This window comes from Pseudopipra pipra, chromosome 2, assembly GCF_036250125.1.
Source record: "Pseudopipra pipra isolate bDixPip1 chromosome 2, bDixPip1.hap1, whole genome shotgun sequence".
Taxonomy (NCBI): Eukaryota; Metazoa; Chordata; class Aves; order Passeriformes; family Pipridae; genus Pseudopipra; species Pseudopipra pipra.
In genome coordinates, this window is record NC_087550.1 from 59,908,198 (window position 1) to 59,980,286 (window position 72,089).

Here is a 72,089-nt window from a genome sequence, read left to right on the forward strand (position 1 = left end):
AGAATATGACTCCTTAAATGGGTAAAAAAAGAGCTATGAAGCTGGTGAAGAGTCTGAAGCACAAATCTTAAGATGAATGGCTGAGGGAGCTTTAGATGTTTAGCCTGGAGAAAAGGAGGCCCTGGGTGACCTTATCACTCTCTACAACTACCCAAAAGGAGGCTGTAGAGAAGTGGGTGTTGGCCTCTTCTCTGAAGCAACTAATGATAGGACAAGAGGAGGTGGCCTCAAATTGCACCAGGAGAGGTTTAGATCAGATATTAGGAAAAATTTCTTCACCAAAAGGATTGTCAAGCGTTGGAACAGGCTGCCTGGGGAATGTTTGAGTCATCATTCCTGAAGGTATTGAAAAGACATGTTCTCATGGTGCTTAAGGACACGGCTTAGTGGAGGATTTGGCAATGACAGGTTAATGGTTGAATTTGATGATCTTAATGGTCTTTTCGAACCTGAAATACTCTATGATTCGATGAAAGCCTTCTTCTGATGTCCTGCTTAAATAATCATTGACAATTTATATTCATTTGTTTGTCTGTAGACCTCTACTTTAAATAAGATCCCTTTCCACCCTCATATTTCTAATGTATTTGTGGCTAGTAATTATGCTGCTTTAGCCTTGACTTTGAAATCTTTTCACTCCTCTGATATTCTGGTAGTATTTCTTTGTCCTGCTTCCAGTTAGAAATCTTTCTTCAATGTGGGTATGAGAATGGGACAGTTGCAAGCTCTCATTGGGACTTAAATCCCATCACCCTGTCACAATAGATCTGGAACAAGAGCACTGTATTTAGAGTCTCACCCAATTTTACCAGCTTGCTGGCAATTGCCTTTGAGAAAATTAAGAAAATGCAAACATTTCAAACTATAATTAGTAGAAAGTTCTCAACTAGGAAAGTATCATTTTCACACTTTGCCTTTACATGAGCCATCAAAGTATTTTATGATATGTAATTAGAACTGAGATCTTCAAAAGTGTGGCAGAATAAACAGCAGTGTTCCCTGTTTCAGTTTGTTCTTTCATTGTGCTTTTGTATGATGAAGCAGAATAGGGTGTAATCGTCTGCAAGTGAAGAAACTATCCTATTTCTTCAGTCTCCAAGCTAAATGATGCTGAGGGATTTGCTTTCTACTTGAATATTTCCTGAAACCCTTGCTGATTCTGTTCAGTCCTGGTGCATTGTTGAAGGAGTTATACAAATTTTAGCACAAAAGACCTATTGATAACTGATAATATATAAAAAGGTAAGAAGTACAAGTGCATTTCTTTGCTATTGACTATGCTATAGTGACTATGCTATGTTAGGAGGCCTCATACTGTAAAACCTGTCTCTGCTTTATAATGCTCCTGGGCAGCTTTTACTACAGTCTTTATTTAAACTGTTAAGTGGCACTGGCTGCAGGATCAAATGAGGTGATAAAGGAGGAAAAAATTCAGCTACTATGCAGGCTTTGATCACTTGCAGTGCATTGGGGCTGCCATGTTGAGCACTGTGACTCCAAACTTCATGCTATCCTTACCAAAGCATTGGGACACTGTCCTGAGCTGGGTCTGTAGCCTGTTCTCCATAGCAGGTACTTGGAATGAAACCCCCAAGGACTGGTGCTGAGCAGGAAACACCTCAGCCCTGCATTGCTGCTTTCAGGATATACATTCAACATCACATCATAATTGACACGAAACCTTTCTCTAATTTCTGCTGTCTCTTTTCTGCATTGAGCATCCTTTCTGCATCCTACTAAGTCAGAAAACCCCAATTTGTTTTCCTTCTAGTTATTCCGAGCAATGTGGAACAGCTCTGACAGGTGGGCTTACGCAAATGCGTTTGCTCTCACGTCAGAAGAGCAGATGATCGTACTACTTTCCAGGGACGTGGGACATGCTTCTATGTCTTCCTTCGTGGAGGCAGAATTGAATCCAGATGCTCTTGCCCCACGCTTTAACCACCAAAATATGTGGAGAAAAGAGGAAGTGAGAGATGAAGACAGATGTTCCAGATAGATAGATATTATCTCTAAGGCAGATTTTGCTTTTTATGGGAACACACCCATACACCACCCGTCTCCCTCATATTCTTCTTTTCCCCATTTCCTTCCTCTTCCAAATTCCTAAAACTTCTGTGCAAACTGGGAGAGCCCATCCTTCAGCCAGCAAACAGATATGTGGTTAGAATTTCTTCTTAGGGATCCTGGAATATTTGTGGGCTTGAAACCCACTAGCAAAAAGAGGAATGTGAAGGCAAGTCTCCCACATCCTGTGGAGTGACTGTGGGAGAGCCCAGCATCTCTTCCTCAATGGCTGTTCTGTTCCAAGCCCCATCCAGCACTCAGAGGGCACCGACATGACCAGTGCCAGAGAGATGAGTGGGAAAAAAGTAGTTTGTGAAATTTGATGGGATTTGATGAGAGCGTTGTCAAAGCTTTAATGGGAAGAGTAGAGGCATTGCCTTTTCCCTTCCAAAAGGACATCCTCTTTCCTCCTCCCGTATGGCCTGGAATTCCCTGTCCCCTTTGTACGATGAAGATTTGTCTACATCAAGTGGACAGTTAATTTATCTCAATCAACTTTCTTTCCAATATCCCTTTGTACTTAGTACTAGATGGTCTTTAAGGTTCCTTCCAACCCAAGCCTTCCTATGATTTAGGGACCTCACTTTTTAAGAAGGAGTTTCTCTACTGTGTTGACCTCCACGTGTTTCAGTCTATCTCTGTTCCCACGGGTCTTCATCAGTACTTCATGTTTCCAGGTCTTCTCTGTTTAATATCCTCTTTAAGGGATATTTGCTACATCATCTGATACTCTTTGTCCCCTGTTGTGAGCCACAAGTGCTGCTGGGCATGTCTGACAGCTTCTGACTCATATTCTTTGTTGTAATCGCTGCTGTGTTATGCCTTTTCTTTTTGTGTCACATCTTTTTGTTCCTTCCCCATTCAAGACAGCTCCCACCAAGCCTCCATCACATGTACACACAACCATCAGAATCCTCAGACAGCTTCAGGCTCAGACTTAAACACAAAAAATACCACCACAGGGCAGCTCTGAGCCACAAGCTGCTGGAGTGTACTGGGAAGTATAATTACATGCTTGCCCTTTCTTTTATTTTTTTCCCGTGCATGGACTGTTGGCCTCTCCTACTTCTGAAATCAGAACATTATTCTCTTGTCTTATCTGGGTTAACTCACTATTGATTTTGCGGCTATTGGTTTCTTGGGCAGCAAGAGAGACTGGATATTGAATGAGCATGCAATTGTTCTACTCCCTGTCACTGTGGATGGTGAACTGCAGGTTCTAGGGCATAATGCTGGGTTGGGATTTTTTTTTTTTTTTGGCCTGAACCACTTTTCCAGACAGTTCAAGGGTCTCAGACCCAGAAATTCCAGTATGGTGGCTGGAGCTCCAGACCCCACTTAATTAACAAAACTGCCCCTGTGAAGGACAGACTCCAGGCAACTGCAGTCTGGTTTCCAAACAGCAGGGCTTGGGCTAGCCACACCGCTTTCCACAGCTGGATATGGCTACTCCTATTCTGCAGCAGCTGCCACCCACACAGGCAAATGTGAGCTAGATGGATCTCCCTCTGACTCAGTATTGGTCTTATCCTCCTGTGTGAAAAAACTGTTCTGCGGCACAGACGCTATCAACAAATGGTTTGCTTTCAATTGCATATACCCTAACTAAATCTGATCAATAATAACATCAACAGGTTCCTCCTTGACATCAGAGCAATTCCACCATTTCTAGGTAGTGCTGAAAGCAGTAAATGTGTAGTAGCAGCTTGGAAGATGGCCAAAAAAAGGTAAAGTTATACAGTTCCTAGTTGTAAATTGAAATATTTAAATTTAGACAGATGGTCTTAACAAAAATTTAGGGATATTTCAACATAAAGTTATGGAGAAGGAAAGGCCACTTGGTGAAATTAGATAGAAAGTGTTCAACTAATTCTGACAATGTTATTTAATAAAAAATATTTCTGCAATACTTTAATCTGTTAATTGTACTATAAGTTGTTTTGCTCTGTTTTATTTGGAAAAATAAAATTGAAACACTTGTAATGTATAGTTTGACCAGAGTGACTTTATCCAATATCGGACCTCTACGATCAAAGTGCTTCACTGCCTGTGCTCCTGGGATGGATTATAATCACTAGGATGGACTCCCACTTGCCTTTTGACTCCATCTCAGGAGTCTCACAGCTCCATATGTCACCCATAACTTGGTCATGGAGTTTGGCTGAGGATGCTTGAAACTTAGGCGCTACAAAGAAATGTGCTATGACAGTCAAGTGATGCTAACGAAACATTTTATATTCAGAAATGTTTCAGCATATCCAGTTTTAAGAAATATGCGGAAAGTCCCTGTCCTGCAAAAGAGGCCTTGAGGTCATGTAATACTAATGTGTGAAAACTGTACAATACAGAAATAAATTGTGCAAATCCATATAAGGTAACTCCAAGCCTTTTTACAGGAGAAACCTGATCAACACATATCCTGAAAAATGTATTCACCAATTTCTTTGAGCTTTTTAAGAGGCTCTGAGGGCTTTAACTACTGACAAGAGATGTAGGGCTTTTTTTTCGGTTTTACCAAATCCAGAGAGACACAAACTGTTCTCTTACATATTGTCCAGTAATTCCCCCAACACCCTATTGCTGTCTTCAGTCTTAAAACAATGTAAGAACATCCCTACAATTTCATTTCAAGTAATTTTTTCCTGAACAGGGAAAAAAAGCTACTTCTATTACCTTAAATTAAGGGTTTATACATAAACATAAAAGACTTTCATTTACACTAATTATTTCTGTTGAGATTTCAAAGTCAGTGTCATTGTTTTGACCTTTGTCATACCCACTAGACTAGAAAGAAGCAGAATGGCAATTTGATGGAAAATTTAAATGACATTTTAATGCATATTTCCACTGTTTTAAAATACAGTAATTATTTCCTGGTACCTCAGTTGCTGTTTCCCAGCCTTTTCTAGAATAGTATTTTAAATAAAAGTCTAAATTTTCAGTGAGGCGTTCTGTGTTATTGGTCATATTTTGTCATCCTTCTCATTACACTTACATATTTACTTATAATAAACACTATATAGCATGTGGAAGTGAAAAAAAATGTTTAAGTCCAACTCATGACAATTTTGAAGATTGCAGAATTTCATTTCCTCCTAACATGCATGGAAAACACCTCTGCCTATTTTCACTGCTTGCATCAAAACATCCGTATTCACACTCAGTAGATCAGAATTTCAGTACAGGATTTTCTTTACATCCCTTAAAGAGTCTGAGCTGTTCCTTGGAAACCCTACTGTATAAAATATGCTCAAAATTAATACATAATACCTCTCAATTAAACATTTGTGTCAGGTCTAAAACAACCTTTTGTTGATGAAACAATTTTGCTGACAATATTCCAACCAATAGTAATACCAGGCAGTATTAGTTACAAATATTTGTCCACAGGAATGAAATCTTACTGGTGTAAGAATACAAACATGTTTAACTGCTTTACCAATATGGAATATTTCAGCTGCATAATCTGTCTCAAGGTAAAAAACACTGTCTTATTTGAAGTGAAGATCAGGAGAAGAACTTTTTGTGATTCTCCCTATATTGAAAGAGAAAAAACTAAAACAAACAAAAAAAAAAGGGGTTTTTTTCCCCTGACTTTTTACTTTGACCTGCAGACTTGTTGCTCTTTGACATTTTCAGATTTTTCAAGACTTTCAACATTGCAATGAGAATCAACGTTTCAATGAGAACTACTTTCAACACAGCCTTTTTATGTAAACACAGTTTCCTGTTTTGCTTCAAAGCAAAATGATGAAAAAAATCCTAGCACCTATGCACTCTTATCACAAGTAGGACATTTATGATCATCTCGTAACACAAGTATTTTGTAGACAATACCAAAGAGCTGTGTTCTGCTCAGGGGCCAAGAGTTCACATCATGCAGTAGTTACTTGCATCTACAGTGACATTATCTGCAAGCACAGAATCACAACGAGGTTCTAATGAAAGCCCATCCTTTAACATTTATAGAACCAGGACTTAGTTCATGGGAACTTTTATATATGTTATTATTCCTCACACAATCCAAAGAATGCCACTTTTTTTTAGAAGAAAATATCTTTTATTAGGTTAACATAGACAATTGTGTAAAGGAGATATTAGATAAAGCAGATTCATTTTCATGTAGATGAAGTATTCTTTGGGTCCAAAGCATACAGAATTGTATTGAATTGTAATTAATTGTTTTAATCGGTCAGACATTTGAGAGAAAAGTGTTTTCTACTTTGGAAGTAGAGGGTGATCCTGACCCTGTTAAAAGTGTAAGTGGTGTGACAGAAGCTGAATGAGAAAAGGAAACAGTAATTCCCATCAAAGATCAGCATGACTTGAGAAGTGGGGAAACTCAGAAGTCTTTCTCAATCTGATATGGAATCTCGTATCTGATAGAGTTGCACATTTTAGTTCTCTGGCCCATGTTTGGTCTTGCAGAGTCCGTACTGCAAGCTTAGAGATGGGGGAGTTGTTTTGGGAATATAATTTTCCAATGTGTAACTGGGTGTTGCTGTTCCTTCCTAATTAGGTAGCACACGGTGATTGTTCGGTTTCACCCACAGAGTTCCCTAAGAGCAGTGAATGCATTGCACGATGCCTATGACATTTCAGGATTCTTATGTGTAGGATCTGTATATTTCGGTGGTTCTGTTGTAGCAGATGTTTATCATGAGGGCCTAGCAATATTTGGATAATTTTCTTGAGCTATCTGGCTCTAGCCACTATCTACTGGTCTGCCAAAATTTGCTTTCAGTGATGGAGTTCATGATAATAAGTATGATTTGAAGGGAAGGAGGGGTGTTTCTAGGAAAAATAATTTCAAGGTATGATTTTCTTCCAATGTAAGCTACAACTTGTTAACATTTTCCAGTATACATTTCTTGCATGTTGTAGTATATGATACCCAGTAGGGGATTATCTCTCTGTATTGTAGTAAGTTTGGATAAGGTTTAGGTGGCTTCTTCAAATATGTGATCCTAGTGGAGTGTCACTCTTGGATAAGCATCATCTGTAGCTTTGTGAGGGTGTGTCATGAGTGTTTTCCTCAGAGCAAACGAGGTGATGTCTGTGGGCTATATCAGTTTTTCTAGTGTGTTTTGGATAGCTGATGGTTTGTGGAAGGAGATGTGTTGGTCTGTGGATTTTCTGCATATGGTAGTTTGACAGTTGCTATTTTTTATGTTGACCTTGGTGTCTAGAAAGTTGATGCTGATGTAAGTTTTCCAGAGAGAGTTTGCTGGACAATTCTGGTTGCTGAATTTGTGGTAGAAGTCAATAAGGGAATCAAAGTTTTCAGTGCAGATGTTATTTATGTACCTTAGTGTATCCTAGGAACCCATGTTGGTTTGGTGGGAAGATTAATCTTGTACTTGAGGTGTCTCCTGAAGAGCCTGATATCCTGGCGCTTGGATACAAGTATCTACTTGCTTCTGTAATTTTGTGAGGATGAAATTGTTGTGGATGAAGATTAAATAGGTGGGCTTGACTATTAAATTATTAAATGTCAATAGATTGGCATATATAAGACATCAGTTAGAAGGCTGATATCACTCAGGCATTGGGTCAGGCATAATGCTTCCCTGGTGTAGCATTGTAATGGTAATACTAAAGATGGTGCCAGTAAGAAGATAGTTTATGAAGCAGTGATCGTGGACGAAGCATGTTTGTCTGGAGAAAGTTGTTTTCACAAAATATCTAAAGATGGTGTCTGCAGATCCTCATAGCTCTTCAGTGAAAGTCTCCCTTGGTTTCCTTCTGCAAGAATCTAAAAGAGCACCTTAAGGTGGCAGGAGTTAACACAATTTTTTCCTTCTTCATTAGGAAGAAATATAAACTCTATGGTGAAAAGAGCAGATGTCTTTTTTGAGTTCCTTCTTATATGAAAGCATAAAAAAATCATCTGCTAGCATCACTGATATTATTCTAACTTCTCCTTTATCACTTGTTTAATAACTAATTGATGACTGGATTTTCAAAACTATGTAGACTCTTAAAAACCCCACTTGTATCTTCCAAAAAATTATTTCTGAAAGAATTGTTATTGTAGGCCAATGTAAAATTGATTTAGGAATGCCCAGCTCATTATAATGTGAGATTATTTTCATGGTTATTTTAGAGGTGATGGTGGCTATTTTACCTTCATTTTGTTTTCAGAAAAGTTGAGACACACTTACAGGAACAATTGCTCTAATTGGACTACAGACCACAATGCTCCCAATGTTTCCGAGCATAAAAGTAAGCATTGAGAAAGAAGATATATGGGGAGCTATTCAAGGTTGGGGTATTTCTCCATGACTTCCTGGTGGGTGATGCTGGTATGCAGGTGCTGTCATCATCATTTCTCAGATGTCTCATTGTCGGCGAAGGAATTGCCATTGCACTATTTGGGTCCAGTGCTAAATGATATCAGCTTGTTTTGATAGTAATTTGTTGCATGGTGGTTTGGTCAGTTTTAGTTTCCTTTAATTTGTTGGAGCACATAATTTTGTCTGGTTCAGCCAAACTCTTTGAGAGGTAAAGTTTATCATCTTCTTAGATTAGGCAGATCTAAACAGGATATTCTGTTATGTATCCAGAATAAAATTAGACCTTTTTCTACAGACAGATGACCTACAAGATAGATCTGTGTCATTCTCCCGTGTTCTTTAAAGATTTAGCCATACTTTAACTCACTTGCTTTTGTGTCTGGACCATCTCCCTACTGAATTTTACAGGGCTGCAGACCTATTACATCTGCACTGCCATTGCAATAAGCAGTTTCATAGGAATTAAGAGAATGTTTTCCACGAAGTGAACTTGTTAGGCACATAAACTCTACCTACCAAAGAGATAGTAAATCCCAAAGTGTAGATAAACTGATGAGTCAAAGTCCAGATGGAGGAAAGCCTACTTGGAGGCAGGAAGGACTAGAAATAGGCAAACTTTAAATGGGTAAGTATACGAAGGTGACACTTGGCTTAAAAGGAACCCCCAGAGGACCATAAGAAAGAAAGTGCCTACAAACTGTAGCGTGGCTTTATGAAGAAGAGGTTTTGGTATGGAACGCAAGCTGAGACATGGGAAGTGCTGTAAGATGTTCCTAACCAAGGGTTCAGAAACGCATCTGTAGCAGACTGGAGGCATGTGGGGAGATGGGGAGGCTCTGAGCTGGTTTCACCAGCAGCCACGTGCCAGCACACCTCTGCCGTTTCTTTACCCCATTCCTTTTACAAAGCTGTGAACTAGAGGTGCCTCTTTTGGACAGTGCAAGTCAACACCTTTTGCGCTCATTTTAGCCTGGCCTGAGTGAGGAGGGAGCAAGACAGGGAGGAGTTGACAGGCCCTGAGGGCAAAGGGGCCAGGAGATGACTGATGGGACCCACTCGAGGTGCATGCTGATTCCAGGTACCTGGGAATTTAGAGGAAAAAGGACCTTCCAGATGCAACTAGGGGCTCAGAGAGGCCTCAGCTGACGGCGCTGCCTGGATGCGGTGCAAACCTGAGTGGGGAAAGGGTGAGGAGGGGGCAGGAGGCGGCGGAGGCAGGTCTGCCTGCGCTGCTCATTCATGGAGGAGGGGAGGAGCAGCGCCGACCGCGACCGCCAGGCGACCTGCCCGGCGAGGGGGGCAGGGACTCCGGGGGCAGGGGCGGGACAGACCCGGCCCGACCCGGGCCGGCAGGGGCCGGTCGGTGCTCGGGGAGGGGAGGCGAGGAGGGGGCGGCGGTGATGTGTGTGGCGACGGCGGGCGGGAGCAGGAGGAGGGCGGCAGGGGCGCGCCGCCCGGGGCTGATTGGCCGCCTAGTTTATAAGAGGTGCCTGGCCGGGGTTGTGGGGTTGTTTGCCGGCCCTGGGGAGCTCCGTGAAGTCGTTTGTGGAGCCGGCGGAGCGGAGCGGAGCTGCCATGCGGCGCGCCAGCCGAGACTACACCAAGTACTTGCGCGGCTCGGAGGAGCTGGGCAGCGGCGCCGCCCACGAGAGCGCCCCGCCACCGCCGCCGCCGCCGCCGCTGCCGGCACACCCGCACCCGCCGCCCGCCTCCCGCTCGCTCCTGGCCGCCCTCGTCCTCCTGGGGCTAGGGCAGGTGGTCTGCAGCGTCGCCCTCTTCCTCTACTTCCGAGCTCAGGTAAGCGGCGCCTCCGCCGGCGCCCACGGGCGGCGGCAGGAGAAGGTGCGGGGGCCGGCGCGGGCGCTTCGCGCCGTGGGAAGTGCGACCGCCTCGCACCTTTCAGAAGAGGGGAAGGCCCTCATGTCTGTGCGATTGAGGCGATTAATTAAAAAAAAAAAAAAAAAAAACTCGGAGAACATATTTATCTGCTTCTGAAATTGGTCCAGCTTTGAGGGACGTCGGGCTGAGGGATTGTCAGTGTCCTGCCCCGCCTGTGGTGTCCCCTGGTCACTGGAGATGCTCAGCCCGAGGTGTTCTAGATGGGTTGCGGATGCATGTTGGGGTACAGGGATTCTCAGCGGATATGAGGGGTGCCCGACTCGGGAAACAGCTTAATATTGATCCTTCACTTGAAGTCTTGCAGGGCTTTGGTTTTTGATGATTCGACTTTTCCACTGGAGAGGAGTTTGACAAGGTTGAGGTCTTTGGCTGCCATGAATGTTTCATCAGCAGGAGAAGTGTCTTTAAAGAAAGAAAGGGTCACCACGCAACACCTCTTGGGATGGTTTGTCTCTCAGGCTGCAGAGGGGCACCGCGGAGGAGCGGGATCAGTGCGCTCGCGGGCATCGGCCAGAGGTGCCCGCTGCAGCTCAGGAGCTTTTTCTGGGATTCTGGGGGTTTCTGGGAATCTGGGAGAGAGCTGCCCCTCACCTGCCAGGCCGCAAGCCCGACGGGGGATGCTTCAGAAGAGGCAGCGATGCGTGCAGAAAGGAGCACGGGGAGGTCTCGCTGTGGGGGGAGATAAGGTGATGAGCGGTTAGGGTTTCGGAGAGAAGAAGAGCCTGCTTCTTGGAAATAGCTCGGCTGCCTGGATTCTCTCGCTGCTGCATCTCTTACCCGCAAGGCTGAGCCCTTTCAGAGGAAGTGGGGAGCTGCCAGCTAGTTACTTCTCCGGGCTAGGTGTTAGATTTCTGCTTGGCTTTATTGTCGGATGCTAATTAGTTCTGTTAGTGTGGGTCTTACTGCCTTCATGGAAGTGGCACTTCTGTTGCGAGTACTTTTCATTTGAAGTCAGCAGAGAGTGGAAACCTGTTTCTTTCAGTTTACTTTCTAGGTAGAGGTGCTTGATCTTGATGTAGCAGGCTGGATTTCTTAACAAAGTGCACTCTGAAAACAAATGTTGCACCACTTAAACAGATAAATGACTATCAAATATGCAGTAGCACTGCTGATCATTTATTAGGCAGACCATTTCTTATTTTCTCATCAACAATGGCTTTGTGTTTTCCATTTTTACAAAAATAAAATGGAACAGCAATACAGTACTTAGTTAATCATAACCTGTATACTTCAGAAGAGTGACATTTAATTTCTGGGACTCATTGTAAAATCTTAAGGCTGTTTGTTTGCTTCACAGTTAAATAAATAAATGCTTACTTCAACTTCTGACAGGGAGTGTTTTTCACTTCAGATGTTCATGAACTTGAAAAGACATTCTTGTCAAAACATAGTTCAGAGATGCACAGCTGTACATTGATTAGTGTCCTAGAGAGCCATTGCAATCAAAACAACTAATCAAAGTTATTAAGGCCCTTATTAAGGACTCTTTTTGATAAATGCATGCCAGTGCTTCACACGTGCCTAACAAAGGCTAAAAAGGAATATTTTTCTTCTGCTTCCTTGATTTAAAAAATTGCATCATCCAGCAATAATTCTGCATTTGGCAGCTTAATTCTCTTGCTGGTTTCTTGTTCCTGCAGATTTGGAGTAATACTGTTGAATAGAGTCCTTTGTAAACTTGAACTTCCAAAACATCTAAAAGAGGTGATCTAGCTCGATGTAGGATTGACTGAAGTTGTTGCCTGAAAACTTTGTAATGGAGAAAATAGATTAATAGGTATACCTTTGAAGTAAGTACGTAATTCACAATAATAAGATATAATAATCCATAGTTTTTCACCATTTCTAATTATGAAATGAGATAGATGAAAAAATATAGTAGGTCCCGCAAAATGTAATTCTGATTTCACACTCTTAGAGATTGTTTTATTTATACTGGACATGATTGGACCTCTTTCTTTTGGAAAGATTTCTGTCATGTTTGGTTGAATTAAGCTATCTCAATTTGGCCTTTTCAATGCAAATTTAAGCTATCTGAATTTGTGCTTTAATAAGAGAACTTAAATTTTTTGGTTTATTTTGTTAAAATGATGAGAAGTTAGTAGTAGACACTGTACATCAAAATATTTGAATAGTTTGATTGGTGAATTAGCCAAATGTGAATTAGAAAGATTTGACTGTTTAGGCTGATATTAAGAAATTATACATTTTGTGAGCTCTCTAAAACCCTACCTAAGAGTCTGAATAAACTCTGACTCAGTTTTACCATACACATTTTGTCTGTATTTGCATAAAATCATTTGGGCTGGATCATGACACAATATAAGCTGAGACAATAGTTGAGGTTTTGGTTTTTCCTTAGTTTTGTTTATTTTGTGGTTTGAGCGTTTGGAATTTCATAAGACACATAACGAAGACTGACACTAGGTTTTCACGGGTAAACACATGTTTGTGGACAAGAAATAATGCAGTGCAATGCTAGTGAGACAATGAGCTGGTATGTTGAAAAAGAAAGAAAAAAAGCAAAAAATTGAATTTTACCCATATTCTCATAATAGTGTTCTGAAATGTAAAAACAGTAGGATGTTCTGACTTTGCTTTTTGGTCCATCCTGTGCAGTGTACCGAATCCAAGAAATTAAACAATATCAGATTTTATTGGTCTGGAGCATTTATTTTGCTTATACTTTATGGGGAATATTTGCTCATTATCTATAAAAATGCCATGGAAATTTAGTTAGAATGCTATGAAAATTTAGTTAAATACTCAGAGCAGCTGGAAATCATCGCTCAATAGAGACTCATGCACAGCACAAGGTAAGAGAGCAAAGTGTTTTATTTAACTTCCGCTGGTAAATGCTGAAGTATATCTCCAAAGGATTAGCTTTTAAGCTTTTATTTCTGACCCATTTTCTTAGTGCACTTATATCATAAAAGAGTAGGAATTTCATCTAACACTGACTGAACTGGAGGGCAGTGGAACAAACTAGAAGTTCTCAAATCCAAATGTGGGGGCTGGGTGTCTAACTCCCATAGTTAAACATAGAGTATACATTTTTCACATTTAAAAAAAGGCTAGAAGTCAGATTTTTATTGTCATTTCATTCTGATTTAATTCTGTATGTTTTTAGACAATTACCTTTCAAGACTTCAAGTTCTGCGAGCATGATAGAGCAGTGGCTAACAGAAAAAACAGCTTGATTGTGATTATTAGCATTTTTTTGGAAGCCTAGAGGAACCCCCTTTCGGTGCTTAAGAAAGATCATGGAGTGCAAAGGGATATTTGATAGTCTGGAAAGTGGCTTAAGTTTTGAAAATAACTACAGGTATAAATGTTAAAGGAATAAGTGTTTAGTGTGATATTGTAATATCACATAATTGATGCAAAATTGAATAGTAAAGGTGGCTGGTATGTATTGTATCTTTTAAAGCCAGACTGAATCTTTTTACAGAAGAAAATTGGTTCTTAATTCTGTAATTTCATTTGACCTCACCCACTATGCTGGAGTTCATTTTATCTGCTCTGAATCAGGTGAAAAGAGTACAGAAATGCAACTAGAATTATGAGAGGTGATGAAAATCAAGTGACAATGAACAGTCTGGTCTGACTTCAAGGTCAGACACAATGGATAGAAAAAAATAATCTAGACACTCCTCTCTTTAAATAGTTTAATTCCTCTAGGGCATTTAGGGTACTTCACATGTTATAAAGCTTTTTCCATTATTTTTGTTTTCATCTGGATGTTTCTTCCAAGTATTAGATCTTTAGGACTTTATGCTGAAGGTCTCCGCCCTGCAAGTTAGCAAAGTGCTTCCTGTAGATCATTCTGGTATTTCATAATCATTTTCTTGTTCTTTAGAAGTTCTTCTCAAAACATGTCCTTGAAAGTTTTTCTGTGCATCACTTTGTGCCCACAATTTTGGTCTCAGTGCTTGGTAATGCTTGTTTGCTGCCATGGCCGTTCAGAACACATTCTTTGTAAAGATACAAGATGCAGAATTTCTGAGAATGCCTTTTCAGACGAGAGAGTTAATTTTTGTAGTTAAATGAGGTGAAGACTGTGTATTCTTTGAAAAAGTTAAGGGCAACAGATAGGTTAGTCCCAAGATCAGAGTTTCACCTTATCAAACAGTAAATCTCTAGAGACTTGTACTTTTTGTCAGGATGGGCTGCGCAGCTCTAAATTGCTGAAGATATCAGTTACAGTGTTTCCATTGAGCCTTCAGTCTTTTACCTCTCAGTGCAGAGATGCTGGCTTTCTGTTTTAGGCCTTTAGCAGACAAACTATAATCTGAGCAAGTGACTCTGTACAATCTGCCGTTACTATTCTGGCACAGTGTTGTGTGACACATTTGATGTGATTGTTGATGGGTGATAGCTATAAGTCTATGCTGGCATGCTTTGTCATGGTAGATGCTCAGGCCTTTACAAATTGCATGATATTTAGGCTGTAAAACCTAGTTTTCTTGTCTGCTTTTGTGCTTTGCATGTTTTCATAAATCCAAAACTGGGACAGTAGTCTGACTAGTAGAATTACTGATAAAAATTAGTATCGATTGGCAGTTATTTTCTGTAGCTTTCTGTCTTCTATCCTGTGATCTGTGTGGAGGGGAAAGGCTCAGGTGCCCAGATCCTGGTGGGGACCCTAATTCCCTCAGGTCTCTAACAATGCCAACATGAGAGGTTACATCTGAAATAATGGGTCCTATTTTGAGTCTCTCAGTACCATATCAGAGGCATATCAACAAACTGGAAAGAGTCCAGCAGAAGACCACAGTGATAGGTAGGGACCGTGATATATAAAAGAATGGAGAACTGTATTCTTTGAACCTAACAAAGAACGGACTAAAGTGAGGGAAGCTAATCACTGTTTTTAGCTGCCTAAAGACAGGCTCTTCAGAAGTGCTCAGCAAAAACAAGATGCACAATCATAAATTGCAGCAAGGAGAACTGTAGCTGGGCATCAAACCCAGGGGTTTTTACACACTAGAAGTGGTGAAGTTTTAGGATAGTTTGCCCAGAGAGGTTGAAAGTCTCCATTGATGGAAATTCCCCAAAGCTTGTCTAGACAAGGCCTTAACCCACCTGACCTAAGTTACAAGTTGATCCTGCTTCAAGCAGGAGACTGGACTCCAAAGGTATCTTCCAATCCAAGTCATTCTGCATTAACTACCTTCTAGCAGCTACTGGTAAACATTTTGTGCTTCTTATTTATTTATTTTAGTTTACAGTTGATTTTCTGAGTTCTGAATACTAGTGGAACATACTGTGAGAGATGCTTTTAGGTTGCAGTGTTCCAGTTGTTTAAAGCTAGTACTGCCTTCCTGCTATTTCATTCCTATGCCTATCCCTATACTGGCTCTCATGCTTGTCTGACACCTGGAGTGAGTTATTTTTGAGGTGCTAATATTTCAGGAAATTAGGTCAGCAAAATTTCATCCCTGTTTATTAATTTAGAAGAGGAGACTGAAATTCAGGAATTAAATTCTGTGGTGAAGGTGGTGAGAGCACAGAGGTGCTGGTCTAGATCTGCTTAAGCAGTTAATGAATCTGCACTGCACTAGCTGACTTCAGAAGGTATTAGTGTAGTTTTTAGTGCTTAATTCATAGAACTGCAATGGCTGTACACAGATTTTCTTTTGGGCTTAGCTGTGTCAGGCCATCACAGGAGGATGTTACTGCCTCTAAGCCGTTCTGTAACTCATCGCTACCCCTTTGCTCAAAGCTGTGGCATATTCTGATGTTCAGGTGAACCTTTTATGACCTGTTTCATTCCAAAGCTGCAGGGGTGACTAGGACAGATAAAGAGGGTCACAGGGGCTGGCATTGGTTGGAATGAATGAGGCAAACAGCTTCCATCTGGAGACTTCAGCAGAAGAATGGCAGCATTTGGTGCTGCTGTCTGTGCAACAAATGTTTCTCTGCTGTATGTGCCTGTTGGATGGCTGCCTGGCTGGCATAGACTTAAATTCAGCTCTGTAATCCTAACCTTATGCTTTTGACTTGGTTATTTTTTGGGGTTAGGGAGTCGAATTTATGTTCCTGTGAACAAGTGATATAACGTTTGATTCACTGTGGCTGCTCTGTGTTCTGCAAAACTTCCTTTTGATGTTCTATTTAGTTCAGCACAATGTTAAAGGAAACTGAACACATGTCAGGCACTATCCATAAAGTCTTGGTATTCCTGGATTGGGATTACAAATAATGTATTACCTTTTGAAATTCTTGGGCAAAATTGTTTCTTCCACCTAATCAGAAAGGTAAATGTTCTTTAATAGGCCAGCTGATACAGTTAGAGAACTTAGACAAGAGTTTGGAGGCATAAACCCTATTTCAAGCCTGAAGTAAAAGTCGAATAAGTACAACTTTAGAACAACTGTTGAGAGTCTTAGGCCATCTCTGAAAGGTAGTGGTTAATATCTCTTGACTGTGAAGGATATGGAGTATGCGAAGAGAGGGTGAAATGGTTTAACTAGTATTGATGCAATTAAACTCTGCCAAGGTACAGTCCTAATTCTTGGAATATCCTTCCAATTTATCTAACTGATAGAATTCAGGGTTTTAAAGCATACTTGTTTCACTCATAAAGACTGCTAAAAATGTCTTGCAGATACTCTAAGCTAATCAGTCTTGGTCCAATGAAGCAAAGGTGTTTTGCAATGCAGTTTAATCATCTTTTGGTCTTTCTAACTTTTGCTTTCTTAGTGACTGTTTCACATAGGAATACCTCTTATGACTGTCATGGCTTTATCCTAGCCAGCAGCTAAACCCCATGCAGCCACTCACTCCCCTAGTGGGGCTGGGGAGAGAACTGGAAGAGTAAAAGTGAGAAAACTCATGGGTGGAGATAAAGAAAATTTAATAGGTAAAGGAAAAGTTGCACACACAAGGAAAGCAGAACAAGGAATCCATTCACTACTTCCCATAGACAGGCAGGTGTTCAGCCATGTCCAGAAAAGCAGGGCTCTGTCACACGAAACGATGACTTGGGAAGACAAATGCCCTCACTCCAAATGTCACCTCCTTCTTTCTTCTTACCCCAGCTTTATATTCTATATGCTCTTTGGTCAGTTGGGGTCAGCTGTTCCAGACTGTCCACTCCCAGCTCCATGTGCACCCCCAGTCCAGTGACTGGTGGGGTACGGTGAGAGTCAGAAAAGACCATGACTCTGTGTCAGCACTGCTCAGCAGTAACAAAAACATCTGGTATCAACACTGTTTTAACATCTGGTATCAACACTGTTTTCAGTACAAATCCAAAACACAACCCTATGCCAGCTACTGTGAAGAAAATTAACTCTCTCCCAGCCACAACCAGTATACCCACAAAAGTTTCTGTGATAGCTGGCTGATAGCTTCAGTGATATATTTTCAGAGAAAACGTCTGTTTCTCCTCTTGAAAATGATGTGCTAGGTGTTGTACATACTTTCCCCAAGTTTCTCTACTTGCCGTTTTACAAACAATAGCTCTTAGAGGTAGGATGACTTTGTTTCTTGTTAAAATAACTGTGATATTGCACTGAGTGGTTGAAAAATTGAATTCAGGATAATTGATTTTACTGTAAGAGTGGGGTTTATCTTAACTTTTGAAAGCATCCTGTCTCACATGTTTGTTGAATGAAATAAACCTCGATGTTGGGAACTTCTCTCTTCATTGTTTATGAAGAAAATTTAGATAATAAACTTAGCCAGGTGCCAAACTTTTAGATGGTTGAAAAGTGTCCCTGACACTTAGAACTGTGGTTGTGCTTATGTTTTTGTTTCAGATGGACCCTACTAGAATTTCAAAAGAACACGCACACTGTGTCAGAACACTTTTTGGTCATCAAGAAAGTACAGATTTACATGATGCATCCTTTGAAAGTCAAGAAATGAAGTTAATGCCAGAATCATGTAGAAATATGAAACTCGCTCTCCAAAGGACTGTGCAGAAGGTAGGTGGCACAGACTGTATGTTCCTTTCTTTCATGGTCCTGTTGAACTTCTTCCAACATCTGTATTCGGAGGTAAGTTCTATAAATTGTTTTCTGGTGTTCAAATAACACCTGATGTTTCATCCAAGATCGTATTGTGTTTACTCATGAATCTGGTAATGGCTAACCAATTCTGTATTCAAACATGTTTTATTTCTCTTATTTTTTTTAAGAAAGGAAGACTTGAAGTTTTACTAAGAAAACTGATTGCAGTTAGTTGGTTAGCCATTCTGACTTTTGGATGGGCCTGAATGGTAGTCATTTATGCTAATATTTGTATAGGTTTGCCAACACTTTGGATGCGCATAAAAACCAAGTTGCACACTTTTTTTCAAAGCAGTCTTCCTGTCTGTTTCCGACGAGATTCTCCTAAGTCAAGATCATCAGCAAGCAAAATATTGTCTGAAGGACAAAGAACATACAAACGCATTTGCTTGCGTTTGCTCATTTCTTACTCTTTCTGCAGCCCCAAATGAGGGATAATATTCCCTATTTTTTTTCCTCCCTTTGCCAATTCTCTGTTCTATACAGATTGTTCTTACACTGACAGAAGACCTACTTTGCCATAGCATGATAACTGAGCAGTCTTACGAATAACACGAATAACAAAAGTGGTCAGCTGAAGAAGTCAGCCCTAATGAGGAAGACTAGACAAGTGGGATATATGTCACAATCCCCTCTTTCTGCAGTTACTGCCTTTGATCTCTTTTTGTGTTCATGACGGTGTTTAGAGTTTAATTATGGGCTGTTTAACAGATGAATGTCTGCTATGGATTGATTTTCCTGGCTTATCAGGTCCACTACAACTTTACTACTTCACATCTGCATAAAAGTGGCAGTTTTTGATTAAGGGTACTGCTTTAGATTTGAGCTGAACTCACGTACACTTCAGAGTGAACTGTACTTGAGTTAAATTCATAGCATTTTAATTGTAATGTAATGTTTGCTTTTAACAGAGAACCCTGAGTGACAGATCTTTTTGAGAACAAAACACAAAAAAACATAGGAGCCCATGTCTTGTCCGTTTTGCTAGCCATCTCCTTCAAAAGCTTAAGGGGCAGACAAAGGGTTAAGTCTGTAGAATTCTTTCCTCCTGCTACACCTACATCTGTGCTGTGTGCTGGTACTGGACTGCTTTTTCATGTGACTCCCATGACAGAGTAAGGAGCCTGTTACTGTAAGTCAATGGGAAGCCTTGTATTCTGGTCATTTACTGCTGGTTACTCAACAAAGGCATTGGCTTTAGTTGAGGCTGCATATCCTGCCAGTCTGGATGGAAGTTAAATGCTGCAATGTCCGCGGCCAGGATAAATAGTGAGTAGGGATAACTTTTCTGGCTGTTGACCATTAGTTTGAGAACAATAAAATTTCCTTTGCCAAAGTAGACTCTGAATTTCCTTTGAGTGTAACAGAATGTATTAAGCAGCTGCACCAGTGTTCTAGATGCTTTGTCATCTTATATCAATGATAGAGAAAAAAAATAGATAGGAAAATGATTGCCTGAGGCTATGTTTGCATATTTTCGGTATATCAGAGAAGTGAAAGTAACAGTGTCAAGGCAGAATTATACTTTATCATGATCTGTAAATTCTGCCTTTCATTCACCCTGCTGCAATGAAGAGCAGAGATGCAGCCAAAGCTTACTTGCAGTTGTGCTAGTCTTTTGTGTGTGGGAATGCAGCAAATGTGACTTGAAATAGGATTCTTGTTGTCTGTGCTTTCTTCACTTTCCTGAAGGAGAATTTAACCTGTGTATGTTTTAAGAACCAGTATCCCTATTTGAACTGGCAGCATGTTCAGTGACTAAAATGGAACACTTTAAAATACCATTTATCTTTTGTGATTTTTTAAAATATATTGTCTTTTGCAAATCAAGCTGTTCAGGAAATGAAAATAGACAACTTACTTTTGCTCAGGTTTATGGTTTGGTTACAGCTTCTAGCTTACTGCACTGGTTCTCATCTATTTTCTTTGCACACCTGTAGACCTAGTACTTAAATCTAAAGCAGGGTTTGATGTTGAAAATGAAAGTGCTCTTAGGAAAGCCAGTGTTGTAGGGTTGCAAGGTCAGGTCTAGAAATATTTGTCTCCTGAAAAAATAATAATTGAAGATTTTTCTTTTAATCAAAATCTAATGACCAATTTCTTAACATATTCCAGGATAAAAATTCTGCTTAAGGAGCAGCTTACTAAGTAGAAAGCACATTTTCAATACTGCTTATAAACTTTCAAACAGACAACTAGTATACTTTCTTAGCCTGTCTGTTTGCTTAATTTTTTTTCCATGCAACCCTAAAAACCTTTTGGCAGTCCAGATGCGCTGACCACAGTCCTTATGAAGTCTGTTATGAGCATGAAGTAGAAAGGACTACAAACATATCTTTGGTCAATCCATAAGTAACTTTTCTTGGCAATACTCCCAGCTTCTAGCAGCTTGGGGAGTTCAGGCATAAGCTAGTCTACCCACACGACAACAGAGTGCTTTGCTAGACCTCCAGGGCAGCACTTATAAAGATATCTATATACTTAGCAGACATTTAAAGTGCACATAGTTATGGACCAAGTAAAGGTTTCACAAGTGATTACTGTAAGTTATTAAAATTTCACTGTTTCCATCCTACAATCTTACATGCCTTTTTTTTTTCTGCAAGCAATAGACTACTCATTTGGGTAGAGGTTGTGTTGCTGTTCTCCAAACTGTAGTCTGATGAGTATTGGTTCATGTACTTTCTATTTCACTTCCTTCCTGATTAACATTCTTCATATTGCTGAATTTCCGGCAAGAGAATCAGATGCTTCTTCCTGGTACTTAGCTGTACTTAAAGCACTTGGGTAGTAAAAGAGAAAAGTGCATAAAGAAGCTTTAAGATCACAGATGAAAAAGCACATGAATGTCCAAAGGACTTCTTGTTGGTCTCAAAAGGCTCCTTATACCTGCTCAGAGTAGATACTGAGATATTGTAAAAGCCAAAGGAGATGAAAAACGTTTCACAAATATCATGTGTTCAAGTGTAGCCTTGTCTCTGCATCCTCAACATTGGATATAACTTGTATAGCAAGAGTTATTTTTGCTTTGAACATGCTGAGATGCTAAGGGTAAAACCTGCAACCTGCTGTGGATTAGGAAAAGACCACTTCCCAACTTTCCAGACACTTAAAGCATGATTTTTAGCTTTAAAATGTGAACATTTCAGAGCTTCTTAATGCCATCTTAAAATTTTTTGTTGAAGAGAAGACATGTTTTTTGATTTTTGTGACTAACTGCTTGTCTGTTGTTTAAACAGTAACTGTATGAAGGAGGCTGGAATGTGGGAAGCAGGTCAGCAGAGCTGATTTGGTTGATGGTGGGCAAATTACACAAAGGTGTACAAGAGTAGCTTTTCATAAGACTAACAGAGTGGTGTGACTTTTGTGTATAATTTTGCTGAAAATAACTGAACAACTTGGTATCACAGTTCTGTGGACAGCAGCATTAGGAGAAGTCGCTGGTAATATTTTGTCAGTAGTTCTTATGCCATTATAGCAGTTTCTTAGTCACAGGTTCTGTTGAGCTGTTTCTACTTCCTTAATGGGAGTCTACATTGTGATTAAGTATGAGATGCTTAAAGACGTTCAGGTGCTAAAAAATGCAGTTGATACTTTAAAAATTTGAAGACTCATAGCTCTTAATTCCTTGCAGTATGAATACCAGGGGACTTTTTATAATCCCATTAAGGGACTATCTTTAGACATCTGGATTTCTTCAGATACTCTGAAAAATTTCCTTCAGGGTCAGAAAGAAGTACATGGTAAAATGCTTTTCTAAGGTAGTTTGTGTATCAGCACCTCGGAACTGTAGAAACATGAAGTAAAAAATCAAGAAGTGTTGAACTACTTATTCTTCAGGAGGAAACTCACAACTCCATATATGTTTTCTAGGGACTAGTTCATTTGTTTCATCTCCCTTTTGGAAGCCTGGGCAACATAACAGAAAGGAATATCAAAATTTTATGAGGCTGGCCAGAATCAAGTAAAGAACTTGACACCAGTCCAGAGCTTAGAGAACTGATGGAGGATTTCTGTTTTCAGGCCATAGTCTTGCCACTTCTAATCCAGTGACAAGCACACAGAAGAGTCAGAGGACATAAGCCAGCCTCCAACTCTTCTCAATGTGTTAGTGGTGAGCTCATGCTTATAATTTCCTTTTTGATGTAATGATACCTTCATTCCTAATTGCATACTAGCATAGCTTCAAGAGGAGTACAGGAGAGTGTTCCTGTCAGAGAGACATGCTCCTAGGAAACAGGACAGTAGGTTTGAGACCATCAGGACAAGGAGACTTGTGGACTCCAGTCTACCTGGGTAGCTGTTCTGCTTACCAAGTGGTGATGCTGCAGAGAAACAGCACCACCAACAGTTAGAAAGAAGCTCAGACCGCATTTCATGAGGGTCAGAGCCTTTCCACAAGGAAGATGAGTTGGATCAGGCTGCAGGATCTCTCACTGCTTAAGCTAGAGCATCTTTGGAAATGTGCAGAAGCAGAACTCTATGCTCCTAGGAAAAATTTAAGTTAAGAGTAGAATAGCAATTGACCAGTTGAGGGATTTCAAAGGCTGAGCAGCTACCAACCATGGGATTTTTTTTAGTACCAATTTAGATAATAGGAGATTAAAGTGTACATAGTTCTTTTTGGATATGCCCAGTAGACTCTCCAGGCAAGAACATTATCACATGCCCCAGAAGGAAAGGATATGAAAGCAAACTTGACATTTGAGAAGTTTCCATTAAGAAAGCAAGAAAACAAAGAAGTTTCCCCTTCAAAGGAAAGGGTTGGGGATAGGTGTGTTGCAGTAATCTCCGAGTGTGGTCTGTCACCCAGGCTCTTCTTACCTTATGTCCTGTTCTCTTCAGAGTCTTTTGCCATCTTTCACAGTACCTGGTACTTGCAATTTCTTGTCACCTTCCTATTTTCTACTTGAGTGTGGTTAGCGGCTGATGGTGGTGTGCAGCTCCTAGAATTAAACCTCATTTTCATGCTCCTAGAACTGACATTGAAGTAGGAAGATCAGAGAATTAAAGAGAATGTAAGTAGGGGAGGTAGATAACGAGTTTTACTTCTGAAGTTGTGATTCTGCTGCATCTCTTCTTGTCTCTACTGCAAAAAGCATCTTTGTGATTCTTATCTACAAAATCAGCATATCTCTGCTGAAGTATTATGCTTTGATAGTCATAATACAACTTCCATACTGCTGTGGCTTTTCATTTTGGTTTAACATTTAAATACCTACTGAAAGGGGAAAGTGAGAGTAATAAATGCGCCGGCTAAGGCATTATAGACTTCACTGTGGTTGCAAAATTACATAAAAGCAGGACTTTAGGTGTTTTTAAAGCAGGATTTCAAATTCTAAAACACTGCAGTGATTGAGAGCACAGTGTAACATTGCTGATCTGGCCAAATCTGAGACAAATTGCATATACATGGATTGAATCAGGCAAACAACAGTATGCGTTATATAAAGATGAAACAAGGACCACTTAGGTTTCAAAGAGGACATGACTTGCTATCATCAGCAAAATGTTCCTTTTTTCTGAACATCTTCTTGATGGCTCCATGGTATGAGGTATTCTGAATAACAAAGGTATTACCCATGTTTTTTCGAAAACGTATGGAGAGTCATGGAGAAAAAGGGGACCAAACTGAGGATTCTTACAAGCAAGACTCAGTCCATGCTTGTAAGAAGAACAGGCTGCTTAGATTTTTGAAAACTGCTGTTTGTATCTTTTCCTCAAGAGGAAGACAGGTGTGGATTATTTAAACCAAAGCTTTTTGTGGTGCCTGATGTCTGCAATTTGTGCTGTTCTTGGGTTTGTGTAACATGGGTTTCATTCATGTTAAAATTCATCTGTAGTTTTGAAGAATTGCATTGAATTATGGTACCCAGTCCATTTGACCCAGTCCAGATGGGGAGGATGCTTAATCCTTCAGTTCCTGCATACTTTGTTAGCAGTCAAGTGTGAAGAACGGAGGTTTGCATTTACCTCATCACAAATGAAATTCAGAGCTTACTTTCCTTAGTTCTTAGAGTGATTGCACACTAATTCCTATGTAGAACTGTCTCTTTCATTACTTTTGGACACCAAGTAACTAAATCAGTTCATAAACTCTATAGTTTGATGTGATGCCTTCTTATTAGTCATTGTTCCATTACACTTGGAGAAATAATCCAAGTGCTGTAAGTAGGAAAGGTAAATGTCCTGTCACCACTACTTCAATAAATAATGCAGTGATCGTACACATCATTGTTCCTATCCACCTTTATCAGAAGATTGGACAGAGGAAGTAATTTGATTGTGGCAGCTAAACTGTGTGTATTCATATTACACATTCTCATATTTACATCATGCATATCCCAGGCATCTGAATATAATGTAGGTGGAACAATATCCCCAGATATATGCAAACTAAACAATATTACAAAACCAAGAAAACATCAAAGCCATGGCTCTTTCTCATTTTAGGAAGTCCAGCGTGTCATGGGAAGAACGTCACCAAGACCAGAAAAAGGTAGGTGCTGCTTTATGAATAAGAAGTATTTTGGGTCCACTAAACGTGTCTTTGTGGGATAATGAAATTTTTTTATCTCTAGCTGCAATGGAGGCATTAGGAATTGAACTGTACAGGAGAAACAAACCTGAGAAGCAGCCATTTGCCCATCTCATTATTGATGATAAGAATATTCCATCTGGTAAGTTCAGTTTTAAGTGAATACTTCCTAAATGCATTAAACAGTGAATAAAGATATGAAAATAGTTCAGCAAAACCAGCAACAGACTGGGATTTCAGAAATGGCTTTTGATAGCAAGAATAAATTGGATGCATTAAAGGATTTCAGAAACAACAGGGGCAATGTTAAAAGGAGGATGGCTCCTCTTTGTATTAGTCATGTGCTGAATGTCGTTTCACATTACCAGTTTTCATGATTAACCTTTGAGGACTTGGCCTGCCCCTTTATGCTGTCAGGTGAGGAAGGGAGATCTTGTGTCGAATGCTCTCCTCTAAAGTTTCTCATTTTCTTTGCCCTGTAGGGCCCATCCAGATTTTTCATTCACACTGGACTTCATCCATAGGTACACACACACACACAGATGTGTTCATATGTCCTTGTCTGCATATGTGTTTATACCAGCACAAAGATTGTCCAGAATACAGATCATACAGTTTGGAAGATGTTTCCTTTCTATTGAGTCAAAGTCAGGGATTTTTTTATCCTGTTGTCAGCTGAATAAAAGTATTGTTTTCTGTTGTAAAATTCAAGCATGTGTTGTGCCCACCTATTCAGCCCTTAGCAGCAACGCTCCTTTTGAGTGCTGAAGTGTAACGGGGTTTGTACTGGGTGACACAGCATTTGTCTTCAGGGTGGATCTGGAAGCTGAGAATCTTATATGAGTCCACAGTGCACATGCATATCAGGTGCCCATCAGTGAAAGAATTTGCCATAAAGGAAGCACACCTTTCATTTGGAGGTGCGGAAAATCTAGAATTGCAGTCCCAATGGCATTATTATAACTTTCCTGCTAGTTCGCTGCCCTCTGTGGGTATGTTGCACTCTGATAGCAAAAGGATGAGTTTGTTTCCTTCTGCTGATGGCACGTTGGAAAGGTTTTATCATATTCCATTCACTTTTATGTTGCAGGACTGGTGTAGACTTTTTCACATAAGACTCCAGGGCCCTCATGACATTCCGACATGCCAAAGCTTCAGAAGGGTCTGTTGTGCATCCATCTAGTCCAGTGGTAGCAAGATAAAAATCATAGCATTGTACTGTGAGCAACACAGTGTGTTGACTTGGATGCAGTATGTTTTTGAGCAATTGAGTAGGGGGGAAAAAAAATGTTCTTGTGGCTTTTATCTGCCCCTGTGGTAAGAGGATGGCATTCTTTTATATTGCCAAAGCTCTTATTTTCTACACGGAGGCATTCAGATGGCTTTGGGAATGTCCTTGCTAGTACAATATCCGGGAACAAGACACGAGTCTGCCTTGGAACACTCTCCAGAGGAAAAGATTCAGTCCTACAATTTTAAGATATGTTAGAATGGTTTTATTTTTTGCCCTGGAGCACTGTCAGTTGAGATTTTTCTCTCTGTATTTTCAACACAACAATTGGTGTGGTAGAAATAAACCAGAGTTTTTTCTGAAGCTATCAGATGGAGGATCTTAAGATAGGAGGGTGCATTGATCACTGTGTTCTTTCTCTGAAGATTTATACATTCTGCAGAGCTGAACTCCTTGTTAATTAAGCTGTGCACATTGCTCTTCTGTTTTATATAACCAAACCAAAGGGGAATGCTGTGTTGAGACTTGAAATCTGAGATTTTAGCAGCCTGCATAGTAATACCTTGCTCTTGCTCTATTTAAAGACAAAGCAATTCTGTACAGCTTCTTGCCTGGAGGGATAGGATTCTTTCAAGTGCATTGACATTGCCAAGATCCAGAGCTTTATAAGCAGAGAGCTTAAACAGCTTGTCAGATGGCAGTCAGAACTTCCAAAAGCTTTCTTGTTAGCTCAAATGCCTCCTAACAAGCTTCTATTTTAGTCAGATTTTGGCTTTGACCTACTTTTACCACAGGTCCATAGTAGAAGATTCAGTATCAGTAAACTTGTCTTAGCATTTTGTCTTTGGAAGGTTTCAATTAATTTGCTAATCATAGAGACAGATGACTTACATCTGCAGAAGTGGAGTGTGCCAGTGTCACAGTCTGTGAAATCCACCTTTTCCTGTGGGGAGTTTATTTTCTGTTTACCTGGATATTGCTGTAAACTGTGTTTTTATCCAGACTAGCAGCTGATAAGTTTTACTGTTGAGCATTGCTGCTTTAACCTTCAAGGGAGTGATACAGCACATCTATGGGTAATGGAAAGGGAGACATTGCTCTTTCTTGTTCTCTTCACTTTTTTTTTTTTTTTTTCAAAAGCACGGGCTGCAGGAACTCTCAGAAACACATTGCCTGTGACAGCAAGCTTTGTTTCTCCTTGGAGCAGATCTACTCCTTACCAGTATTATGAGCTGGACATACTCTCTTCTGATCTGGCACATATGGCTTCTGCCTCTTTTGGAAGAGCATTGCCAGAATGTTAATCATGAGCACAGCTTCTGCGGTCCTCGTGGGCATTGTAACAGTGAGGGGCTGCATCCTTACAGATAGCTGGAACCCTGAACCTACTGGTGGTGAGGCACTTTAGTATTATGCTTACTGGTATGAGGCAGTACCCACCTGGCTGGGTAGCACAGAGGTTAGTGACAGGCATAAAGAAAGAAAAATTTGCATAAAGGTCACCAGGAGATTTTCCTCTCCCATCTTGTTTTCTCTGACTGCAGATGGCAGTATTTATGTTCTTCCCCTGATTCTTTACTCTCCATGTCTGAAACCCTTCTAAATTGTTTTCTGTCATCCGTGAGCCTGGACAGATCTTTTCTTAGTATTTTAAGGTTCTCTACTGTCATCACTCTGACCCAGAATAACCAGAGTCAGGGAAAAAAAAAGTCTTCACTGTCAAACAGGATTTTAAGTAGTTTGCTACTGAACACCCTTCATGAAGGGGCACTGAACAGTGTCTGTGAGAGAACATTTTCCTCTGAGCTGGTTCACAATAATATCAAGCCTCAAATGGACTTTTGCAGCTGGGGGATAGTGTGAGGGAGGGGGGAAAATAACCCTTCCCAAATCTTGGTGTCCCCACCCATCATTTGGTGACAGAAGCTGTAGTGGTTTGGCTTGCCCTGTGTATTTTTTAGGTTTGCTGCCTTAGGTTAGAGCTGGATGCTTGCTGGTTGGTTTTTACCAGAGCTCACTATAAATGCTACCTAGGTTTTAAATGAAAACAGTGAATTTTGGTTTATAAATTGATTACAGAAATAGTCACCATTTAAAGGAGAAAATCACAAACAGAAATAAATATAAATGTTAAATATATCATTTGGAGTGTGAATTAATACCTTTAGCTGTCTAAGGAAACGCTGTAGTATTCTGAGCTATTTACAGCTACAGGTTCGACTTAACTGCCCTTTGCCTCCAAAAGAGTTTTTCAGAGCAAACAGTGCTTTGGTCCTTTCTTCAGGCTTTATTTATACCTGAACATCACTACAGTGCAAACAAATTATCAAAACAGGGCTAATTTTATTGAAGTCATTTGTAGTAGTCTTAGTTCATGCTCACAGATACACAAGACACTGTTTTTATTTGTATTTAGTTTTCAGAAAGGCTGTGTATTATTTTGAATTTTTAAATAATGCTTTTTTCCTTGTCTAGAAGACTATCTTGTTCATGATCTCCCCGACTATTTCCTTCTCTGTCAACTTGACTTGCCTTGTGCTATTTTTTTCATGATTCCAAAGTAAATTATTTCACAGTAAGAAGATACTGTACTGCAGCATTTCTGACTAGCCCATGGCTTGGGTTATGTGTCAGAGTTTCTGATATGTGGACTGCTGATTTGGCACTAATGTGTGTGCTCCAGTTTTCTCCACTTTCTGTGTTTTGGGGTACTGATTGTTTTGGTGTCTCCAGATCGGGGTTATTACCACCAGAAGCACTGAGAACCTGCTTGCTCCTTCCATTAAAGATTTCATGACAGAACTTGTACAAGAGCATCTTTGTGCTGTGTTGCTGGCTGTGGCATGCCTCTTCTGGAGCTCTGAATTGTGGCAAAATGCCCATCTGCCTCAGCTAATACAATCATAGCATTATAATTTAATGCTTTATAATTTAATCCCCTTTTAATAAGGGATTTCTAGGAGTTACCTCTGCAAATCCTCTGCTCAAAACAGATAGTGTCATCCCATCATTCTTGGCCTGTCCCTCTATCTGACCATGGGTGAATGATGTGCATTTACTTGAACATCAAAATAGTGTAAACAAACTTCACCCAGAGCCCATCTCTCAATTATGAGCCACTGTAGCACCTATTTGCCCTCTTTTCCCTTCCCGCTTTTCAGCAGGAAGTTGTGCCTTCCTGCTAAAGATTTCTTCAAAATTGCAGCTTAAGACTGGCAACTAAAAAATTTACTTGTCAGGTAAAAAAAAGCTGCTTAGCAACTACCCAGTGTGCCACCAGGCAGTGACAGCACGCATTTCTGTTCCATCATAGGTATACATTCCTGTCCCATATCTAAGTGCCTCTCCTCTGATCTAAGCAGTGATTTTTAGCCTGTCCTCCTCATCTTGAAGGTAGCCAATCTCCTTGGGGCAGTATTTCTTCAGACTTAATGATGTGCACGAGAAGTTCTACAACTGCCTCAGCTACTCCCAGTGCTTCAGAGGTGCAGTCTGGTACCTCTATCTTAGCACTTCTTGCAGGTGAATAACTCCAGGCTAAGAGACTTAAGATCTTGCTGTTTTTTCCAGTTAATTGATGGTTTTCAGAGGTTTTTTTGAGTCACTACACAGAAGATGGCTTCTCTGTATAATTTTGCTAGCATGATTTCTGCCTGCACTAGAGCCATAGGGGAGCAACTATTTATGATCTGCCTTTGAGAACCTGTGCTTTGCTGAAGTCTTCATGGAAGAACGCCAGAAGGTTTTTGTTCTGGACTGCTGTTAAAGTATTCCTCTTGCATGCAAAAGTTGCTTGCCCTTGGCAGTTAGGCAAGGCTCATCTCTCTCAAATTCCACTGTCCCCTCGCTTTCTGCACAGACAGATGGAAGAGGCATCTTTTGAAGCAATCGAGTATACCTGAGGCTTTACCCCAGCATGCTTGTGAGCACTGGTTGGAGGGGAAGGTACTGGGCCCTGCTGTGTGCCCTGGAAAGTTTGGTAGGGATAGACTGTTTTGATTTGATGTTGGGAGAATAAGGAACTGCACATTCCAAGCAGGCATTTAGATGCACTGGGAGGCTAAGGTGTAAAGTCCTCTGGTACATATGTGAACCCACTGCTCTGGGAGGGAGCAATTGAAGGTATTCTGTTGTGCTGAAAATTGCTAGTGGTTAGGAGGACAAGTTAGCCAATTCCCATCTGTTGTGTTATGCCTTATGTATTACATTGAATAATAGAGTGTTAGTGGCTTGTGCCTATAAGGAAGGCTCACAGAGCTCTCAGGACAGTGTTATTTCCTCTGCGTGGGCGTGCCTGTGGGCTTTGCCAGGATCTTCTTTTCCCACTGTTGCCTATTCTGCTGTTTTTGCAGGCATGGGCTGTGAGATGAGGTGGGTGCTATAATGGGATAGTGGTGAAGCTAGGGACGTGGAGGGACTGTGGGATGTGTGCTTCAGGGCACGCTTCTCAGCACAAAATACTGTGATAAACCTCTACATGATACATTTGCTGTAGTAGCAATGCTGTCTGAGCTGGTGTTGCAGGCTGGTCTTACCACTGTGCCACGAAAAACAATCTGAAGTGTCAAATGTGACCAGGTTTGGAAGGAAGATTCAAATTTTCTCTCTCAGTGCCTCTCTGACCTCCTGCCAGGCCATCTCTGAGCACAGCCTCCATAGTAGGATGTAGATGAAATGACATCTGACATGTTATTTGACATCAAACTGATGACATCAGCTTGAAACATCCAAGAGATGATGCAATGTGGCTCCCTGATGATAGTGCCTGGGAGCTGTGTTTTGGTCCAGGTAGCCTGTATGTGTGTACCTGTGTGTACAAAGTTAGCTTTCAGTGATGGTGCTAAGCTGGCAGACTAATCAAACATCTCCAATCTCTCACCTCTTTTTCATTCTCTTTGCAAAGTATTGATTCAGCCTCCTGTTTACCAGGCCACCGTCATGTGGGCAGAACTGAAAAGGCTTATGTGTACCTGTTAGAAGGAATTCAGTAATGGTTCTTTGCATGTGATAATTCATTTAAACCGCCCTTTTCGGTAGTCAGATTTGGTAACTGTTATGTGTATATTTTGATTCCCTCATGCATGATGTTCTGTGGAGAGACTGAGAGTATTATCATCATTTTCTTTCCTGATTTGTGGATCTCCATCCTAAGACAACTTGAAGGGGAATGTTCTCCTCCAAGCATGGAATATCAGCTCATTGTTTCTAGTTTGAAACTTAAGATACTGTAATAAATAAAAATAAGAAAAGAAAAAAAGAGCAATGTGTCCAGAGTCACATCTGTCTTCCACGAGCTTGTCTTCTAAGACCTTCTGCTAGATATTAAAGAATCCAAGCTTACCTCCTGAATAGTTATAGTTGTCCAGCTATAAGTATTTGTAAAATTATGAAAGAATTAGGATGATGATGTAGACCACTATTGTAGATATCTAGGATATGAATTAAACGAAGTTTTAGAGCCTTATTCTGGTATATGCAACCACTGGGTTAAGTCTAAACATTGTTTTTTCATAAAAAGGTTTGTTATGTCATAAATAGTTGAAGTGCTATGTAAAGCCTAGGCAACTTAGTGTGTAATACTAAAAATGCACAATTGTACTGATTTATCTGCATTTTTGGTGTTGTCACATGAAAATGTTTACCTTTGTACTGCTACAGTCACAAGAACATAAAATATGGGAAGGTTTCATAAACTTTCTCTTTGGGGAATTATCAGTTTAACTTGTGTTCAGAATTTTAGTTATCCCTTGCAAACACTTACAAGTTAAAGACTGATAACAAGTTTTTCATTTCAAATTCGTCTCAACAATCTATTAGTTGAATAAAATTTTAGGTGGAATGCACTGTCTTAGCAGAGCTTGTTGCATGACTGCTTAGCATAATCAAATTATAGGCCAAGCAATTGTTTTGTACCACAGTCCAGCAGGCATTTCTGGTGGGAGGGCAGACAGTTATAAATAGCAAGCCAAATATGGGAGTGCATTAAAAAAAGAAAATTTCACAAGAATTTTTACCCTAATTGTCTAATACTCACTGTAGCCTATAGAACTCTAGTTGATTGTAAAAACCTGGAGATTGCTTACTAAATGTTGAGGTTTGTTAAATGTTTATAAATCTCTCTTTTTTCTCTTCTCTTCAGGAACCCGCAAAGTGAACCTCACATCCTGGCATCATGACAAAGGCCAGGCAAACCTATCGAATATGACATTCAGTGATGGAAAACTAATTGTTAATCAAGATGGCTTTTACTACCTTTATGCCAATATCTGTTTTAGGCATCATGAAACTTCAGGAAACTTGACTAAAAGAGGGCTTCAGCTGATGGTATATATGATTAAGACAAATCTTAAAATAAGGCGCTCTGACGTGTTGATGAAGGGAGGGAGCACCAAATACTGGTCAGGAAATTCAGAATTTCATTTTTATTCTGTAAATGTAGGAGGATTTTTTAAATTAAAATCTGGTGAAATGATAGGTATCCAGGTATCAAACCCATTGCTACTGGATTCATCACAAGAAGCAACTTATTTTGGAGCATTTAAAGTTAGGGATTTAGATTGAATCTTCCTTTAGTGTGCTGAAAATTGTTTGAGTTTGGAGTTGTCCAGAAACAACTTGAAGACAGAACTGAAAATCTTCTGGAACCCAATTACATCTTATAAGCCATATATCTCTAAACACATGTTTTTGTCCTGTACTGATTCCAGTGGGAGTCCCACGAATGCACGGAAGGGCAAAATTACAGTTCTCCTGATTTAGTCTTATAGCCGTTTTACTTCATTTGTTTCCACTGGCTTTGGTAGTCATTATGTATTTTACATTGGTGTAGTTGAAATCAAAAAAATTAATATTATTGAACTTCTGTTTCCAAGTTCTGCTCTGACTTTTTAACCTGTGCTGTCCTTATTAGTTCTGGTGCAAACATAGGGCAGGGCAGACTGGCTCCCAGCTTGCATTTAGGACTCCATTTTGCTTGGGGTTGAGTGTTCTGAACCTGAGATGGCAATTATGAAAGTGTAACTAATCCTATTGCATTTGATGTGATTTTTCACATGCTGAGTTAGGCCTTTTTTTGCATTGCTGGATCAGGGTTGGAGAGCTCAGACCATGGCAGAAATGAGTTGCAGAACACCTAAACAGTTCAACTTAAGTTTTGCCTGATAAAAAGGGCCATTCCAAGAAGAAGGAAGATCATCTGGCCTTACAGTTCTAAAAGGTTAATTACAGGTCATTTTATTATTGTTGCACAGTTAATTGCAAATATAGATTGCCAAAATACAGTGTGCCTTTAAAGTATTACATTGTGCCAGAACCTGCAAAGACATTTTTTAAACAAAAATTATGTATTTTTATATTCTGTAAAATCTAAAGTTATATTTCAGGTGTAATGTTTTGTGTTAAAAAAAATGTAAATTATATTGTCCTATAGTATTTGATACAAAATATTTAAAATCTCTTGCTGTTTGTATATTTAATGTTTTAAACTGTTTTTATGTACAGACATGTTAAACTGGTGCACTTTTTGATCCCAATGGGAAAAAATGCAGCTATAAGAGGTTGTTTGCAATTAGCAAATGTAATATATATCTTTGTTCTTCTTAACTTAATAGATTTCTTTTAAACTTGTCAGTATTATTGGAAAGGGGGGGTGAAATCACACCAATGCCATGAGTAATTATACCAGAATGCTGGTCACTGAGTGCCTTTCAAACCTGGGGGGTAATTGACATTACAAAGCTGTCATTGTGTAAAATAAAATAAAAAAATTAATACATAAGCCCCAGAAATGTATTAGGAGTATTTATAGTTACTGAACAGGCATATTTTCCTACAACAAAATCTGCAAGTGGTAAATTCTGCAATTGAATAATGACTTTTTTTAGCTTAGTTTCCTGAAAAAGTGAAGCTTATGTAATTGCATTGCCTGTTCTTGTCTCCCCTTGTAGCTTTTAAAATTCTGCACACTTCTGCCAGATTTGACAAATGAATGGCAGAGTTAAGAGGTATTCTTGCAGGTTTTACAAGGATAGACAGCTGAGAACAACTCAGCCATTTATACATTATTTAACAGTGGCTGGCCACTGTTCGTATTAGCCAACAGATTATATGAGGAGACTCCTTGCTAGCTGCAACGTGCGTTGTCGCTTGTATAGTTGCTTGGGCAAAAGAGGTCGGTGGATGGAATCTGAGGGGGAGGGTATGGGGGCCATAGAGGGGAGCTGCAAATACTAAGGTGATGTTTAGAGCACATTTGGACAGGGGACAGCAACTTGTTGGGGAAGGGATGAGAGAGGTTTTTTAAGTGCTTGTCTGTGTGCTTTAAGAATGATGTGGGGAAAACCCACTATTTAATTAAGTCGGAATCAAAGAAGGCAAAAGACTCAAGTCTGTAGGAACTGGGGTTTCGTACAAATCCTCAGCCTTTTTTTTTTGTTGTAAGTAACTGAGTTGAATCCAAGCAATTATTTTATACTGTATAATAAACATTTCTTCTTAATGTTAATATTGTTTTCTTACAAAATATATTTCTAAGAAAAAAATCAACTTTGTGATTTCTTTATTTTCATGTGTACCTGTATTTTTGTGCAGCTTTGGTAATTTTATTCAGATTTCAGAACATGCAGGCTGGGTATGGTATAAGTCACTCAAGAAAACCGAGTCACAAATCAACTGTTTTGAGAGAATTAACAATTAATTTTATGGAGTTTTGATTTGGCTCCAGACATGCATTCACCACTTTCAAGTTGGGTTACATCTTTAGGGGTTGGAAATTTAGCTGAAAATTAGGACTTCCCATTTATGTTATACACCAAAGAGTTGTCAGTTCAAAACCAGTAATGACTGAGGAATCTGGAACTTCTTTTTTTTTTTTTTTTTTTTTTTTTTTAATTTCAAGAACTACGCGTCACAATCATTTTTTCCACTATAGAGATGTCCAGTGACAGGCTGGGAGAAAATGTCTACTCTATGTCTGTCCTGAGGGTTATGTCACCCTCTGGGGAGGCAGAGATGGGAGTTCAAGTGATTTGAAAGTAAAGTTAGACTTAGTTGCTGACCTTAGCAAATGCTCTGCCTACATATAGTGTTATATGAAGGCGAGAAGCCACCAGCACTAAATGTCATCTGAATGACTCTGGCTGTGGGCTGTGTGTGTGCTGGAGAAGGTCTCAGAACCTAAATGGTTTGGGGGTTGTGGTGATTTTTTTGTTTGTTTGTTTTGGTTTGTTTGTTTGTTTGTTTTTTCCCCTTACCCTCTTCTGGCTGCAAATTGTTCAGTTGCTTGATGAACGGGTGGGAGGGATGTGATAATGTCCTTATGGGGCTATATAGGCTACTGTGGGGATAATAATTAGAAGCCAAGCCCTGACTCCTCTCTTTACTAAATAAAATCAAATAGGAGGTCCTATTCTGCCTGTCTTGCCCTGGTCTCTTCTTACTCTTACATGCATTTAAAAGGAAGCAGGAAGCTGCACGTAGAGCTGTAGGTACAGTTTGATTTTGCTTTTTATATCAGAGCAGCCACAGATTGGAAAGCTTCAATTGTGTCATTTGAGGCAGGTATTCTAAGATGATGAAGTAAACCCAGCTGCTCTACCACTGACCTTCCTAAAACCAAGTCTTCCTCCTGAAGTGTCTGTTCTTTTGCGTCCGCTTCATTTATTTGATTGCTTCATCAGGACTCAATTAATGAAAAGAGTGGATGAATCAATTAATGGACAGAGTTACCTTGAGAAGAAGGTCATATGTTCTTGGCTAGGAAAGGTACATGTGACTCTTATTTTATAACCTTCAAAAGATAATTTTGGTCTGTGGATACAGGATGATTATTTGCTGAAAATTGAAGTTAAAAAAATCTTACATGGAAATAGTTTATTTGCAATTCAAGGTATTTGTGTGCATGTAAGCATCTGTATATTCTTACTGTGTTCTTGCTAAGTTAATTTTTATACATGGGGTTATGACTGCATATTTTGGCACCTGAGTACTCCTCCCCCCGCCTTTCCAAGCTCGCTCCAGCCAGTGACTGTTTCTTTTTCTGTCTATCCCACTTCCTTTCTCTGGCTCCTTCCAGCTGCCAGTGTGTCCTGCTCACCCCACTCTTAGTGACTTACAGCTCCTTTTCCTGGTGGTAGCAACAGCCTTAGATCAGATCTAGGTATATTCCCCCTTATTTGGCCCACTTTTATGTGTCTTTGCTGTGCCTTTAGGTGGAAAGGAACAAGAATTTTGTTCGTCAGAAATATTTTTCGACTATTGATGCAAGGACTGAGCTGGATAGAAACAAAGAAAAGTAGTTGAGGAATAAGGAACCAGCAGTTTGGACACATGAAGCAGTCCATACTGCCCTTTGATCTGATGTACCAGTTTTGGAGGGCTCCAAACAATTATCACATGCTTGTGTTTTGGTGTTACAAAGTTAGTCTCCAGCACAACTTCACAAACATGGCTGTATGCTGCATTTTGCTGCAGTGATTGGAGAAAACTCACACCTAAACCAGAAAGTGCTCTTGCACATATACACAGGCAATTTCTTGTTTTTTCTCCCTCTCTGTATTGGTGTCTTGTCCACTAGTTCCTGGTTGCTGTATTTGGGATCACGACCTGTGGACTTTGCCAACAGTTTATGTTTTTTAGCTCACTGGGTTTTGACCCTGTAGATCCATACCTTTGCCTAATGTTACCATTTGTGACTAGCTCCAAAGCAAAGCTCAGTCATGGAAAGCTGAGAAACCTGTGTCAGCTTGAGGTTGTTTAAATTAGATTTCAAAAACTTCTTGGCAACTTTGGATGTTTCTTTTTTCTGCATTTCTTTTAGCCTTAAGTCTGAATGTACTGGGGTTTCTAGCTGGGTTTCCTAGGAAATATTTTTGCTGGGGTGGAGGTGAAGGGCTGGGTACCTTTGATTTACTGCTGTCTGTTCACAGTCCATTTTATGAAGTTTTGGAGAGGGCATATTTTCCTTCCATTTGTTCAGCATTTGAGCCATGTACTGTTAACCGCCTGCCCTCTTGCGTCACATTGCTTTTCCCCAGACTGCACATCACCAAACACCAATCAATTTATGTTTGGCTGTGACAGAAGACAAGCAGGAACTACAATTGCTTTCAGCTCCTTACATGCTGCAAGTCACAAAATGATAGATTCATTTTTCCAGCCTTCTGGATCTTGATTCATTCACTGCATTAGAGATTCTTGGTTGTTCTTTTAACAGAGTATGCCAGAATCCTCCCTTGACTACTGAGCTCACATTTCAGGTACTATTATGCCTTCATAATGTAGCTCCTTCCTCATCCTGTAGGTTCCAAACTCACTCATTCCCTAAGTTTGTATTATCAGATATCCATAAACATGCTTGGTGGGCAGTTTTGGGGACCCCAGCTCCTTAAGGGGAGGATTCACAAACAGGATCTCCTCCCCCTGTCCCGTTCCCCACAAGTTCTGGATTTTAGAGCACTGAAACATGACCACATGGATGATAACTTTTTGGGAAGTTCAGATACTCTCTTGTACAAAATATTTTTACCTCATGTCCCACCAATTCGAAGGATTTTAACCTACTCTTCTCTGTTAATTGGGTTGAGTGAAATGTTTGGAATGATTTTTTTTCTTTACTGTGTCACAAAAGAACACCAGATGCCGCAATCACAACCTTCCATGAACAAAGATAAAATCTGTTCACCACAGATGTTGGCTATGAATGCAGAGTGGAGCAAACCTTCATTGCTTGTTACTTGTTTACTGCTGTGCCTGCTCTAACCCCAGCATGAGCTCTCCACCCTGCTGACATCCAAGGGAACTGATGTACGGCAAGTGGCATAACCTGTACATACTTATTCTGCCCTCTGGGAACTAATAACTAATGACACTGCTTTAGTTAGCAACCTTTTGCAGACTGACTACTCTTTTTTACATAAACATCTCCCAGCTATAATCCTTTCTGTGTTGCACATAAGTTCTACCAGCTTTTTGCAATGTTAGTGTCACCAAATGTTTTTTCTGTAGTGCAGTAACACATGAAGTAACACATCTTAAACAAAACAAGGTCCATCTGATGTAATGTTTTATCACTCATCATGGCTTCAGATCTTTGCTCTGGGAAAACATCTGCAGTTCTGGAAATGGATAGTTAGGTTATTTCTGTCCCGCTAACTGGAAGAGGGCTGGAGTTACAAGGCACTGAGTGGCGTACAGCCTTGAAGCTTAAGCCAGCTTCCCTCTTAAGCAGAAGATCCTACTGACTTGTAACCCACTAAGTTGTGTTTTTATCACATGAAACTGAGCATATGTGCTGCATGCCCCAGAGCTTGACAGAGAGGCCTCCTCCAAGCAGGTCAAACGGGGCCAGAAAGAGAGCCAAAATAAACCCATGTGGGCAGCAAAGGTCCAGGACTAAGCTTATGCCTTTTTCTTTTTTGATCCATTACTGTCAATAGAGAGTAATAAATTAGAGAATAATCTGGTAGCAGAAAACATTTTTATTTTGTTTACTATTCCCTGAAAGCAGCTGTTGAATTTACCACCTATTGTCACCTATAAATGTATAATTGGGTTACTACTTATATGAGTCTGCATTTTCTCTCAAATCTAACAGTCTTATTACACCATTATGAATAAAAAGAGATAATTTAATTTAAAACTCATTAGTCATATATAAAAAGTAGTATTATGATTAGTATCAAAGTGTGTTGGACTTCAGTCCAGCATTCTGCTGCCTGTGGGTTAGTAGCAATTTATTCTATTCTTGCTTTGTTATCTGGCTATTTTTTTTCAATTTGTCTGAAAATCACATAAAAAACATTTTCCCCAAAAATATGAGCCAGATAAAAATGTCCCATGATTTATTTGAAAATATCCAAACAAATTTCCTCAGTTTTTGTCTTGTCCTCTGGTATATGCCATCTGCACACTTGCAGAATTTTGCTGATGTGTGAGATTGTGAAACAAAGAAGCTCACATAAAAAAGCTAATTGAGAAGTCTATTGGCCCAGCTGCTCTGTGAGACTTGCTGAATGTGAAAAATTCCTCCCAAATATGTAAATTTATTGTTACAATTCATTCAGTTTTATTAATCTTTGTTAATATTCTACTGGTAAGAAAGTGTTTAGCTTCCCACTTTGAAATGAGTGGATGTTTTCATGCTGACATCAATAAGATTATTATAAATAGTTTTGTATGATACAGTTTCTTTCTAAGCCTTTTTCAGGAGGTAGTTATTTTAATACATCACAGAATCACAGAATATGTTGAGTTGGAAAGGATCCACAAGGATCATCAAGTCCAGCTCTTAGCCCTTCACAGGAACATCCCCAAGAATCACACCATGTGCCTGAGATTATTGTCCAAATGCTTCTTGAACTCTGTCAGGCTTGGTGCTGTGATCACTTCCCTGGGGAGCCTGTTCCAGCACTCAGCCACTCTCTGGGTGAAGAACCTTTTTCTAATATCCAGCCTAAACCTCCCCTGACTCAGCTTCAGGCCATTCCCTTGGGTCCTGTCACTGGTCACCACAGAGAAGAGACCAGTGCCTGCCCCTCCTCTTCCCCTTATGAGGAAGTTGTAACTGCAATGAAGTCTCTGCTCAGTCTCCTCTTCTCCAGGCTGAACAGACCAAGTGCCCTCAGATGCTCCTCATATGGCTTCCCCTCAAGGCCCTTCACCATCTTCATTGCCCTCATTTGGATACTCTCTAGCAGCCTAATATCTTTCTTATATTTTGGTGACCAAAACTGTACACAATATTCAAGGTGAGTTTATATGATGGTATTTGTCACTCTGTGCAGTATAGAGGGGTTTAAAACAAAGCAACAATGCAAATAGCGTTTCTTCTACATATATCCACAAGTTTTATCTATTTCAAATATAGCATATGCAGTCTACATGTAACTGAGAATAACGTAGCCCTGGGAATAATACTTGCTCATTGGTGACATATCTTATTTTTGTATCTCCTGTGAGATCTGTCATGAATAAATATTATAACTTGTTTGGGCATTTTTGTGCTTATGTAAAAGGATGATACCAAGTGACTTTGACAGCATCAACAACAAATGATGGAAATGCTGTCTTTGCTCACCAGATATTCAGAATAACCCATCTTTTGTCAGCATCCCAGCCAGGAACAGGCCAGGAACAGGAACAAGGGCTTATAGTTGCCCCATCCTAAGTTTTGAGGCCATAATCTGGTGAAGGAGAAGAGATATGGCGCACCTAACTTCAAAGGTGCTTGTGGAATGTGTGTAAACTGAGATGCAAGCAGAAATTCTGCCTTAGTAGTATGGAGGCTTTTGTTTTACTTTTGTTGTTTTTTCCAGGTATTGATAATGCTTATAAAACTGAAAGGTGGCCAGCAGAGGAGGGACCAGTTAGCATCCACTGTCCTCCTCTTGCAAGCCAAATGCTCAGGAGCACAGATGGCCTTTATGATCATTATGGGCTGGAGACACATTCAATGAAAAGTAATTTAAGTTCTTACAGAAAAAGTATATGAATGTGGGTTTGTTCCCAACACGAGACAGTCTGAATCAACAATGGGAATGGGCCGGTTACCAAAGAGTCTGCTGGAGCAAGTTCCTGCTGCCAGGCCAGGATCTCCTCTCCCTCTTGGCCATTAGAGGGAGGAAAAAATAACAGACTATAAGAGCCACTAAAATAAGGACCAACACCAAGAATGTACCATGGGTTTAATACCAGCTCCTCCTCTCAAAGTAATTATAGTTGATGTTGCCCAACTGTTACCGATCAACTGTCTTTCATCGTGGTCTTTTGTTTGGAGTCAGTAGTTTGGGTTGAACATCAAGACCAGCACACGCCAGTCAGCTTCTCACAGAGAGTAAAATAGGACTGAAGGTGACAGGGAGTGTCATGCTACCTCAGCCGTGAAACAGGCAACTGAGTTTGGGCTAGACCAAAACCCTTCCTAGGTATTTGTTTCGCATTATATAACCTTTACCCAAAAGTTCACGACAGCACTAATTTTAAAGTGAGAAAAGTCCAGGCTAAACGAAATACTGGTATTTCTCATACTATCAACTCCTCTGTACTCGGAAATGTGGTATTTGCTAAAAATGTATTGGTAAACTCAGAAGTTTTCTTTGAATTTCATGATGTGACCTAGATTTAGGTGGTGCAAATAACCCTTGCAATACCATTCTCACCTAACCCATTTCTATGTTTGTGCAAAGTATATGACATATAACCATTACCATGACTCCCCCATACTTGTGTTTGTAGGGAAATTATTTTTTGTTAAGGGAAAAATTAACTCATTATGTGCCTCCGAAGGCTCAAGTTCTGCATCATTCCTAAATTTCAGTGCTGCATGTTTTGGTATTTTCTTCTGCTATGGAAGTGAGCTGTTTGTTAAAAGTCTGGCTCATTGCTCCCAAGCCATTGATGTGATGGATGTGATTGATCATGTGTAGTTTCAACATAGGGGAACCTCCATTTTAATTACAGCAGTGCTACATTGGTTATACAATACAAACTTTTCTCTCTAATATTATTCCTCTTCTTGTTCATCTATTTGTATGTGACAATGAGCAGTGCTGTCAGTGATTTACAGTGTTTAAGGCAGAATCTTACTTAATGCAGTGAAAAGTTTGGAAAAGTAGTGGAAGACCACATGGAGATCTCTGCAAGTTAGGACAAACTCCTTAATGTTTTGATGGCTTTGCTAGAACTGTGACATGCTCTGCTAGAATCAGAGCATTTAAGAGAAAAACTGTTTACAGAAAAGCTGCCAGACCATTTATTTCTATGTAGAAAGACCTACCCTCACCATCTGTCTTTGCTTTTAAGGGTGCAAATTCTTCTATTTTGCACATGTTCAGAACTGCCCCCATTTGAGCAATGCCTCCTAATCCAGGTAGAGATGTAAAGAGAAAGCACACCAATGTGTTCTGCCCTGGAGGAAATAAGCCAACTGCTGCGCTACCATCAAAGCCAAAAAAAGTCCAGGCTTTCTATAAAACAGTGTATTTGCCCAGTGTTTAGAGGTACTCAAACATCCAACCATGAAGTAGGGAGACCAGAAAAGCAAGGAATGTTTTCCTCCCTAATTGCATAGTTTGTGTGAGAAGTTAAAAACTCGCAGCTGTGCTCTCCCCACCATGTTTCTCCCAGGTTGTTCCCATGTCAGCAGTGCCAGTCATTAATTCTGTCCAAACTTCTCAACCACTGAGCTGTGTCTTCAGTAGTGAAGTGATTTTAAACTGTGACCTTCAGATGACCATCCTTTGCAGGGATCTACAGAAGAGCCCTCAGGCCTTTTTTTATCATTGGGGCTGGGTAGCAAAATATTTCTGAAGACCTGAATCTTGGACATCAAGTACCTCTAAATTGTTTTTTGTCCTGAGCTTTCTAAATTAGGCAATACCATTAATTTTCAGGGGCCAGATTAAAAGGAACAATGATTCAAAGTGACAGTTCAGCTGACTTTTTGTGAAGTAAAGATTTCCAGATTTTACAATGAGTTCAATGGGTGCAGGCTACCTGTAAAACTAGGTCACATCTTCAAGCTGTAACTTAAACTAGGTCATACTTTCTGACTAGTGAAGAGGGGGAGTATGAGTTTCAAAAGCTTGTAAATTATCATTTCCTGGAAAAGACCCAATGTGATTAAGTGCTATCCAAAAAAATCAACCAAGCCAGCCTGACACATAAGAGTAAGTTCATAAAACATCACTTTATCTTTCTCCGCTTCATGAAGATGGAAATGTATTTCCTTCTCAAAATAATTGGTGGTGCAGACACTGATGCTGCTTGTGGTTTGAGCTGCTTGTGAGTAATTTAAAGTTTTGTGAGCAGGAACATTCAAAGCAGACTTTTCTGGGTCCATTCCTATAAATTGCATAAGTAAGGGGGAGGTTTGCTCTTCCAAGCTTGAAAGTCATCTGGGTTTGCAGAAGTCAGAGAAGAAATTTAGAACTTCACTTTCTAAATTCATCAACAAAACATTTTAACATTATTAATCCTCACAATGCCATGCAATGTAGGTAGCTCTTGGAAATTATACATCAAAAACTAGGATACCTGATGGGTTCTTTAGACTCACTAGTGGGAGAATCAGCCTCAGAGACTCACCACATCTGTGGAATCGATTGACCAAAACTAACTCGTCTGACAATTTGAAATATCTGTGCTGATTCTTGCAAGCATTGATTTCTGTGTAACAAAGTGTTGCTATCTGCAGGTTCTTTACATTCCCAGTGAGTCCTAACTCAGTGTCATAACAAACAGTAACTGGGACATTATTTAGGATCATAAATAATGTGGTTGGCCAAAAGTGTCTGAATACAGATTAACTACTGCAATGAATGATCTAGCTGAGATTTTTGAAGCTGAGCTCAAGGGTTTAGCGACTAATTTTGCTGACAGCTGAGCACTGACATTCTTCCACTGTCCCAGAAAAACCCAGGCTATGCATTTCTTCTCTGAATCTTCCTGTCTGCTGTGTGGAAAGAGAAGTGTAATAATTGTGATTAAAACTAAACTGTGTTCTACATGGAGCTGAAATAACTTGTCTCAGTGGGTCAGTCAATAAGACAAATGAGGCGTTTTTGACTCCTGTATCTATGCACTAAAAAGCTTCTCCTCTTTGCAGCACAGACAGTACAGCATACATCCCTCCAAGGGAGGTGGGGGTTATTCATCTTCTCCTTCTCTTGCCCAGCATTAGTGCACTGGCTTAAAGGACTAAGAACATGTGTCCTCTCAGGGTCCCTCTAAGGTTTAGGAGTTGTTAGCCCTGTTTCCTCCAGTGACTCTTCCTGGGAAGACCTTTTCTCCTTCTGTTGTTTTGTCTCTAACATCTAAATTCTCTAAGAATTAAGCAGAATTTTATTTCCTATCAATCTCCTCCTCATGCCAAAACACCCAAGTTCCCCAAATGAGATGTACCATAAAGGGACCAGATTTAGGGATCTTTTTTTGCACAGTGCATTAGCAGTTACTTCTTAGCAAGCAAGGGGTAGATATTGAGATATTTGTGTTATCTGATTTGGCCTCAGTTGCAGAACAAAAGGAAGTATATGCGTTAACCAGGATCCGTGCTGCTTATCGTACCCTGAGCCATCATCCACACCACTAAAACTGCGAGAGAAATCAGCCATTGGCAGACTGGAGTCGTATAACACAGTAAGGCAGCTGCACTACCTAGAATTTCCTCTTCATTTGAAACACATAATAAAAATCTGAAGCAGGAAATGGGTTATCTGGTAAAATTTCAAATGATGCTGTTATCTGATATAACCTCAGCACATGCTGGAATTCATCACCTGCCTTCCCGTCCTTGAAAATTCAATTGTATTGAGCTGTTATTAATTTAATTTCTCCTAGTAAAGGTGCAGACATTCACACTCTGCACTACTTTGTTATCTCTGGGTTATTTCTCCAAAATGCTACTTTCAGTTAGAAGCTGAAAGTCACTAAGTGTCAGTGCAAAGTAGGCAGTGGGGTTATGATGAAATACATGTATATACATGTGTGTCCTCAAATATTTTCTAGATACGCATTCACAAATGGAAATTTTCACTTCTGAAATAACTGTTAATTTTGTTTTCTTGGAACCTGAGCAGCATGAATGGGTCCAAGAAGTTCTTGTGCTGGCTGATAAAACACATCCCTTAATAAATGTTTAAACATTATAGATGTCAGAGAAACACTGCTGTTAACTGACTAAATAAAATGGACTGCCATCAGAAGGGCACAATGATCCTTAGCCTTTCAAGTGCCAGTGAGGATTAGTTTCCGAGATGTTTATAAATCCCACGTAAAGGCATAAACAAGACCAGAAGATGTAAGAATTGACGTACCTGGAGAGATAAAGAGGCTTTGTGCTGTCCATCTAAAAGGGGGTGAATTTTAACACAAATCAGAGTAAAGAGATATGATGGCAGCTTAGTATTGGAGCCACCTCAGTTTCAGCCACCTAAATGAGGCCCTAAGTCCTGAAAGAGCCTGGATTACCAAATCTACTGTAAAAGAGGAGTTGGAAAGGTGGGAAGATGCTCCTTGTGAAGGTGTCCATCTCACTGGTTCATGGAGGCTCCACAGACCAAAGTTTTAGACACTTCCAGGAGAGTTTTTATCCCACCATAGCTGTCCAGATAGACCTATTTGTTCCTGGTGAGTACAGCTTTCAGTATCACTGGCAAATCCCAGATTTCTGGGGTCACCTCACAGAAGCCTTCTAGGACAGCCAAATGATTCCCTGAGCAGGTGGATGAGTTGTCAAGAGTAGGGAAAAACAGGCTACTTCTGAGCTCCCAGAAGATGAGAGCCCAGAGGGAGACATCACCTTTTCCAGTGTCCAAAGGAATAAGGAGGGCTCAGAAGATGCTGTAAGATCCCCCTGGTCAATAGGCATATCTTGGAGCGGTCTGAAGCAAGGTCTTGATCTTTGCCAAAAGGTGTGGCTGTGCTACTAAGTAAAAGAGAAGCAGGAAGAAAGTTTGAGCACAGGCTCCCACACTTTATGTGCTGCATAGCTGTGGCCTGCTCTTTTCTGCTGCAGCCCTGCTCTGCACAGGGCATAGCTCTCTACAGGATGGCCTGGAGCCCACCTGTGGGCTTGGCCTCTGACTCATTCCTGGGCTTCTTCTGCAGCAGGGTAAATGTGGCCTGAAGGACTCAGCAGAAGCAACTTGTGGTCATCCTGGCCTGTAGACTGATGGTTCCTCAGAAGGAAAGCCTTTGCATCTTAAAAATCCCAAACCAACAAAGCATATGAAGTAGAGGCGAAAATTGCAAAAGAGATTTCAAGAATCAAAGCACCCTCAGAGGGAAGGTTTCTGGCTGCTCACCTGAAGGCTCTTATTAGCGGATGCCAGGTGAAATCATCTGGCGGTTTCCATGTGGCTTGGCTGTAGGAGGAGCAAGGACAGGTCCCCACAGCTCTGGCAGCTATAGTTGGGGCTGCCAACCTTTCCAACTTGATCTGTGGTTGAAGATGTGCTGAGCAGGAGCCAGGAAGGCAGAGGGATGAGGAACTTAGCCTTCCTTGCTGGATATATAAATGAGGGGGATGAGCAGACTGGAAACCAAAGGGGATGGAAGTGGCCTTCACTTTCCCCTTGGCAGGCTTTGGTTGATTTAACTTTTTGCCACTGTGAAACACGGCTGATAGAGCTTTCCAAGTCAGCAGCTGGGCAGCTGTCTGCCCCATTTGCTTGACAGAAAATCAAAACATTTTTTGAGCAAAATTGAAAATTTTCTCATGCAAAATTGCCTTTTTTTTTGTGAGGACAGTGTTATTTTCCCACTAAAATAATTCGAGCCATCTCTGTTCTGTGGGTGCAAGGCCGATATAATAAAATGTGAAACAACAACTCTGTGTGTGGTGAATCTCTCAAGCATGTAGAAGTCCAGAGAGTCATGACCATGAAAGATGTTTCACTCCTTTTCGCCTTTCACACCAGTTTCAACCATATTTCCTCTGTCACGTTATCATAGTGTCTTTATATTCTTTTCTGACAGTCTGTCTCTGCTTCTGCCTTCTCTATATACCCTTTCGGCATCTGAGCTCACTCAGCATTTCCCTGTTCAACCAAGCTGGCCTCCTGCTATATTGATGGCACATGCTCTGTCTTGCACATTGGGGTGGATTATCATTGTGCACCAAAGTGATTTCACAGCCAGCTCTCCTGGGCTCTTTGAACAGCCTCCCACAAGATCCTGTCTACTACTGCCCTAAAATAAATTGTTGTCCACTCTCCTGAAATTCATAATAAGTTTTTGCACCAATTGTTTTCCTCACTTCCCTCAGGATGTAAGGCTCCACCATCTCATGGCCCCAACAGCCAAGAGTGCTATCAGTTATCACATCCTTGGTTAGTCATTCATTATCCATGAGCAGCTGAATTGGCTGAATTCCTCCCTTGATGTCCTGCCAGTACCTGTGTAAAAAATTGCTCTCAACACATTCCAGAAATCTCCTGACTTGCCTGAGCCCCATGGCAGATGCTGGAGTGGGTAAACCCCACCCTGAGAATCAGAGTTTGAGATTAAGAGACTTCATTCTGTTGTTTAAAGAAGGCATCACCTCTTCTTGACCAGAAAAATCTGTATGATTAATGCAGCATACCTCTGGCTGACCCTGGGCTTTCAACATAACAAAAATATAGACAAGAACAACTTGAAAATATATCCATGCCATACAGTGTCAAACAGTGTATTCTTGTCACCCGAAAGCAGCTGGATACAACATTTATTATTGAGAACCAATTCAAACAAAAGACTTTCCACACAGAAACAATGCATGTGAGTGAAGAGTCTGCAGATGAGAAAGCTAATGATTTATTCCTGAGTGTACACTTCAGTTCTAATGAAATTTTGATTCCATTGGCTACGAACTCAAGCCGGGTTGGCAAACACACAAAACCTGAATTTAATCAGGCCTTTTACTGTTTGCAAAGCAGCAAATGATATGCTTGGTAAGCAGAGTAGACAGATCTGTATGCCGATCTCTCTGCAATGTGTGATGTATGCAATACACAACTGGGCTGTGGCTACTGCTGCCAAACTCCTCTGAGTAAATGAACAGAGCATATCAATTTGCAGATAGAAAAAGAGCAGATCAGACCTCAAAATTCTGTATTCTTGGAAAAATATTAACTAATTCAGTATCTGGTGAGAAGATAAATGTAGAGCAGAAGAGTGTTAGCTGGAGAAAGCTAATCTGAAAAGAGAATCGTCACCCATAACACAGCCCAGGTAAAGAACTGCAGTGGGAATCTGGAGATGTCAAAATTAAATGTGTTAGTTCTGGACCCCTGTCCAATTCATGGTGCTTTATAGTCTAATTCTCCATTCCCCAAAATATCACTTTCTGTGTAGGCCTTCCCAAGAGAGATGTTAAGGAATACTACCTTTGTTCAGAAATGTAAAAGAGTACAACTGCCTTTCCATCACAAAGCTGTGTAGGAAAAAGAAAGGAGAGAGAGCACGGAGACAGGAGATGAACAAGAATGTATCTGTCAAAGAAATCTGGGTGCTGTACAGCTGAACTTTAGAGACAACAAGCCCTTCTGATTTCTAAAGCTTTAGGACCCTAAACATGTTTAAAAATCTGTGCCACAGAAGTAGTTATTTTGTTTCCCCCTACAACCTGAGCTCAGGGTTTGTCTGCTTGTCTGTGTTTCTGCAGCTCCTAACTGCGACAGTGAATGTTTCAAGTGTCAAGATTTCTTCTATCTCTGAATATTCTGCCTTATTGTCCTCACTTACTCTGGTGGATCCAGGGGCAGGACTGTGGCGTCTGCACAGCACTGTGGGATTTAGTGCTGTGTCTCCAAGGAGTGAGGTCAGAGAAGGAACTGCCAAGGCTTTACCTTCTGATCTCCATAATGTACTCAAGTTATGCAGATCATTGAATATTAAGTCTTTGGGAGGTTATGTTAATCAGGACTAAACACCATGATCGATGATCACACTGCCCAATTTGGGTACAAATTGTTATTTTACATTTACCTGGAAGCTGCTTGACTGGTGTCCTGTATCCTTATACAGTCCCTTCTTGGCCAGTGTGCTCCTTCATATTTCAAGAACTGCTTAATCCCTTGTTATGATCCACGGAGTTGATTGCTTGCTTACAACCAACCATGATGCTGTCCACCATAACGGTGGTGACAGTAATGCATGTATTACTGATAAAGGCAACACTTTTCTATCATCCTGTAATTAGCCCTTAATCTTGTGTAACTCTCTCTGTGGGTACCTTTTCAGTAAAGTGTGGCTGAAAATCCAGTCTCCTTTCAAGGTTGGATCAGATTCTCAGAGGAATTTTGAGCATCCAGCTCCTATCTAAATTAGTATTGTACATGTAATTACACCTGAAAACCTGTGAAATTTGTTGTGGCATTCAGAAGGTGTTAAGGCAGTGCCTGGGGCACAGAGATAATAGTGTTTATGGCTTAGAAGGCTCATTTTGATGGGACTGGAGCTCATTCTAGGCCCACCTTCTGGTCACAGTTGCAATGTGTTGTAATAGTCACTCCCAGCAGTGGTGGAAGTGTGATTCACAGTGGGAAAATCTGTATCAGTCAGGGGGACTGTTACCCATGCAGCTACCATTGAAAAACCTGTCCCAGAAATTTTCAGTCTGAGATTGCATGTAATCCATTTGGACATCATGTTGGTAAAATATGAAGCTGCTCTTCCCCCATGCAGAAATGAAAACACTACAGTTCCACCTTACTCTCACATTTTTTGTGTTTCAAAACACAGAACTTTGCAAGGAATACTCAGCCATCCATCTGCTCCTTGATAGGACTTACATCCACCAGGGAGATGTCATGGGCACCCTCGGAAACAGTCGTTGCTCTGTACCCCACGCTGCTGGAGCCTGGGATGCTACAGCAAAAAAGTGGTCAGCTGCAGGATGGAGACTTTCAGGCTTTAAGTCGCTATCTCTCAAGAGACAATAAAGCTAATACCCTAGAATCACCTGCCACAGGGATAAGTGTGTGTGCACATTCCTGTACAGCATCCATATCTTACTTGTGTCTGGAATTTAGTATATGTGGATTTTAACTGGTGCCCAAAAGATGGCACTGTTTATTTGTGCTTTTTTTGTTCTTAATTGCACATCCTCTTCTAGGTTGGCATATCATCTGACAAAATTAAGACGGGACTTACATACTCTATAGAGAAAAGCAGTACAAATCAAACTGTTGCCACACTGTGGCCTTTTCTATAACCTTTAATGTGCAATATTTTAATGGAAATGGGCATATTGATGCTGCTTAGTACTATAGCTTCAAAGCAGTTTCCCTTTTATTTCCACCTAGTATTTTCACCGTAGATGTTTCAAACTCATACATTTCATTTAATGCCTGGTGAATGAAGAATGTGCTTCAATTGTTTAAAATGATGAAGAATTATTTACAAGAGAATCATAACTAGAATTTTGCCTTGAAAGTCCCTGAAAGTTAGCCTACACATCTCTGCCTGTGCAGTAATCATTATCTGTATGCACTGAAAAAAAACAACAAATGCCAAATAGCCTGACAGCCAAATTACAGTGAATCAGTTGCTCACATTTCTGTTGAAACAGCCAAATCCCAAGTCCTACCTTAACAGCTTGCTGCACTCCTAGAGCAAGAGCAAATGTGGAAATACAGTTTACCTTGAAGCAATGAAATTAATAAAAGGTTTGCTGGTAACCGTAGCAAATGACAACATTAATCCCCATCTCAGCTGTCAGGTTTCTCCAGACCTTTAAAACGAAAAGGTGTGGCAATCAAGCAATAATAATAATAATAATAGTAATAATAGTAATAATAATAATAATAATAATAATAATAATAATAATAATAATAATAATAATAATAATAATGATAATAATAATAATAATACCACCTATGATAATGCCTTACTTTATTCAAGCTCTTCATGATCTCAGCATGGAAGTTACTTCATTTAGCACTGACATCCAACCATTTCCAAGGTAACAAACTTCAGGTGTCAGAATACCTGACAGATGGCTATGGTGGCTTTTGACACCATATTTTCTCCAATCCAGCTCTACATTATGTTACTTGTGGTTGCTGTATGAAACTACCGTGTACCAAACAGTGAGGGCCCAATGGGAAGACAAATTCCATTGCTTCCATTTCTTGCCAGAGCCTCCCCTAGGCCTCGTACCTCCTGCACTGGATATAGCTAATCAATGGAGGTTAAGACAGGGAAAATCTGCATTACTGTTGCTCCTCAGATTGCACAGCACCAGTCCAGGCGGCAGCTGAACAAATAGCCCTCAGACATAAAGCTTGAGGGTTGACAGGTCATAGCTACAGCTGCACAAACATCTTTCTAGTCTCTCAGACCTCCACTGGGTTTCCATGGGGAGCAATCTCCCTGTCCTAAATATATATCTTCGTCATCTATATTGTCTTCTGCACTCCTGTCCATAATATTTCCTGCTTTCCTTCCCTTCTGATTCCACTCTTTTTCAGCGCTATATCTTAACAAAGTGTGGTGGGCTGAGATGTGCAGGTCTAAGACACTCTACTGCTTAAAACCAGCCTCCTCTGAAGCAGGGTGTGAACAGAGTGATGGCTTGTGCTCTGATGGATGGGCCTTGCTTTTCAAGACAAAGTGCCCATGAGGCCTTGTGTGAAGGGGAAGATGCCAGAGAGGCCAGACAGGCAACAGAGGCAGGTTGCTCTTAAACTGCACCTTCCTTCTGACTGTGGGAACTTGTGAGCATCTCTGAGACAAGGTAGATGGGGATTCCATTTGAATGCCTGAGGAAAACTTGCTTCTGGATGCATCCTCAGCACGAAAAACTTTGAGGCCGTCCTTCCTCAGGAAGAGTCCTGGAGACAACCACTCTGCTGAAAAGCCTTTAAAAAAGAAGACACACCAGGTATTAGCTCTCATTGCCAGTGAAATGTGAACTCATTCTGGCAGCTCATAACTCAGTAAGCCCCAAAACACCAACCTCTGGGTCCTAGAAACCATGTCAGCAAAACATACAGGATGGATTATTCAGACTTTAGATCCAAGACTCTTTGTACTGCATGCATTTGGTTTTGAGCATCTGTTTTGTTTTGTTTGTTTGTTTTAACCAGGTCTTTTTTAATCAGATGTCCCTGGCCTGTCCCATAATGCTTGCATCCATTGTCGGAGTGCCTGGCTTTTCCAAAGAACAGTCATTGCCATGTTTATTTATACTTTCAATTAAGTACATAGGGGATGCCAAAAGAGTTGAAGTACAGGTTACATCTGGATGTTCAGTTATTAACTACCTACAATCATGGGTGGCAAAATTTGTGCTCATAATACTGACAGTTGTTTTTGAGAATTTAATTCCATGTGGAGTTAAAGTAAAACATCACCTACTGGTTCTTCCTTATCTAATTTATTCTTCTGTTGAGAAGCTCATTTACCATTCAGGAAAAGTACATTTGTTTTTTGGGGGGTAGTGGGGGTGAATATTTTTTGTTTCAATGATAGTTTCAAGAATCAGGTGAGTATTGCAAATGAAATGTGTGGGGTTTTTTTCTTGCTCCTTGTATCATCACTGCAATAACAAGGCATCAGAACTCAAAATTTAGCTGGCAATTTTGATAATGCTGCAGGAAGTAGATATAGCTTGCTGTTCAGCTGTATGGGCTCTGCAGAATTGAAAACAGTAAGCATTTGACTGTGTCAGTAAACTGAGCTGATAGATCTTGGAAGACACATAGGGCAAATTTTCAAAGTAATACATGGAGATGGAGCTGCAGAATTCAGTACTAATGGGAAGTGAATGTCAGTACTGAAAATTTCAGCCACACACAGCAGATCCATGCAGCAGTGTGGTGGCATTTTAAAATCACCGCTATTTAAGGAGGTGTTTTTCTTGGAATGATTTTTTTACAGGTTAGTGTAGTTAGGCAGCTATGAGCTGGCTGCATACAGGGCAGGATATGCAAAGGTGGCTCTGGCACTGCTCCCATCCCCGTGCCTGCAAGAGGGTAAATTTCCCTGCCCAGAGGCAGCTTCCCCAAGGCAGGCCTGGGAGCTCAGTATGGGGAAAATTTCTGGAGGTGGCTGATTTTGGAGCTAGATACATGCACAGGCAGACCGACTCGCTGGTGGTGTGTAGCAGCAGAGGAAAAACAAGGGATGTTTGCCTCAGGAAATGCAAGCCCCAGGAGCTGGCATCTGCCTGCTCCCACCCCTGCAGCATGGCTTTCTTGGCTTTCCCAGCTGCCTTCTCCTCTCTGAGGCTCCTCTCTTGTCGTCCCAGGGCCTGGAGCTGGAAACAGGAGTTGGTGGTGGGGATGTGTCTTCGACCTTGCTGTTTCATGGCAGTAGCCTTGATTCCTGTTTAAACACCCCCTACTGAGGAGCACTGTTGCTTGACAGGCTAAATTATATTTAAACACAGATTCTCAGCTGGTCTCTTTTACTTATTCAACTAACAAAGGCATAGAGTGCAAATAACTTGATATGTATTAGCTGAATCTAACTAAAATCTTGTCACAGGCATTGCCAGCCCTGAGAGGAAGGTTGGCTCTGGGTTAGGTTTGGTACATAGGCTGGAAACAGGAACATGGCCAGCACAGATGAATTTGAGGCAGGGCGGGTGTGTGGTTTGCCACATGTAGCCAATTTTTACTGGGCACTGCCTTCTTTTAGAGTATGTGCTTCAGTGACTCACCTTGTAAACCAGCTGTGGTCATAAACTACTTTCTGATGAAATCCATCTTTTTTTGGGTTACCATGCCATAGGGGCGTATAAGGTGCCCCCTATTAAATCTGTGCTTCATATTCAGACAAGTCTCTTTCTTTCTTTTAAGAGTGTCTTTTTCTGTTGATATCAGATACTAATAGGATTGTCTTGTGTCATATCTACCATCTCTAAGTAAACAGCTGTACTCACATGACTGCTTAGTTCCAGCCAGATAGCACAACCATTCCCTCCTGTAAGCCCTCTTTCTTAGTGAAGAGCAAGGCATAAGACCTGCTGAGACCTCCACCAGTGTCCTAGTGGCTGTCTGACAGTAAGAAGTTACAATATTCCCTCACCTGACCCCATTCCTGTTGAGGAAATTAATATCATGAAAATGCATCCTATTTTCACACACTAGGGCATCAGGCATCCAAAAATTGCTGCTAAATCTGGATTACAAATAAAAAGAAAAAAGAAGAGGTATTAGACTGTCTTCTATCTCTATTTGCTATTTAACTACTATTTAATGCTTCAATCCTCCTGAGGCTTTATTTTTTTAAAATTTTACTATAATCCCTTAATATAGTCTGCACTGTTTATAATCATTCTCCTTTCTCACCATTTTAAGTTCCCATTTAGGCTACTTTCTTTACCCTAATGACTTGGCTAACTGTAATCTGTCAGAAATCATAGACACGTGAGAGGGCAAGCCCTTATGATGAGGCTGTCCTCTTGCTGAGGAAAAGCTATTCACAGCAGTCTGTTTTCTTAAGCTTTATTCAGCAAGTAAGGCTTAATTGCCTAAGTCAAGAAGCTTCTACCATTTCCTTTGAGATATTAGACTCCAACAGAATAGAAGTCAGTGTCGGCAAAATTTTCTGAAAATTTGCAAGATTGGTGTTTTGTATCTTCACTGCATTTACAATGAGCAAGTAGTCCCAGCTGTTTCACCCATATATCTCAGCTCTTGGACCTGAAAGCAATCCCCGTATCCAGTAGGCACTCATATGATCATGTTGTATCATCCCTTGGCTGAACAGCTGAACAGAGATAACGAATTAATCCAGGAAAGAGCAGTCCATTGTCTTGGAAGCGTGGAGACAGAGAGGAGAACTGACAGCAGTCAGCAGAAGGGTGGTGAGGCTGCTAAGTGGATCCTCTGGCTCAGTTCATACTAATTTGGTCTGGTCCTTTTAGGTGATAAAGTCTCTGATCTGGGAGAGCTTTGGTGAATATTCACTGTAGTGGTGTATGGAGAAAGAACCTCACTGTGTGCCAGCATAAGACACTATCTTCAGCATCTGCTGAGTGAGCTATAATTTGTTGTTTTGTTTATTGGTTTTTGTTAAATGATGCTCTGGATAGTCTTCATGGGATGGAGCTGTGCCTGTCATTGCAAAGTCGTGGGCAGGAGTAGGCAGTGCTTTTCTGCAAAAACAGAACAGAAATGAGCCTAATAACCACAAAATACTTCCTAGAGCACATAACTCATAGAAGTTTCCATTCCAGAATAATATTTTGAAGTAACTAGAGATCATTTCCTATAACGTTCATCACCTTTTCTGGTGCTCAGAATGACTCAGAACCAGCTGCAAGGCTTCTGTGGTACTGGAAACACTTGAAAATGTATGCTTTGCACGAGCAGCCACTACACAGTCACAAAATTACTTGTATGCTCTCAGCATCTCTTTCTATGATCCAGCCTGCACAGCTCAGAAGACATTTGTTGCTAAGGTCTCAATGATTGATGGTCCAGGATATGTAGGGCTTCTGTTTATGTGTGTTTAATGTTACCTCTAACACTCATGCCCAGATCCAAAAAGACACTTAGGTACTTCAAATGCCTCATAGGTGTAACCGAGGCACAAGTAATGTGCCTAACCCCTCGGTAGAAGTGAATACTCAAATGCTTGCACTTCTGTCTGACCTTGACAGTCATGGTAGTATCCATCTTCAGAGCTGCTACCTTCTCAGCTCAGTGTGGGATTAGTCTGAGGTTCCTGTAGGATCCACAAAGCCTATCTAGGCTTAAGTTCCTGAGCAGTCAGGTTTGGTAGGTTTGTTCTTAGCACACCTGATTTGCACGGGGGAGTTTGATCTCAGTTTGAAGCAGAGAAACCACTGCTACATTTTCATTTTTTGAGCTCACAGAACAATGAGCCGTCAAAGAAGTTTTCGTTCATAAGAAAGGGAAGGTGCCATCCACCTTCTGTAACTGACTGAGGTGGTAAAATCAAGTTTCTGGCATCCTCTTCTGGGAAGGGATTGTACTTTCTTCTCCCACAGTCCAGGGTACTATGAGAAGTTTCCTGCTGGGAGGAAGGCAGGCGGAAGATGAAAACTGGATCATTTTACTGAAACAAAAAGAGTGTGAGACTGGAAGGGCCCCCTGCAAAATCATCTTATAATAAGGGCATTCACTGGCAAGTGTTTTTTTCCTCATTCCCAAAATAGTTAATGTATTTTTATTGTAAGAGTATGTAAAATAAAATTAATGCCCAGGAACTTGGGTATTCCCTTAGCAAGTAATCTCCGTGAGCACTAGGCTTTAGAGTGTTCTGCATTCTATGAACATCCCTTTCCTGCCTAGATGATGGTCGAGTTTCAAGAGAGGGAAGAGCAATGCTGTCAGTATTGTGGTTATGGGCTCTCTCCCTGCAGCCGATGTGAGCTCCTGTTGGATGCAATTCCTTAGTCTATAATCCTCTCAGTGCACTATTTGATGTTTCGGGCATGTCTTTCATGTGCAATGAAGTGTGGCTCAGAGACACGGAAGCGCAGCGGTGTGGAGGCTGATGGACCAATAGTTGGTCCCAGCACAATGCTGTGCCTGAATGAGAGAGAGGAATTCTCTGCTCAGATGTAGCACCTATGGATGCACAATGTTAATGCACCAGGTAATGGACCAGCTAGCTCTGTAGCAGCTCTGCACTGCACTATTAATGGCTGGTTTAGGATTTTTCTTCCATGTGTCTACCTAGTAGGCAACTATTGCTTTGTAACTCCTCTTCTGTTATCTTTGGTTGATGCACTACAGTTTTGGCCTGTTCGTGCTCATTTGTAGATGCCTTAATTCATGTGAACTCCAGAGAGAACAACCAAAAAAAAGCCCTTCATTAGTCGATGTCTGTACAATGCCTTGAAAATATAAATTGTTGCACAAATGATGAGTGCTCTTTTCTTCAGAGCTAATTTGCCAACCTTTCCTTTATTTCAGGACCCTTTGGGTTTAACTATTCACTTGCTTAATTGCATTTCAAGGTTCCAGTTAAAAATGCTACATATATAGCAGTTATACCATACCCGAGGAAGAAAACATTACAGATGATGTTACTGACTATGCCATTTCCACTCCTATGTCACTATGCCATTTCCACTCCTGTTAGGTATCCCTCCGTCCATTTAACAACCCCCTCTCCTCAGTTCTTCCCACCATCACCCATGTGTATAGCTGATATAACCATTGAAATCCTAGATTTACACAGAGCCTAATAATACTTTCTTCTCTCATGTGACTTACTCTTCTGCCTACTCACTACTTGTCTGCTTGGTGCTTTTTGTAATTATCTCTGCCATATCCTTGAATATGCTTTTGCCTCATTTCATTGTGCTGTAAATGATATGGTTTTGATAAATTAAACAATAATCAGAAAAAATTTTCAATATTCTGTAGATTTCCTTCAAGTTACAGTTATAGTGAAAAAATTTGGTCTGCTGCAGTTCACACTGAGTTAGCCTTGTTTTCATTAAAAACCTCATTATTTAGAGATTTATAACTCATCCATAGAAATTTGCCCTGGGGTGAAACTTAACTGTGTTTTTAGCTCAAAAGAAAACTTTAAAAAACTAATTTGATTTGTATTTTGTGATTTTTAAAAGAAAATAATTTCATCTGTTCCAAGCTTTTTGTATTGTATAACTCCAAATAACCTCAATTTAAGAAATGTGCTGTTAGTTATAGTAATAATAATAATTGCTGTTAATAAATATTCTACTTATGTAGAGAAGATAGCTCTAAAGGCTGCAGAAAAGAATAAAATCAGGATATTTACTCATAAGGGTGTATAACCCCTCCACATTTGGTAGGTGAATAAGATTAATTGTTCCAACCTCACTATGCTTCTCTATGGAATATTGCAAGAAACATACAAGGAATCAAGCCATGAAGGTTCACACATTATTTGCCACAATGATTTCTCATAACTTCTTCTGAAGATTTGGATCACTGTCTGCACTAACTAGTGCCTTTGCCACTCTTTATTCCTTTAGTGTTATTTAGATAATTCAACAGAATAGAGAAGTTTTGAAACATGAATAGCCAATTATTAAAGAATGATCAGGCTAAGGGTGTTTGAACTGTTCTGGTAGGCAGCTTATAAACACAGAAACAGGCATATGAAAACCGAAACTATAAATGCCCAGTGCAGTGATGCAAGTATATTTTTGGGATTATGATTTAATTTATCAGTAGCCTATTCTGTCTGGTTTTTATAGACACCCTGGTTCGCAGGGATTTATAGACCTCCTTCATACATAGACTGAAGGAACTCCAGCAATGGAATCCTAGATCCTGCTAGGCTGAAGCAGTGATGAGATCATGATATCACGATGTCTATTTTGCACCAAAAATAATTTTGCAGTGTTTCATATGAGTTTGTTGACTGTAGTTTCAGAGCCTGCCATACTTAATATTATGTATATAGCAGACTGACAGTACTTTTGTTTGAGGACACACAAATGTGAGCTCACAAATATGAGTTTTGTGTTCCCACTTGGGTGTGTAAAGTCGTTTGTGCATAACAAAATTAGACCACTAATTACAGAGACTATTTTAAAATTGCATGAAAATTTGCTACAAAGCACTTATCCCATATGCAAAGAACTTACTAGGCTTTGTGAGTTTTGAACATTGAACCTGCAGGAGAAAATTGATCGTACACAACATAAGACTTACTGCTTTGTTGTATCAAGTATAAAATACAGAAGCTGCAGTTTTACCATCCACCATATTTCCAGACCTTTAAGAACAAAACCAAAAAGGCTTAATATTTTGCATAGATGCATTGACTAATCCTGAGGCTTGTATCTTTACATTCCTAATATACTCATGTCAGTTTTTTGGGTCAGAGTAGCTCAAAAAAACCCTTGTTAGCAGAAATTGAGGAACTAGTTATCTTAGTGAATAATGGAAATGTCTTGCCTCCATCTATGGAGCAGATTAATGCTACCTAGGTGGATTGGACTTGGTGATTGTGAGGAGAAGTAATGCTTGAGACTGAAATTTCAGTGCTGAACCTTTTAAAAATGGTTGTTTACCGGGAAGTTTGTTCTATGTGCATGTGTGATGTAAGACTGATAACACTGGGATATAAACTTCATTTCAGTGCTATATAAATAGTAGTAAAACAGCTTTTTCTGAAATCAGGGCAAGAAGTAGTTTGCTTTTAAGTAATGTTTGGGATTGATGCTAGGGAAAAAAATACTCAAATGAAAATTATTGGTGCAATGAAAAGAAATTCAGATATTATTTTCTATTTCACTCTATTTTCCAGGCAAAGTTAGAAGGCAGGATTCTCTGTGCAAGTGAACATAAACTGTATATTTGGGCTTCAGTTTTCAAATGGGCATCTTCTGTCCCTACCCCTTTCCACCGAAGTCAATGCTTTTGTTTTACTGAATACCATTGACTTAAGGGTAACACTTTTGCAATGTTAAATTCTCTCACAAATACTGCTTTTCAGGTATGGAAATTCATTTTTTTGAAGGTGTGTAAGAATGTAATTCTCCCTAATCGCCTGCACATTTCTGAGGATCTGGACTAGACCTACCTATCTGCATATGTAAATTATTCACTACAAATATTGTGCAATATTGTGAGGGAGCAATATCTACCTCCCAAGAGGAGAAAAGAAGCTTTCATATCTGAAATACACAGATACAAGGAAACTGTCTGAATATGGCTTCAGTACCCAGTTCCTCGGACCATTAGAAGCTTGCTGAAGTCACAGGGAGCTAATACTGGACATTAAAGCAGCAGAAGGAGAGCAAAGAAAGAGAACAATTTGACTTCTTTCGCTATCATTAAGATTTTCAAGTTAATTTAAATAGAGGAATGCAGCAATCAGCTACTTCTCAGAACTGTATCTACACTGTTTTGGCTCTTGATTAGAAGAAAATAGTGAAGACTGTCACTTTTGTCAAAGGAAGACAGCTTTGGAAATGCAAACTGCAATGCTGTAATTAAGATGGATGCAAAATGGTACTCTGTTTTTGCAGGCAGAGACAAGAAGGGACCAAAGAATTCCTCCAAACACACATACTTCTCATACAAAATAGATCAGCAGAGCTTAGGATGTGCAGTTCCTGATGAATCCTCTGTATAAAACTTCTCCCTCACGTGAATCACTGGCCAGATTTGTACAGTGTTAAAGCATATCTACCTCTTATAAGCAGGGTGGTCTGCCTTGGCAGTCTGTTCCTCTCTGAGGTCTCACAGTCACAAATGGGATATACATTTTCAGAAGCTGCCACAAGTCTTCTTAATGTGTATAAATCCATCTGTGGTACACTGTGATTTCCATACATACCAACAAGAACTCATGTGTGGGAATTTCTGTAGTTTTGTTCCCAACAGAATGTTTTTAGGGAGAGAAAATGAGACTGTTGCAGAATCCCTGAATCCCCCTGCTAGTACAGCTGCTTCAAGCACAATACAAGAGGGCAACTGCAGTTTTGGTGCCATCTTTCCCCATGATGGGACCCATATCAGTCAAATGGCGATGTGTCTGGCTCTTAGTGTCACAGGGAAGAGCAGTGCATTTGGATGGGCTCCTGTCCACTGAGGATGGTGGATGCCCTCACTGCAGCAGCAACACTGCCCTCTTTGTCCTCTCTGTGCTGTATGGAGGCTGGCTCATCCTCCAGGCTTGCCAGGTCCATGTGGCATCCAGAGCCAGCTTTAAGTCTCTTTACTCTTCTAAGCAAATAAAGTGTCCTCCCATGCCACCCACTACTCAGGGCAGCTCTGCTCACCTCCATACACAAGAGGGGGATGACAGTTCAAGGACTGATGCATCTGGGAGTCAGACAATACAGGACTGACAAAGGGTTATATTTTTTTCTGAGTAGATAGGAAATTGATGATTTTTAAAAAAATTGCTTCAATTGTTGATCAGGATGATGAAATGGGAAAATATATTACCAGGCAGCCGTTACATGATTTGCTGACAAAGGAGAATGTTTTCTGATGGCACCTCAGTTAAAAATTTGGCCATAAATTGCATATTAGATGAGAAATGAGATGATTCAGATGGAAGACAAAACACCTTGTCATATTTATCTGAAGTGTCAAAATATAGATCAGTGACTGAGTGTCTAAGCCCTGCTGTGCGGCTGATCACGGTTTATTCCAAAGAACCATTGCAAGGTCTGGGTGCCACAAAACTTTCCAACTGATGAGACATACATAGGATCTCCTTGTGGCATATGCCTTGCAATGAGTCTGCTGTGGAGGGAATCTCCTAGGTAAAAAGAAGACATTATGTTCACCTGCCATATGGGACTTGTGACAGCACCACTGCTGTGTAGTGTTGTCACCTGGATGTGTCTTAATGCCCTCTCACACAACCTGGGACAGCAGATTCCAGCAGAATTAGCTAACAAAAAACCAGAAACAAAACCACAAGAAAACAAAAAAACCCCAAAGAACCTCTCTCCCCCACTTTCACCCGGCCAAAAGAAAAAAAAAAAGTGCATAAGAAAAGTTTTGAGGGGAATCACAGCTCAGTTATTCTTAACTAAGCAAGGTATTGCTCTGTTAAATTTTTTGTGACAGTCTGGAAGTTGAAACAGCTAAGTCAGGGTGGTTATAACAGCCAAATATTGCTGTTAGTGAAAGAGGACCTTGAAGAATCCTGTCATATTAACTGTGTGGAATGGAAGTATAGCTGTCGGGGTGGAGTGGAGGCTGCTGGCTCCATGGGGCCAGGTGCTATGGGGGCTTCCTTCCAGGGCAGGGCCTGGCACCCAAGTCTTCTCCTATCGCCTCGGTCAGGATCAGGGCAGGCAGGGGTATCAGGGTAGCCCCAACTCAAGGCACCAGGCAAATCCCTGGGGATGGGCTGAGAACAGACCTGGACATGGGCCAATGGGTGGGCCTGGCTCAGTAGGGCCTATGGTCAGGCACGGCTGTGTGGAGCTGGAGACTGGCCCTGCTTGGAGTTTATGCTGCAAGGGCTGACAGCCCTGGGGGCTGACATGGTATCCTGGACCCTGGGCAGGGTCAGAGGAGCCCTTGAGGGGTGGGCAGGGACAATCAGGTCATCAGTGTCCCCAGGGTCCTGGCAGGGATTTAAAGCAGGCTGTGAGCACAGCAGTAATAGGAAAATTTAGTTGTTCTTTTACCTCTACCAGTCCCCACCCATATACATGCTTTAGTCTCATGCATGTAAACATTTGCCTGAGAAGCAGAAATGTTGTTATACTACAGGCTATTTTGGTCCAGACTTGCCACAGAAAGGCTATTTAACCCATACAACTGAAAAAGCCAGATGAAGCTGTCAATCTGCTTGTTAGACATCACCAAGCCAAAGTGTGTATCTGCATTTAGTCCTTTTCACTTGTCCTGTGAATATTTCTTTTCAGACCATTCATCATCCTGGTACTTTTTCCCTGAATGCCTGCTTGTTGTTGACATTTTTGACAGTGATAGACATCTGTGTTCCAGGGATTTGCTTTTACTAGGCAAGTTCATTAAGTGTGAATGAGAGCTCCAGAAATGCCTTGCTGGGTTACCACTTTTCAGCTACAGCCTGATGGACGAGCCTTGCCCTCTGCTCCTACCTGATGAACTTGCTTACCAGTGAGTGGAGATCTAATGGTGAATTTCTGCTTGTAAAACATAACATACTATTCTGTATTAATACATGTTTTCAGAAAGACAGTGGGAAATTTCTTCTTGGAGGCTCCTCCATCCATCAGTTGAAGAAATGGTAAGATACAGGGTTGGAAATTAAAACTCAGGAAATTTAGGAAAGTAACAAGCAACTTATCAAGGCCTGTGGTGCATTCATTTTTTGGAGGTGAAGATAGTATTTTTATTTAAAAAATTTTTTTTACTTCAAAGAGAAATTGAAGCTGGGCACGCACAACAGAGCGAAGACTGTGATGCTTTCCAGAATGAATACAAGAAAACAGAGAAAGAGAAATGGAAAGAGCTTTGACAGTACATAAGTGAAGGTCACTGTTTCAGTATTATTTGAAGAATTTTGGTATAAATGAAGCTCATCCATTAGAAACGAGGGAAATTTGACTGGATAAAATCCTGGACAGCCTGGACTGCTCTAATAGCTCATGCAGTACAAAGTAGAATAGAAGCTTCGAATAGAAGGCTGGACAAAAGATCTCCCAAGATCCCTTCCTCTCTGAATTACTCTCTGATTTGTACAATTCTATGATGCTGTGAAAGACATTGATATATTAGCTGGTTATGTGGTGTAAAGTGGATGTGTGGATTCAGACACCTGAATCTAAGCATCTACAAGGTATGTGCCTAAATGTGAGCTAAATTGCTGAGGTCCCAAGGCAGTCAACAAAGATCAAGTCATTACAGAAAATGGAGTCTGCAGAGGCTCATTTAAGGTTAAGATGAATAGTGGCTAGGTGCTATTGACTATAATATAGACACACACATACAGACACATAAATTTTGTTGACCAGTTCTGGAGCTACATCCCATCAGTCAGGACTATGATATGGCCATGAAAAAGACAAATACACCCTTGAGTATGTTGCACAAAATATGCTTTGTAGAGGTAGAACACTGATGTTATTTTACTGGGTCTTGCTACCATTTCTGTTTTAATTGCAGTTTATCGTATTCAAGATAAATGACAGAAGAGGTAAAGGCTACTGAAATGAAGGCTGGTAAAATTTCACAAAAATCTTACTGTCTGTAAGGAATTGAAGCTTTATTAGAACTTCTTTATTATAGCAAAATGAAGACTGTAGTTTCTCTAAGTACTTCAGAAGTTAGAACCACAAAAAACAATGAGGGAACAGTGCTGACATGAAATGATGTAGCCATCAGATTTGTTTTGGATTAGATAAAACTTAATTACCAATTAATATTCTTGTTAATGTCACTCTGGCATAGGCTTACAAAAATCCTTATGTAAGAAGTGATTAAGAGTTAAAATTCTTTGGCATTAATATAAAAAAGACACACCAAAATCTTGGTTGTAATTGCTAACATTCCTCCGCTCACACCTTTCTTGCCTTGGAAAAGCAAGAAAATTAACAGATTGCAAAGGTCATTTTTGAGAAAAGCTCCAAAGTATCTTTAGTTTGGTCACTTAATGCCCCAGCTGATATTAATTATGTATTTATTACATACCTATCAGAATATGTGTATCCTCTTCTACCCATCAAATGTAATTTCCATGTATTCAGCATATTTATGGAATAGTGACCTTACTAGTATATCTAAAAAATCCTTTGGGCTATTATTTCCAACTCATAAATATCTTAATACAAACTTATCAACCATCCTCCTCAGCTTCTAAACTCATTCCAGTACAGCAAATTAATGGATTTCAGGTATTATTTTTTAATCCTTTATATGAATAACAAAAAATAAATGTCATCTTCTCTCACCAAAAAAAAAAAAAAAAAAAAAAAAAAAAAAAAAAAAAGAGTAAAATGTGGTATCTGTACTTTTTTGTTTTTCCAGTTTAGGCACTTTCATTTTTTTTTTTCACAGTTAATAACCACAGCTTCCTGGTTATTCCTATGTTGGTTTTGCTCTGCAACGGAATGATCTTTTTGGCTGTTCTTCTCATTCATCATGGGTAATTAACCAAAATTCTTCCCATTTGTTTCTCTGGTCATTGCCTTGCTCTTAACCATACTGTTCCTCAATTGTAAACTTTGTCCACATCTACAAACATGTGAGGTCCAAGTTAAGCCTTGCAAATCATGGGTTGGGCTTAAGATGTTTATATCTTCGTAATATATTAAAGGTTGCACTGCACTTGTACACAGTTTGTGGAGGTTCTGCTTTTAGTGAGACCACTAAATAGTCAGTTGATAGTTACATTAAAATACCTGTATTTGGGCCAAACATTGGTAAAGACATTGTGAATGACGCATGTAGGGCTTTTTAGTTTAAACAACAACAATCATTGTTGGGGCAGGGTGTAACAGCTCCCAAACTCAAAAACGTTCTTCAAAATGTTTTTCTTTTAATGGTATGCTTTTAATTATCACTCTCTTTTTATGTATATATGTATTTATGTGTATTTTGTTAATTCTTATCCTTATTATCTCATTAAGCTGATGGACTATTTAATACAAAATTAAACTCTGAAAGCTTTACTTGCCATCAATACAAGCTGCATCCCTGCTCTTGTGCATTCTTTCATTTGGGTGATCTAAAACATTTACCTCATAGTGTTAAATTTTAATTGTAGGTCTAGTTTGGTGTGAAACTGCACAAACCAATGCTATGTTGTTCCCATTGACCAAATACGTATTTTAAGGTTTCTTATGCAAAATTTTTGAGTACTTTAATAAGCGAGATAGCTTCTCCCACTTTCAGCTATGGGAATACGGGAATATAGCTAAGTTAGCAAAATCAGACCTGTGAAAACTGCAATGTAAGTTTTTGTGGCTTGGCCCCAAGCTTTTGAGAGTCTGAACTGCAAGTATAGCCTGACCTCTAAGGAAATTCTCACAAAAAGCTCTCTTTCCTAGTTCAGAGACTTGTAGTCAGTCTCCAAATATACGGAGACTGAAATAAGACAAATAAATTTGAGTTGGAATTTTTCTTAATTTTCTGAATGACAGAGCTATAGGGCCCTGAATCAGATTTCCAGAAGAAATAGCGAGGAGAGACAAGGTTTACTTAGAAATAGAACCTGAAAAGTTTTTAATGAAGATATTTGGTTCAATTGTCCACAAAACCAAGGTAGACTCACCAACTCAACATACCTCACCTGGTTCTGTATTCTCTGAATTCAGAAAAAAGCCTTTGGTTCAGTTCTATACAAGTCAGGCTCACACACTGGTCCCTCTGGACTAACAGGTTATGAATTGTGCTAAATAGCAACATCTTGCACTGTCATATTACTTTACTTCTAAACGACTTTGCTTTACTTTCTAATATGGACAGATGTCCATGAAGTCAGTCTTTTAAAAGCAGTGGAAAAATCCACAGTGAAAAAGAATTGCTAAAGGGGATCTAACAATCTTCGCCTTGACACTATGAAAGTAAGTCAAGGAAATGAGAAAATTGCATGAATATTAAAAAAGGTTTTTCAGGAGCTAGATTTTATTAGACTGTGGAAGAGACTAAAGATGTCAATTATACCCAGGTTTAACACTAATTCTTGTGGCATCCCACTAATTGCCTTCCCACAATTTGATGAATGTCTGGTTATCATTACCATTTGTTTATAGGCCTCCATACGAAGGAGGTTGTTTCGAGAGAATAAATGTTTTATTCCATTCCTGACCCTAAGAGAAACTACACCAGTGAGAGCTGCTCTCAAAGAAGGAAATTGTTTGTGCCAGTTATAGCCAGTCAGGAAGGAAGCCAGCTAAAACCTCTTATAAACACCAATGAGACTAAGTATAACTGGTTTATTCTGCTTACTGTAGTGAGGTCAACTTTTCCTGTCCCATTTTTGAAGAACTTCATGTCTATTGGGCAGAATGGCAAGATTTCACCTAACTATACTGCAAAATGCTATCTGATAATTTAACATATATTAACGGTCTTTATCTGTTGTATTTTTTTTTTAATCAGTGAAAGAAATTGGCCCTATGAAAGGGTCCACAAGGATTAGCAAACACTTAAAATCCTCCTTTCTTCTGATATTGAGAACCGATGTGGCTCCTACTTCAAATAGTTATTTGAGTCTTTATCATGCAATGGAAAATTGCTTAGTTATAAATAGCAAACAATGACAAAATATCTAAATAGATGGGTAGGATGGTGGGAGGAAGTTTACCTGTATTTCAGAATTCCCAGAGCAGATCCTTGTTCCATAGGGGTGGCATTGTGCACCAGCTCTGCTACAGGCTAGAGATTTGATTCAGTATGAATAAAGTCTGTGTGAATAAGTGGGAACTTTGAAACTTTAGTTTCAGAACTAAAATCAAGGGAGTTATGGGTTTGTTCATGCAAACAGAATGTATTTTTTTCCCTTTTCTTTCCCCTCCAGCCCAGTGAATAAAGTACTTGAACCCAGATTCATCAATTTTCACAGGAGAAAGCAGGAAATAGGTCAACCTGGAATAAAAGACAGCAGGGCTGTCTTAGAAAGAGCCAAGGACTCTGGCCTTTTTGGAAGAAGGAGCAATCCAAATCCAGTTATGCGTACTAAATGAGTTCTTTAACTCTTGAGTAAATGGGAGAAGAAGAGGCTTAAATCCCAATGGATAGAAATGCTCTACTTATCCACAGTTTTGATCCATCCCAAGTTTACACATACTTTTTCGGGTTGATTTCGGGTTGCATACATTTTTGTGTTTATGTTTCTAACGATGCCTGATACTTATTTATGGGGACTAGTAAAGTTATTACTTTTTTGTAATATCAAAGATATTACTATCTTTGTAAAGATACTTTCATTAATTTGTTTGTTCATTGAATTGCATGATTCTGTTCCTGCACTTGTTTTTGCAACTGCTTTTCTCCATTCTAAACACAGTAAGAGGACACAGATGCAATTTAACAATCAAAGACCCATAGCATTGCAATATAATCAACGGCATCAAGGCTTTTATTTAGTAGAGGAAACACAGGGAGTGTTGTCCTGAATAATGACAGTTGAGATGAGGTAATACAGGTGGCTTGGAGATTGCCTGACTCAAAGGAAGAAAGTCAAGCTTTGGTAAGAATGAGTATGAGGCATTTGTTTCATTAATGAATTTACAATAATATAGCAATATTTGGATAAGTCTTTCTTCCTAAAGATGCTGATCTGTTCCTCTAACTTCAGGATTTGGAACATAGCCTAAGTCTTTTCTTCTCTAGAAAGCAATTCCCACCCACTTTTAATGCAGAATGTTTTAAAGCCAACTGTTTCCTTGAATTAGAGAGCTCACTCCCCTTCCCAGCAGGGTCATAGCTCTCAGGGTCAGGAAAAGATTTTGCTCTGTTGTTTTTACCAGTATCTTGCACCATCAGGCTCTCAACTTTGCTTTGTGCCTTTGAATGTTACTGTAATGAAATTAATTATTTATAACATATAATTTGCTGAAGTCACGTGGGAAATTGCTTGCAGGAGCAATGCTTGTAAGCATTTCAAGGGTAATTCATTATATTCCTTCTCTTTCCTCTTTCTGTCATTTCACTCAGAGCTTCCCCTCAGCTTTCAGAAGAAGTTTGGCATGGGATAAGATTCGGATCGTTGGAAGTGACTGAACAACTGGAAAAGGAGCTTTCAGAAAACAAAGTTAATAAAACTGTAGTAGAATAGGTATTTTTAGGAAGTAGTTTTTGAAAATACTTTCAAGACACAGACAGAAAAACAATTGCAAATATTTAGCAATTTTCTATAGATATTTATTTTGTTGTATCCAAATCCTAGATGAACAACTGGATGAATTATTCCACTCTTAATTATCATTCAAATTTGACTAGGAGGCAGAGTGGTTAGAGTAAAAACTATGAAGTCATTTACTGAATCATGGCAGAGAGGGAAACAGTAAAATTCCCTATTTCCATGTTTTAAGTTATTATTTTCTTTTTGTCATTGGGGTTGTTTGTGTCTTGTTGTTTGGGTTTCTTTTTGTGTGTATGTGTCTTTTAAAAGACTGCAGAAGCTCACCACCACATGAAATAGTGTGTTTTATCAGGAGAACTGTGATCACAAGGGGAACGAAGTTGTTTCATTCCATTCAAATGCTCTTCAGAGAGTTAAAAGGATAATGTACAAAGCTCAGGCAGGCAGGATGAGTAGAGTTTGGAAACATCAGGCTATGGGTGAATGGAGTATTTGCATGCATTTTAAGTACCCACAAGTGGAGACCTCAAACCCCTCTTCAGTCAGGGAATCTTCACCTCATACCACTTGCTTGTGAGGATGTTGCTTTCCCTTTCCACCCTCCCTAGGCAAAATACAGCCTCCTTCTTTACTGCCTATCTATCTACAAAATGATGTGAAGCACAAAACACACACAGCCGTACTGGGGGCTTGCTCCTCAGCATGCTGAAATCAATTAACATCTTTTGTGTGTAAGCACTGTTCTTCTTTGGCCAGGCAGAAATGCGACTCTGAGGGAAATAAAAGAACATGAAAGCTGAGATGCTGAACTACTGAACCATAAAACTTCATTTCATTTTATAATCCTTTATATGTAGAAAGATTTTTAACAACATCTGCTTTCATCAGGTCCTTTAGCGTGTTAGAGAGAATTGACAAAAGTTATCCACAGAGAATCTAGTGCAAGATTAGTTGTCTAAACGTAGACACCAGATGTCATCTTAGGGTCCCGTGCTTGTTGTCCAGCTGTGGCTACAGAAAATTAGAGATGTCACATAAATCTCCCGTGACGTCTGCCAGTCATGTGCGAATGTGTCAGGTGCTGTAGGAATTCTAGAATATCACTGGACTTCTGTATGTAAGCAGCTGAAGTCATCTTTGTGTTGAGCTGTTCTTTTAAAAATTTGCACTTGTTCATTTTTATTTAATCATCACGTAAAAGATGCGCTTTTACTGGTTCAGCAAAAAAACGTGCACTTACTGTATGGAGGGTGGAAAAAAAACCCCAAACCAATCCTATTTGGTTGTTCGTATTTCCTCATGAAAAAGTATTTGTAGCTTCCAGTGATCGGTTGCTGTTATTTCTTCCCACAGCCTAAAGAAGACAGATTTCCCCTATGACAAGGCCTGGTAGCCTTCTCATCATTTGAATGAGCAAGTGACTTTGTCATCTCCTGAAGAAGCTTGGTCTGATGCTTACACTCAAAAACCAAAGTTTCAGCACAAAGTTCAAGTGGTATTTGGTTTTCAGGGTCAAGGTAGTGCCTGGGAAGCTGTGGAAATGATGGGTCATCACTGTCATGGTGAAACAATACAAAGTAAGGGCAGGTTCAGGGTCTCAATGACTTGGGAAATGTGCTATGAGGGAGGGTAACTGCTCCTTATTTTTGTATTCCAGAAATGTTTTTTTGTAGTTTATTGAAATTCATATGGCAAAAGCTTAAGAAAAATTCTCTTCCTATTTTTTTTTTGTCTGAACCAAGAATCACAGAATATTCTGAGTTGAAAGGGACACACACGGATCAGTGAGTGCAACTCTTAAGTGAATGGTCCATACATACTGGGGATTGAACCCATGACCTCAGTGTTATTAGCACTCAGTTTTAACCAACTGAACCAATCTCAGGGAGCTCTGCTGAACTCTCCATTGCATTATTGGATGGCTCTGCATGCAAGTTATGCTCATTATCCTATTTTCTTTTAATTTCCAAATGAAGATCCAATTGCAGTTAGAAAAAGCTTTTTTTTCCTCCCTTATGCATAACTATTATATGGTCAGGGAACGATCTTGCATTTGTGTCAAAATTAATTTTTTTAGTTACTTTAAATTGTCCTCTCTTGCTGCAATTACAGCATTGCATAATGAACGCTTCAGGTTTTGATATCCAAAGGGAGGTACTTCAATAAACATTTTTAATTGCTCACTTTGTGTTTCACAGACGTGAGATTCCCAGTATGAAAAAACCCCAGATTTTCTTATTATATTCAATTCTTTCTCTCATATTAATTTTTGTGGTACCATCCCTCACGGGACATTACCATTCCCCCGATGTAGTCACATGTTCTGTATATGCAGCCACTATTAAAAGCACCGTACAAGGATTTCAGGTGTGGGCACTTGGACCTATTATTTGATGCCAGTAAAACATCAGGCAGTTTTCAGCTATAATATGCTCTGACTCAGTAATGCTCTGTTTATCTTCTTCAAGAGGCCACTTGGTAAATGTTTATCTTTTACTTTTAGAAGCATGATCTGTTTTCATTTACAATTATAATTTTCAATTACTTGCTTTCCGCAAAAATTCTTTATCTTTTGGCAGGTTGAGTCAGAGTCACAAAGTGAGATTTTCTTATTACCGTACATTAATAATTTACCATGTGCAAAAGTGATTGGGAGCTTTCACATGGTTTACATTTAGTGAAAGGAACCACCACATTTAAAACTGAAGGCTGGCACATAAACTTTGCAAGTTGAATTTCCACTGAACCTGGATCCCAATGATCTTCCTTGTTATCCCTATGTTTGGGGTTTTTAATGAGGCAAGTCCTCTGCCAGTTGAAAACTTTTCCTAATTCCTTCTTTTTATCCACTGTTTTACTAATTAGGCATGGTTATACCTCTTCCTTTCCCCTTTAGGTTTTCAGGCATTTTTTTCCCTCCTCAGTGGTTTGTAATAGATACAATAACAACGCAAATGGTCTTGTCACTTCCCTTTTCATATGTTTTAAAGAAAAAGACCAACTAATTGATCGGTTGAAATTAAAATCTCACATTTTGGGTAAAAACCTTGGAAATGAACAGTATACGTATAGAAATTCTTTTGACTAACTAAGAAAGTAAAATAAAACAATGGAGAAAAACAAAGTAATAGCTACTCAATGAGACTAAAAGACCATCTATGTCCTTCCATTCCCCTAATTTCTTTTTTTTTCCCGCTCCTGACTTTTTAATTTTTAATTTGTGTGTTGTGAAAGAAGCTGTGTTGTCACCCCTTGCACACTGGAAGACCGAAACTGAAGGATTCTGCCATAGGTCTTAGCACTGAAGATGACCAGGGAACATTCTCATCAGAGTCAACAAAGAAAAAAGGCCACCCAAGAGATTTGCATGGAGGAGGTCAGCAAGTTACTTCCCGCTTGTGTAGAATTCAGGGGATTTTTTCTGTTGAGATTAAAGAGAGCAGAAGCGGGTCAAAAGGCAACCAAGATGCATTTTGTGTAAGAGTCCCAGCAGTTATCTGCTCCTAGTACATGAGTTTGTAACTCAAAGGGAAGGTCAGCGTGTGTACAGGGAAGAGTGGGACACTGCCCCAAAGAAGCAATAGCTCTCAGAAATCTGTCATCGGGGTGGAAATGTAAAGCTACATAATCATCTAAATCTCAAACAGTTAAGGTGGGGGAGACGAATGACAAGAAAATGAATCACCTCCATGTACTGAATTTTATGCACTTCTGCACAGTTCTGTTGAGAGTATTTTGTAATGCTTTTTCAGGATATCCAGATGTTATGACCTCAGGAGCAGTTGTTCTTCTGGAAAGAGAGACAGAGAGAGGGCAAAAGGGACACACTGTTTAATGTTGAAATAACCTGCATGGATTTTTTTTCTTGTTCCGTTTATAATCTGGTTTGTTGTACATTGGTTGTATTGTGGTAAGAAAAAAACAAAGAACAGTGGATTGACATTGTTGACAGGACGAGAGGAAATGGCCTCAAGCTGCACCAGGAGAGGGTCAGGTTGGATATTAGGGAGAATTTTTTCACTGAAAGGAGGGTCAGGCATTGGAATGGACTGCCCAGAGAGGTAGTGGAGTCACCATCCCTGGTGTTCAAGAAATAACTGGACATGGCATTTAGTGCTGTGGATTAGTTGACATGGTGTTGTTTGGTCAAAGGGTGGAATCAATGATCTTGGAGATCTTTTCTAATATTAATGATTCTATGACTTTGACATTGCCTCTGATATTTTTGTTTCTTCCGTTCAATAATAGTACTTGAAGTTTTACTGCTTCTTTATCATTTTGAAGTTGTATATCTTGTACCCATATATCTTGTATCTTGTATATCTATGTCTTGTATCTATATCTCTGCTCCCTAGGATGGCATTCCTCTG

At 40.0% G+C, this 72,089-nt stretch overlaps 1 protein-coding gene across 1 annotated transcript; it reads left to right on the forward strand.

Moving 5' to 3' along the window:
- The first annotated feature begins 9,761 nt into the window (after nucleotides 1–9,761).
- On the forward strand, nucleotides 9,762–34,575 carry TNFSF11 (TNF superfamily member 11). The gene is made up of 5 exons (XM_064645664.1): nucleotides 9,762–10,160; nucleotides 18,029–18,196; nucleotides 24,734–24,779; nucleotides 24,862–24,960; nucleotides 32,189–34,575. The coding sequence occupies exons 1-5, from the start codon at nucleotides 9,939–9,941 to the stop codon at nucleotides 32,608–32,610; spliced, it is 957 nt and encodes a 318-aa protein (XP_064501734.1). The 5' UTR covers nucleotides 9,762–9,938; the 3' UTR covers nucleotides 32,611–34,575.
- The last annotated feature ends 37,514 nt before the right edge of the window (nucleotides 34,576–72,089 follow it).

Bases quoted from the DNA above. Each gene is read 5' to 3' on its own strand.
- TNFSF11 (XM_064645664.1), top strand. From the start codon at position 9,939: ATGCGGCGCGCCAGCCGAGACTACACCAAGTACTTGCGCGGCTCGGAG. The intron at 24,780-24,861 runs GTAGGTGCTGCT...TTTTATCTCTAG, and splicing joins GTCACCAAGACCAGAAAAAG to CTGCAATGGAGGCATTAGGA. The intron at 24,961-32,188 runs GTAAGTTCAGTT...TCTTCTCTTCAG, and splicing joins TGATAAGAATATTCCATCTG to GAACCCGCAAAGTGAACCTC.